Source organism: Anarhichas minor, unplaced genomic scaffold (genome assembly GCF_050575085.1).
Source record: "Anarhichas minor isolate MPS153535 unplaced genomic scaffold, ASM5057508v1 ptg000046l, whole genome shotgun sequence".
Taxonomy (NCBI): Eukaryota; Metazoa; Chordata; class Actinopteri; order Perciformes; family Anarhichadidae; genus Anarhichas; species Anarhichas minor.
In genome coordinates this window covers 1638187-1710275 of record NW_027466492.1, presented here as the reverse complement: position 1 = coordinate 1710275, position 72089 = coordinate 1638187, and the positions used below count along the sequence as shown (strand labels likewise).

At 41.5% G+C, this 72089-nt stretch overlaps 3 protein-coding genes and 4 non-coding genes across 7 annotated transcripts; all 7 read left to right on the top strand.

The window, feature by feature from the left end:
* The first annotated feature begins 17277 nt into the window (after positions 1-17277).
* On the top strand, positions 17278-21699 carry LOC142971456 (mRNA decay activator protein ZFP36L1). The gene is made up of 2 exons (XM_076111979.1): positions 17278-17331; positions 17997-21699. Exons 1-2 carry the CDS (start codon positions 17278-17280, stop codon positions 19236-19238), a joined length of 1296 nt encoding a protein of 431 aa, XP_075968094.1. The 3' UTR covers positions 19239-21699.
* Positions 21700-55868: 34169 nt separating this feature from the next.
* On the top strand, positions 55869-61932 carry rps3 (ribosomal protein S3). Its single transcript, XM_076112012.1, has 7 exons — positions 55869-55993; positions 56985-57115; positions 57988-58081; positions 58919-59013; positions 60237-60424; positions 60552-60755; positions 61856-61932. Exons 1-6 carry the CDS (start codon positions 55964-55966, stop codon positions 60749-60751), a joined length of 738 nt encoding a protein of 245 aa, XP_075968127.1. The 5' UTR covers positions 55869-55963; the 3' UTR covers positions 60752-60755; positions 61856-61932.
* On the top strand, positions 57270-57414 carry LOC142971530 (small nucleolar RNA SNORD15). The gene has a single exon (XR_012959362.1). It is a non-coding gene; the product is annotated as a small nucleolar RNA SNORD15 (small nucleolar RNA).
* LOC142971529 (small nucleolar RNA SNORD15) lies at positions 58541-58686 on the top strand. The gene has a single exon (XR_012959361.1). It is a non-coding gene; the product is annotated as a small nucleolar RNA SNORD15 (small nucleolar RNA).
* LOC142971531 (small nucleolar RNA SNORD15) lies at positions 59882-60028 on the top strand. Its single transcript, XR_012959363.1, has one exon. It is a non-coding gene; the product is annotated as a small nucleolar RNA SNORD15 (small nucleolar RNA).
* Positions 61432-61578, top strand: LOC142971533 (small nucleolar RNA SNORD15). Its single transcript, XR_012959364.1, has one exon. It is a non-coding gene; the product is annotated as a small nucleolar RNA SNORD15 (small nucleolar RNA).
* Positions 61933-62538: 606 nt separating the features above from the next.
* kctd14 (potassium channel tetramerization domain containing 14) lies at positions 62539-67099 on the top strand. The gene is made up of 4 exons (XM_076112013.1): positions 62539-62755; positions 65170-65394; positions 65497-65631; positions 66449-67099. The coding sequence occupies exons 1-4, from the start codon at positions 62702-62704 to the stop codon at positions 66758-66760; spliced, it is 726 nt and encodes a 241-aa protein (XP_075968128.1). The 5' UTR covers positions 62539-62701; the 3' UTR covers positions 66761-67099.
* The last annotated feature ends 4990 nt before the right edge of the window (positions 67100-72089 follow it).

The window sequence follows — 72089 nt, the reverse complement described above, 5'->3', positions numbered from 1 at the left end:
AATATCCCACGAGACCGATTGGTATGTAATCCACGTAACCTTGAACCAGGACGGTCCCACAGAAACTGGTGTTTAAACCCAGGAGACCGCTGTTGGATTCCCGTGTGAAACGAGAAGTCAACTTGGATTTATTTGTCACGTAACTTGCGTACTTCAGTAACGTCACTTTCATATTTATTTCCACCCAGACCACGATTGTTCCCTAAATCTAACTAAGTAGTTGTGTTGCCTAAACCTAAAAGTGTATCTTGAAAAGGCTGTACGCATGTTACGAGCGGAAATTGAGATGTGCTGCCGGACTTTCGTTTGGAAAACGTGCGGAAAATAAGGAGTAACTTTTTCATAAGATGCCCTACGACCCGTTGTATGAGGACACATTGTGTTGTCACACGATATGGAACAAAACTCTCCTGTTAAGTGTGTGTCTGCATCATTTGAAAAGCTTGTCAGGCACACAAAGCTTGGACAGTAGGTCTGAAGTTAGGTAGTGTAATGGGAAAATATGTTTTAGTATCATGGAAAGTTTTAAAAGATGTACAACTGAAAGTGAGAAACACAGACACTGATAAAACACAGCAGTCTCCTGCAGAAGTAGTTATAGTTGTAGATATAATGAACTCAGCGCTTTTTGAAATTTTTTTTAGCCTCCGCCATTTTCAGCCTAGAATAGCCGACGTGGTGTGCAAAGGCCTTTACAGTGGAGTTAGTCAAGGGAGGTTCAGTCTGTTTTGTTCGGTTCAGAACAAACCAGCCTGTTTATGATGTTAATAACTCGACAGCCAGACTCATCAGATATTGATTGTTTGTTTTCACAAGCTTTTAACGAGGAAGTGACGTACTGTGTATCACAGCCGAGGTGACAGCGGCACTCTCAGTGCCCTTCAGTGACAACCGTGATTCAGTGTAGTCCTGCAGCTCAGTGCAGTTACTCTTTAATAAAGACGTGTTTTCACTCTTTGGAGTACCATCACAGCAGCTGAATGGGAGACTGAGCAGGACAATGAGGCTATGTTGCAAAATGTAAAAGGACTTTTATCCCCTCTGACCTCATATTATACTGTTCCACGGCCCAAATTCCTGCAATGCCACTGTGAGTTCTGCATAATGCGGAGAGGGGAAAAACCGGAGCTCATTCTGCTTTATGAATGTACTTTATTTTATCACAGAAAAAAAAACGTAACCCATTTTTCAACGTTTTAAAATAACCTTAAAGGAAACCTTTTCATTGCACTGCATTTCAACCACAGTTCAACCACAGTTCAGGGGTCAAACCAGGACCATACTCTACATGTTCTGGAGTCAAATAATAACGTATAAAATGGCCTTTATTGAGTTTAGCATGTAAACCCCCCTCTATCAAATCAAATTAAATGTATTTCATGGTTCTGGAGGGGAAAGTCCAACACTGGGGACTTCCGAGTCTGTTTCCAAACAGCGTGGCATTCACAAGATGTTCTGTCTGGAACTCAAACCAGAGTGACAGAACAAACTACGTGTCTGTAACACAGGTGCATGTGTTCGACATGCTTTTTTCTTCTTACTGTTCATTGACATTTGACAGCATTTCAATGCTGAAGCCACTGAAACCTTTAAGACTTGTTTTCTTCCAGTAAAGGTAACATGTTGCGTGTCTTAGTAGCATTTACAGGTGTATTGATGTTTTTCACTCTATTAACAAAACCGCTAATAAACCGTATGCCCCTCCCCCTGCTACCTGTCCCGACTACATGATGTCATTCAAAAACAAAAGAGCGTTGGCGACTGACAGCTGAGGGCAAAAGGTGCGCACAAACACACACACTCGCAAGCACACACACACACACACACACACACACACACACACGCACACACACACACACACACATACATACACACATACACTCGACAGCCCCTGTTAAAATAACATAGCAGCAGCAGCTGCTGAGGAGACTGGTCTCATTTAGTACCATACAACAGCTCTTAAGACTCACACCCAGACCCGGTGAGTGTGTCTGTGTGTGTCTGTGTGTGTTACTTCACGCTGTATCAGCAGACTGGGGCTGTCTGAAGTGAACAAGGTCCAGTCTGTGTTAAGCACACACACACCTTAACAACCGTCCACCAGTTGTGGCAGTTAACAGTTTGGCATCGGAGGTGTGTGTGTGTGTGTGTGTGTGTGTGTGTGTGTGTGTGTGTGTGTGTGTGTGTGTGTGTGTGTGTGTGTGTGTGTGTGTGTGTCGGAAAGGCCGGCATTTGTCCACACGGGCATTTGTAGTGTCTTTGCAGCATCCTTAGCATGCCCTGCACAGTGTCACACACTTGTTCGCACATTAGCGGATGCCCTTAAAGCTGCTGGAGCTTTTGTTTGTGTGATTATTTTTAGAGACATCCGTCAGCGCTTCGGGAAGCTTCCATTTGTAAACCCTCTCGTTCTGACTTTCACACTGAAGCTGTGGCGCAGGGTAAACCTGTATTTTCACTTGTGTGTTTTACTTTTGCGTACGCCGGATTTCAATGACAAACTGGAGGCCATCTTGCGATGGATCACGGCATCTCTCGGCACAGCCAACTATTTAAATAATAAACCGCGTGTTGAACATGCTGTGCGTATCAAAAACACTGACAGTCAGCTTCAATGTGTGAACTAATCTTTTTATTATTGTCACAGGGTGAAAAGGAATTCTGCAAATTCTCTGTCCCCCTGTTTTTAAGGCGATTTCCAAGCGACGTGATGAAATAGTGTATGGATTATGTTCCCAGAGATTTGATGAAAGGAAGTCTTTTTTAACCAGATGCCCCGAGGGCTTGCTGGTCACTCTGCTGTTGCATCATAGTGAGCAGCTGGCACCAAGTGGCCCGCGTGTGTGTGTGTGTGTGTGTGTGTGTGTATGTGTGTGTGTGTGTGTGTGTGCGACACGTTGCCAGATTCCAGGAAACAGGAAACTGACTGGCGGGAAAATTACAGCAGCGGGGGGTCCAGGCTTTTGTCGAAACATAATCCAGTGGACGCTCTTAACACTCTGCTCACCCACCACCATCCTCCTCCCCCAAACACTCTCACACACACACACACACACACACTTTTTTTCTTTGGACATTGTTCCAGGAAGCAGGATCGGCCGCTGCTTCCCTCCTCAAGAGTGAACTGAAGAGGGGAAGTCAGGGATTCCTTGTTGGTGGAGAAAGAGGGGCGTGTGTGTGTGTGTGTGTGTGTGTGTGTGTGTGTGTGTGTGTGTGTGTGTCTGTGTGTGTGTGTGTGTGTGTGTGTGTGTGTGTGTGTTACAGAGTGGGGGTTGAGTCCAGTTGGTCAACTGAAAGGATTTAAGGAGCCATACGGCCTGGTGGAGGATCAGAGGGAGGGAAAGGGAGCGTGGGTGTAGACCTCGATGACTGTATGGAGAAATAAACGGTCATAGTCGACGAGAGCCTTCATGTGTTTGCAATAGGAGGGGCTCACCATGCCGTCAAAGGAGCATTCTGAAAATCTATCTCTTGTGTGTCAAACACTTGAGTAACAGTGTTCAGTTACAGTCAATTTAAAAAAGCCATGTAAGATATCAAAAGAAAATAATGTCAATGGCAATTTCTCAAACCACTCCTATGATGTAATCCTCTTCTGCACTACCATCCACCGAGTCAAATTCCTTGTATGTGCAACATACTTTGGCAATAAAACCGTTGTGATTCTGATCCATATGCTCAGTATCTCCCAAACACTAATATCTTCCTCTGACACGTGGCTATGTTCGTTAGCTTCTTGAGTACAGAGGGTGGCGTATGATGTGCAGATTGTAAAGACCCCGAGGCAAATCTGTGAGTTGTGATATTGGGCCATATAAAACAGAATTGACTTGACTTTTGTTAGCTGTTTATAGCTCACAGCAAATGAACATACACAGATATTTCTACGTGCCATATCAACCACGGTTAGTGGCGTAGTCCAGTCTATTGGTTGAGTTAGCCAAGTTTTGTTTTGACCAGCTTCTGTTGGTCGCAATCAAAATTTTGCAGAAATGTCTCCCACAGATCAGGGGAGCTTGGAGCGACACGCCTGTACTCGAGAGTTTCACCGAGCCGATTGAATGCAATACTAAACTGGTGGCCTATATTTATCATCTCGTCAAGTCTCACTTGTGGTTCCTGACCTGGATTCTGTTTTTACAACTTGTTCTAAACAGACAAATCCAGAAAAGAGTGTGGATATGCAGACAGAGACATGATCATTTCACTTTAGCACACAGGAGAGCGTGTTCTTTTTGTGATTGAAATAATAGCAAGGGGTAGAAGTACTATTAGAAGAGAGGAAGCTGGCTCGATGGATGGAATGAGGCCAAAGAACAAAGTGAAATGTCCTCCTTCGGCAGCTTGTTTCGTGACGTGGTTGTTTGTGCGACCTCACCGGATGATTTATCCACCTCTGTATAACAGTCCCTAACTGCCCGTGGTCACCATTCATCTCTCGGCTTCGGCGACACGATCATTTCTCAACTGTAGTCACCATTAATCTCTATAACATTTACACTTTAATCAGCCGTTTAAAAATCTCCTATCAGGGCTGGAAATATTTCCTGGCACTTGAGAAAATGACCCATAAATCAGCTGCTGTGTTCCTGTTGTGCTTTATTGGCATAAACAGAGTTTAGTTCACTGGGTACAAAAAGAGCAAAACACTCACTGTCTCCCAGCACAGCATCATATATCAGCAGCATTGAAGGATGGCTTATGAGTCAGCCCCTTGATACCCTGTTGGTTGATTAGCACCGGACTATTCAAAACTTGAAATGTTGAAGACAAAAAAACTGTGTTATTATTATAATTATTAGTTGTAAAATTGTAAAGCAGGATACCTAAAACTTAACTCTAATCAGCAGTTTAACAGCCACCCTAAACTCAGGCATGCTTCAGGTAACAGCAACAGCACTTGTGCTTTGTGCTACGTTACCAGTTACTGCTGCCAGCGGAGCGGACTGGCAGCTGAGTGAGAAACACTGTGGGGAACGAGTGGAGCGACGGTGGAAAGTTGTACCAACTCGAGGGCCGTATCCTCTCTTGTGTTGGAAACCGAGGCATCTAGTGTATGTGTGGCCTATTAGCAGCTAGAAGAAGTTCATTTTGAAAAGACTGTATGCATGTAAGAAGCTGAAATTGACTCGTAAGATATCATACGAGCCGTTACATTGAACTGCAAAGACCCCTGATGCATTTAATACCTCTCTCTCCATCTAATCAAGGCAGAAATGCCAAGGAAATAATCTCACAAAAAAAGGAAAGAAAAGCAAAATGTCAGCATTTGTCACAAGTTGTGAACTTGGACAATCACTGCATGTAGTGTTGGATTGTCGGTTTAGAAAGGTTACAATCATTTCCCGAGGCAGCATCCCAATTCCAATTTTATTGGAACACAAGAAATGTTTTTTTTTGTATGTGGCCATGGTGTAAGCGCAATACAACAGCAAAATCTCCCACACACACACTAGATGAGGTGGAGGAAACAAGGCCTGTGGACATCCGATGGCTACGGCCCTCATTCATATCAATGGAGGTGGCAAAGTGGGAGCTAAGTACCGGCACGACAAACAAACACAGCAGGTTACAACAATGGGCTGCGGCTCTGCAAACGGGGGCACTTACCATGGAAATTACCTAAAAGAGCCGACGTCCATGACAATGGGCAGGTGGGGAGGAGATGACGATGAATGCGATGTGCACCGATTGGTTTTATTCAGTAAGTGAACAGCTCGTGTGGAACTGCAACGTTACATGTAAGCTGTTGCACTCAGAGCAATTAGAGGGTGCGTTTGAAGAGCAACACACGCCTTTCCTGAAGTCAATCGTCCCGCTTGCTCTTTCATGTCCAACTGACTTTCTTTTTTTTTGAGTATGCAGACTGAATATCCAGGAAAAAAACATGTTACTTTTGAGTTCACACCCAATGCAACTATCTGCACGGTTAGTGTGATGGGGGTAAGTGGCTTTACAACAGCTGCAACATGTTCACATACTGCATGTTGTGTCTGTTACGCTGAAAGCTTTGTTCAGGGAACATTGTTTTGATTTCTTGTCAAGTTATTTCAGACGTCCACGGTTCCAGAGGTAAAAGCCCCTTTCATAGAACATTCTGTTGCGTTCACCACTGACGAGTTCAAGATCGTGCTTTGTTGTCTATCTCGCAATTGCCAGATTTCCCTCATCTACCTGCATGCATGTCTTTTTTATTGATGTAATTTTATGAAGAATACATTATTTTGTGATTTTAATCTTATGTTCTGTTTTTTTAGAGTGTCTTTGTAAGGGACCAGAGGTGAAAAATAGCCTTTTGGCTAACTCTGGCGCATTTACAGTGATGTTTTTATCAACATGCACTGTCTTTACCAAATAAACCAATAAATAAATACATAAATCAAACTCAAGGCCAAGTCATAAACCTACAGTATCATCAAATGATGTCGTTCGATTAGTTTGTTTAAATGTGGAGTGGATGCAGTGGCAGCTCAGCCATGTGAGAGTCTCCGGATGAGCTCATGTCCTTGATTAAGCCACAGAGGACAGTTGGATCCGATCCTGTGTGCTGGTATTGTCCATAATGCTTCACTGTGGTGTGTATGGGGACATATGGAGAAGCTTCTGGACAATGGAGCTCTTGTCCTGCTGGCCTCAACAAAGAGGCCAAGACGGGCTCAGACAGGGGGCCGACAACCACGCTGGGGTGTGTGTGAGAGAGAGAGAGAGAGACATTATGTGTGTCTTTTGGAGATTGTGTGTGTGCATGTGACAAAGCAGAGAGTAACAGTAATGTTATTTTCATAATTACTTTATTAAATTTACAGCCTAAGTAAGTTTAGCTATACACTTACAACGTGTGTTTTGTCGTAGTTCTAGTTTATGTTTTCATTTCCCTTCCTCTCTTTTCTAAATGATTTGGGGGAAGTTCTAATCTTTTGCATGATTGCAAGTAATGCATGATGGTGCAGTGTGCAAGATCTGGCCAGAGTATATGATAACACAAGAGACAGAATTTGAGGGTCATAGTGAAATTTGACAACACAAATATGAACTTTTCTCAAATAAAGAATATCCGCATCACTCCCAAATACTAATTCTTAAAGGGACCGCACACAATGGATGGAGAATGGACCTGACAGTGTCAACTTTATATCGTTAAGTATGATGATAGGCTATTGGATTGTAATTTGAAGGGGGAGAAAACATACAAACCAGAACGCACGCACATACAGTTGTGTGAAAAAGTGTTTGCCCCCTTCCTGATTTCTTATTTTTTTGCATGTTTGTCACAATGTTTCAGGTTAAATGTTTCAGATCATCAAACAAATTTAAATATTAGACAAAGATAACACAAGTAAACACAAAATGCAGTTTTTAAATGAAGGTTTTTATTATTAAGGGGAAAACAAAATCCAAACCTACATGGCCCTGTGTGAAAAAGTGATTGAACCTCCCCTGTTAAAACATAAATTAACTGTGGTTTATCACATCTTTGGAAAGCTGAGTTCAATTTCTCCAGCCACACCCAGGCCTGATTACTGCCACACCTGTTCTCAATCAAGAAATCACTTAAATAGGACCTGCCTGACAAAGTGAGGTAGACCAAAAGATCCTCAAAAGCTAGACATCAATGCTGCGATCCAAAGAAATTCAGGAACAAATGAGAAACAAAGTAATTGAGATCTATCAGTCTGGAAAAGGTTACAAAGCCATTTCTAAAGCTTTGGGACTCCAGCGAACCACAGTGAGAGCCATTATCCACAAATGGCGAAAACATGGAACAGTGGTGAACCTTCCCAGGAGTGGCCGGCCGACCAAAATTACCCCAAGAGCGCAGCGACGACTCATCCAAGAGGTCACAAAAGACCCCAGAACAACATCCAAAGAACTGCAGGCCTCACTTGCCTCAATTAAGGTCAGTGTTCATGACTCCACCATAAGAAAGAGACTGGGCAAAAATGGCCTGCATGGCAGAGTTCCAAGACGAAAACCACTGCTGAGCAAAAAGAACATAAAGGCTCGTCTCAGTTTTGCCAGAAAACATCTTGATGATCCCCAAGACTTTTGGGAAAATACTCTGTGGACTGACGAGACAAAAGTTGAACTTTTTGGAAGGTGTATGTCCCATTACATCTGGCGTAAAAGTAACACGGCATTTCAGAAAAGGAACATCATACCAACAGTAAAATATGGTGGTGGTAGTGTGATGGTCTGGGGCTGTTTTGCTGCTTCAGGACCTGGAAGACTTGCTGTGGTAAATGGAACCATGAATTCTGCTGTCTACCAAAAAATCCTGAAGGAGAATGACCGGCCATCTGTTCGTGACCTCAAGCTGAAGCGCACTTGGGTTCTGCAGCAGGACAATGATCCAAAACACACCAGCAAGTCCACCTCTGAATGGCTTAAGAAAAACAAAATGAAGACTTTGGAGTGGCCTAGTCAAAGTCCCGACCTGAATCCGATTGAGATGCTGTGGCATGACCTTAAAAAGGCGGTTCATGCTCGAAAACCCTCCAATGTGGCTGAATTACAACAATTCTGCAAAGATGAGTGGGCCAAAATTCAGCGCTGTAAAAGACTCATTGCCAGTTATCGCAAACGCTTGATTGCAGTTGTTGCTGCTAAGGGTGGCCCAACCAGTTATTAGGTTTAGGGGGCAATCACTTTTTCACACAGGGCCATGTAGGTTTGGATTTTTTTTTCCCCTTAATAATAAAAACCTTCATTTAAAAACTGCATTTTGTGTTTACTTGTGTTATCTTTGTCTAATATTTAAATTTGTTTGATGATCTGAAACATTTAAGTGTGACAAACATGCAAAAAAATAAGAAATCAGGAAGGGGGCAAACACTTTTTCACACAACTGTATGTAGCATGTTAGAGTTATAAATAACTTGTCCATGTGAGAAACAATAGTTTAATTGAATGACATCACCAAAATTTTTTTTTTTTTAAAGCCAATAATGCCAAATTATTTGGTGGGGCTGAAGAACATTTTAGGGGGGCTTCAGCCCCCCTAAAATAGGCCTAACGACGCCCCTGGTTATGTTGAACAGGCAAACTTTATTAAAATATATTAACATTTGTGTAACTTGGAACTGATTTAAATATAATAACAGTAACAAAACCTTAGTTTAAATACAAAACAGTATTCTGCACCAAATAAATAATAATAATAATAAATAATTAAATAAATGAATAAAAAACGTTCTGCTAAAATGCCAATATACAGTAACAGTATATTCTATATCCAAAATATATATAAAAAACCTTTCCCAGTTGTGCAGCCAAAAAAAGACAAAAAAATAAATCTATTCTGCAGCACTTAATAGGCTACAAATAAAGTGCTTTCCTTCTTTATGCAATTATTAGTAGTGCTGGGCAACGATTACAATTTTTAATCGCATGGATTTTATGCGATTAATCGCGATTAATCTCATTGTTATGGCAAAGTTCAACAATGAATTCAAAAGTAGTGTATTGCACACTTTTATTTAAAAAGTACTGCTATATGAACAAAAGGGCAATAACATTTGGTTTGTAAACACTTTAAACAAATAAGGTTCTTAACAGCAGTATTCCCTTTACACAGTAGCAGTTATATCTCTTCACTATCTGTGCTCAGTGTGTGACTGTATGTGAAACGTTCCACTGCTGTGCAACAGGAATAAAATGTTTCAGCACGTTTCAGCAAAAATGTCTCTTCATGACAGTCAGAGCATGTGAATGCAGCTCTACTGTTCATCAATATAATGCTGTAACTCCGAGGTGATGATGGTTACCCAGCGATCAAAGAATAAACACACTTTACCCACAATTTAGGTGTATTTTCCCTTTAACTCACGAGATGCAGCATGTTTTATACTTAATGTGAATATAATTCATACTTTGTTGGCATCTTATTCTGAAAACCGGATGTCCGTCTGAAGAAACCGGATGTTGTCTCACGTTAATCTTTCCGCTATCTTTCAAAGTCCTTCGCTCGCTCCCGATCTGTGCCGTTTGAATGCGTTTACCGTGAATTTGGTGGGAAATATTGGTGGGGACAATTGTGTCTTTCCCAAACTTTGGTCGTGACCCTATGGACCCTATGCAAACCTACGCCCTTGCATAGACCACAGGTTTGTGGTACAAACAGCAGTTTTGGTGTATGCTTGCCCTGTTGTTAGTTAATAGTTGGCCATTTTATATATAACGGATGACTGTATATTTAGATTGTATGGACCCAGTTTAGTAGTGAAATGCTTTGTTTCAGAGCAGGTTACACATTGCAGCCTTGAGGGAACAGAAATGCCTGCTATCTCCACACTCTGGATGTGTGTCTTGTCCATCCTCCAAAAAACAGATCCAAACCTTTTCAGATCATCTGTGAGCCGTCTGTTTAATGTTTAACTGTAATGTTTTCTGTTTCTGTGTCAGTCATGTTAGCTGACAGATAGTACGTCTCATATCTGTGAGTAAACCATAATACTTGTACCCAACGCTGTGTTAGTGTCGTACCAGCCTCTGTGAACCCGGCTCCTCCCTCGTCTCCACCCAAACCACTGCTAACCGACATACCGTGTGACATTTCCCAGCCAACAACATAAACCACCATCATCATGTGACAATGTAGACATAAAAATGAATGGTGGTGGTGTCAGTCCCTAAACCTGATCAGAGCTCTATTGTGAAGGCCTTCCTTTCACAATCTACGCAGTGGTGCAGAAAGGATTCAAATGAATTTGCCCCAAAAAAATAGCGTGGCTCATCTTTTTATTTTGTGGAACCTGTTCAAAGAACATTCAAATGTACGTTTGTATTTCACAGACAGACATGCGGCACTTCCTGCGTGTCGTATAGAGCTGCGTGTCAAAACTCAATGCTATTTGAGAGCCGACCAAAATTGTGACCGCAACCGAGTTGAAGGCAAAAGTTTTTCTTGGTCATATTCTTCATCTTGTCTACTTATTCTCTGCTCAGACATTACCTCATTTAAATACGTTTTCTTTTTTTTTATTCTAAAAAGCAGTTTATTTAGAAAGGAAGGATGTGTGATCAAAGAAAGGTATCGAAAAGTTTTCGAGTAACCACAACTATTTCAAAACCTAACACCGTAGAAGCAGAGTGGCAGTTTTCTAGCACAACTTCGCTTACTTCCAAAGTGCATTGACTACGTTTACATACACACTAATATTCCACTGTTACTCAGAGTATGACAATATTCTGAATTTGACACGGGGTCATGTAAACAACAAATTCCGTTTGGATATTCTGAATTAGGCCTCATTCAGAATGTAGCATTTTCTAATCAAGACATGTAGGATGTGCCGATATTATTCAGCTTTTATGTTCTTTTGACATGTATACAGCGCATTCAGAATAATGCGTCTCATTTTGGCCTTTTTCACTACATTTAGCATCCACACGGCCTCTTTCCTGTTTACGCCGTCAGGAGACAGCCGTAAAAACAATAGCTCGACGAAACACAGCTTGCAAAACTTGCAGAGCGGTGATAACCAGGGCACACACATGTCGATGTGAATATTATCGTATAGAATGTTCATTTTCTTTTGTCGCATAAAGAGCTCCATTGAAATATTGTCCTTTTCGGTATAAGGTATCATAGCGATGCGCTGTTCATATTGAGCGTTGCCACTGCAAGACCTACACCCACATACACCTACCACCTCACACACACACACACACACATATCACACACAGCCACAGACAGTTATGTTGGTTATGTAAGAGCAGTTGCTGTGTCACTACATCCGACCACAACAACAGAGAGACAGAGAAACAGAGAGAGCGAGAGAGAGAGAGAGAGAGAGAGGGGTAACTGAATAATTTGCATGATCGATCAGAGAAAATACAAGAACACACAGGTAAAGAGGGGGAGGGGGTATTTGAAATGTGTCTACTCTGACAGTCATACATTTCTCGAATAATTTGAATTTTGGAAAGAAAGAAATGTGTTGAAGAGGGTAGACGGTAAAAGAAAGGGAAAGAGGTAGACACAAGTAAAGAAAAAGTAGAGAGACATAACGACAGTGCGTCTGTTACCAAACCAACCGACCACAGGGAGGAAACCACACGGGATCACAGTTATTTAACCCCGAACACACACATACACCGCAGTAACGTATCAGTGAGGCGTTGTGATAAGAAATGTCTGTTGCGTGTTTTACAGTTTGTCTTTGCAGCCTCTTTAAAGAAATGAACCGTCACTCAGTTTGCACAGCCACAAACAAAGATCGCATCTGCTCCTAGTTCAAATCAAGAACAACCTCCTCTTCCTCACTCTGTTTCAATATGCAAACAATAACCGGGCCTTACAAAGGTGATTTGATCGCAGCTCTTAGACACTTTGACACGCTTTTTGTACTTTTTCATACTCTTTTTTTTTTTTTCTCCACCAAAATAAGCGTGAACATGCAGGTTTCCGCATGTTTTTTAAACCAGCTAAAAACAAGTATGTCTCGCTGTTGTTGTTTTTTCAGTTGTGTCACGTTCGATGCCACAAACACACAAAATGGTAAGTAGGCCGTGAAAGTGTTGCAGTGGTTACGTATCCTTTACTTATTCAGTCTTCAAACTCCCAAACCAGAGTTGGTGATTGTTGGAACAGTGGGAAGACTTACTAAGACAGTTTTGGTCAGTTTTAATTTGTTTCTGTCTAGTTTGAATGAAGTGTGTTTTACAATTATCAGAGCGGCTGTTTCTTTTCACATCTCAGTGTATTAAGGGTTTATTTTGACCGAGCCAGTCGGTGATCGTTGGAACTGTGGAAAGACTGACTTCATTAGGTTTTTATCAGGTTTGAATGAAGTGTGATTTGATAATCAGCGAGGTAAAATTACTTTGTTGTCTGACTGGAGTCTGGTGGCTTTGAGGGGAGCATACTAAATGCATGTTTTATAGGTTAATAGATTGTAATTATTGTCCAAATCCCTGTTGATTTTGTCATGTTTCCATCACTGCCGGCCGGAGCTGGAGCCAATGAATACAGAGTCATTCGTCCATGAATGTTGATTGTAACCTTTCCCATTGAAGACAAAAGCCAGATGTTAGTGTGTGTAAGTGGGTTTTTTGTCCAGTAAACAAGGGGCTTAATGCGTCATTTCATTGTATCGTTTCAGTATTACCGCCCGAGTCCTTCAAACTGTAAACACTGCAGTGTTTACACTTCCTCTCTGTTGGCTCCTGGACTCCGTGACGGCTCAACACCCGACCACACCATCAACACCATCTGAAACGTCCCTGCAGCGTCCATACAGAGACACAATGCACAACACAAACAACTGATCAGCAGTAGTTTGAAATGCATCGTAGCTCCCACTGTAAAATGTGTCAAATGGTACAAAACACAACAAGTTCAAACCGAGTTTCAGTGCGAGTCAGAGCCTGAACTTTAACCGGATTAGAACAAACAAGCAAATTACTCTTAACTCTCTGGACGGGACAATTATTATGAGGAAAATACACTTGCTGGTTTATTTAGAATTTCTAAACATGCTTCTGTTACCATACCTCCAACACTGCTGCACAATGCTTTAAATTGATTCTTTTGATTTACTGTCTGTTTAAACAGGTTCAGACAAGGGTTTCTTTGAAATTCTACAAAAAGTTGTTTCTCATTTTTTGAGCGTTTTCCTCCGAAAGTTTAGCAACGCGGTTCAATTGTTCACTTGATACATGCATACAGTCTTTTCCAAAGTAAACTTCTATCTTCACAGGAAACAACTTGGTTCGGTTTAGGCAATAAAACTTCTCTCGTAAGGAAAAAGATGGTTGTTTAGATTACAATATTTACGGAAGTGGCATTACTTCCATAAAGGTGTCATCTGGAACCGAAAATGGTTCTTTAGAGTGATGCCATAGAAAAAACATTTCGATTTCCACAAAGAACCTTTCAGACCAAGGTTCTTTAAAAAAGCATTTTCTTAAACGCTTCAAAGAGCCATCAAAAGATGGTTCTTTGAGGCATCATGTCTAGTTCTTTGAAGAACTTAAAAAAAGGATCTCTAAAGAATTGTAAATTCATACCATCCCCCACCATCCAATAACTCAAACATGAATTTAGAACCCTTTAATATCCCAAAGAACCATATGACAATCATGTAGAAACATCCAACAGATAAAATGGTTCTTTAGTGGGTGATGGTTCTTCATGGAACCACACAGTCTTTTAAAGAACCAGTTAAGAACCATTATTTTTCTCTGTGTAGGTACGGAAGTTAAGTGACAACTAAATCAAAATTGACTTCTGGTCTCACACAGGACACGAGAAGAGGCCTCCTGGGTGAAAGTCCGGTGTTTTGGGTCTCATACAAATGACAGTACATTACTTTTCGTAGGTATAACTATAACAACCCTGTCATGGGTATCTAGAGAGTCCATTTATAAAGATAATGGTTTACCCGCCCAAGTGATTGGGAGAGCAGATCAGATTTACATTCCCTTTGCAAATATTGTCAATGCTTTCGATTCCCCATGTGACCATGTATGCACCAGACACGCATCTCTCTGATCCAACAGTGGAGCTGTATTACTGACAGATCTACAAGTCTCCAACAGGTTGCCCCTTTGAGTTGGTGTGGCTGACTTTTGTGGCTGGGAGCACAATCATGGACCCGAGTTAGAAATCTCACGTTCACACTATTTAAACCAGTTTGGTCTCAGGAGTTACTGTGGAACAGTCAACACTTCTCCACCCTGCCAGCTTTGAACCATCCTCGCTGACCTCCATTTGCATTTGAACACAACAACAAGCTTTGAAATGGCAAACCGTGACGATGAAAACGTCACCGCTGAGGGAGTGGATGGATCACCACTGACCCACATGTCAGGACTTGTTCTTATCTCACATACATGGATGTAAAATATGAAGCAGTGACATGTTAATTCATTTAGTCTTGAAAGGTATTCTATATCTCTTCCTTCTTTGTAATCATGTTAGTATTTTTCTTTATTTTTTCTACTTTACTATAATTTTTACTTTTTCACTGTAAAACATACAAACATTGTCGGAATGATAGAAGCATGAACAACATTAGTAAGTAAATGTTAACAAAAAAGAAAGGTGAAAAGTGTAGTTTACATACAGCAACAAAAGACTTGCTTATATTGTGCTTTGTGGGTCAGCATGCCAGCTTATGTAGACAACCTGTACGTTACAATACCTTTGACATACACAATACATATATCACTTTGTCATTGTATAAGTTGTACCTCTAAGGCATCTCTGACTCTGAGAAATGTTTCAGAACTAAAGCTCTACTCACAAAGCCGGGTGTGGTACGCCTTGATCAGTCTCACACATTCACACTCCGTTTACACCTGTGGGCATTTTAGAGTTTCCAATCGACATGACTGTGGGAGGAAACCGTAGCCGATAGCTGATGTTATATGGAAGACAAACTCCACACACAAGAAACAATTCATTCAGATTGTGTGCTGCTAAAGTAGTACTGGATACCATGGCTTAGAATTCAACTTTTCCATCGAGTAGAGACTGAATAAAGTGTCAACAAAATGGCTTGAACAGAATATTAAAACTGGTGTTTATTGCAGAAACCTTGATGCGTCCAGTTAGACTACATTTTGTTGGTTTCTTGAGATGTGATTTCTTAAGGGAAAGACACTAAAGGTGAATAAGGTCAACTTTTTAAAGAATGGATACCACCATGAAACTTCCATTGCATAAAGTCAGGTTCAAAATTCTTGTTTCATTTTGTTGACATTAGAGTTAAAGGTTTTTGCAGAGGGAATCTCTTTTTATCATTCCATAAATCAAAAAATACTGTGAACAAGCTTTTAAAAAAAATCTATTCTCGCCATGTTTTTGTGAATAAAATGTTGTATAAATCATGCTATGAATGATTTATGAACAAATCCTTCTGTGGAAACCTTCATAATATAGGAATGAAACTGTAAAGTTTGGTGTATATATGTGCTACTGAACGGGAGTCTGAGAAAAAAACGAATTTAAAGAAAACAGCCATTAAATATATGTATTGTAAAACTACATACATTTAGAAGACATTGAATATGGTAAAAAAAAAATTGATGTATCGCCATGAAACTTCTCCTGTACATTACTTACATTAAGACAATTACTTTTTTGTTTTACAAGTTTTCTGAAATGTTTCAATATGCATATGAGGCATAATCCTGCCCTGTTAAGCACTTTATAAATAAATCTTACTACTTACTTACTTACTTACTTATCTTGTGCTAACTTTTGGTGAATTTAGGAGAAATCTACAGATGCAAAAACACAAAGTAGTGAAATAAACAATAGGTACTTTGGATGTTTTCTTTTCATTGGTCTGAAAGGAGACAAGATATGCAAAATAGGACAAAATCACAAAATCCACCGGTGCATGAAACGCAATGTTTTGCTTGTAGTGTCATGCCCTAACGTATTGTTGTCAGGAATCCATGTGATGAAATATCATTTTGTCTATATCAACTGCGTTGATCAAGTTGCACAATTCTTCTACCATATAGCATGTTTATTTCCTCACTTGATCAGTTTAACGCAGTGTAGATGAAAGAATCCGGAGGAATAAACCTTACATGTAAATAAGAGTTGTGACTCATTTGATGTCAAATACACTTTTAACCAATTTGCTGTATATTTTAACTCCACTCATGACGTTAAATGTGTTTTGGTATGTGCAACACTAGGCATTATCTCCTCAGCGGGATCGATCCTAAACAAAGTGAGGGGACGGCCGGTTAAAAAAAAAAGAAGAAGAATGCATCTTTAAGGATTTGGTAATGAATGGGTAGAAAAGTGGCTTCATTCAACTCCCTCCTCTTCTTTCTGTGCCCACCCTGCCCCCCAGCACACCATTACAATGCAGGACCCCATCTCCCCCCCCCCCCCAGCACACACACATTAACACACACTCCCTGCCCTGCCCCCTGAGGAACACAGGCAGGGGGGTGGGTGTGTACTGGTTGGTTTCCCCAACTATTTAAGCGGATTCCAACAGATGGCTGAGGAACTTTCCTCCGAGGGGGTCACGTTGCTCTCTCTCTCTCTCAACTCTCTGTCTCCTTCTCAACAGACCTGACTACTCCTTCATTTCTCACCCCTTCCTTTCCCCCAAAAAACCTCTTTCAACTCCTGGGACAAGCAGTTTCTTGACCGTCAGAGGGCCAAACTTAGATATCTGAGGTTTTCCCTTTTTTTCTGCCATCTCCGCTCCCCAAAGACCAGAAACGTTTTGTCCTCCCCAGCCTTCCTCCACTGTGGGACCAGACACACAACTCCTTCACTTGCTGTGGACGGCGGAGCCAACCATGCCCTCCGACTTTCTAACGCCTTTCCTGGAACTGGATGAGGAGTTCTTCAAGGTGAGAGCAACCAAAGACAATTTCAACCTTTTATACTTAACTGCCAACATCTGATGGCTCTCAATTCTCAAAAACATAATGAAATGCATAAACTAAGACCTATTTAACAGTTCTTTTCTGGATGTAACTCGTGGCCTCATTATAATAATGCAATCATTCATTTCATTGTTTTCTGTTGATTCAGGGCTTTAAACTATTGCATACATCACAAGAAAAAAAGTTGAATTCTTGGATGGCGGGATTTGTTTTAATAGGATTTACTAAATAACAAGTTTGAAACCACAAGAAAAGTTTTGTAGTTTCACATATTTATGTTTTTTGGGTTAAAAACTAGCATGTGGTTTTCTTTCATTATCTGAAAAGAACAAACAACCATCATGTTGGAAACTACAACACAATAAACTGCTTCATGGAAAGTGATGGGTTTTTGTCTTTGTGCATGTGTATACTTTGCAATCCAGTTAAGCCCATGAAACTGAAAATTAACCTGTTCATTCATGAGGCCTGATTTACTGCAGTCTCAACATTAAAACATAGTCTGGTTGCTTTAGGTGCAGCTTTAAAATCTCCTTTCAGCTCGACTTGGCCTAGCCAGTCTCGCTCCAGTGCTCCAGGAATGTAGAAAGCTCACATCTATTCTTCTCCTCTCTCCTTTTGTGTGACAGAATTTCCGTGGCCTGGAGGTGACAGATGGCTCGTCAGCCGGCTCACAGCCGCAACGGCAGCAGCACAGTCAGAGAGTCCTGGGCTTCCAGCGTCGCCATTCTCTGTGCCCCGTGACCCTCCCCAACTCCAAGTTCAACAACAGCAGCAGCAGTGGCAGCAGCTCTGAGGTGACCGACGGAGCAGCTGGCTGGGGGCTCAACGTGGCCTCCAGCCAGGGGTGGAGCGGGGAAAGTCAGCTTCCCCGCTCCACGCTCAGCCACATCCCCTTCAGGGTCGACCGCTCGGTCAGCATGATCGAGGGCAACGTCAGCGGCTCGGGAGGCATAGAGGACCAGATGGCTAACCTGTCCCCAAAACTGCTGCTCCCACCACCGGGCTTCTCTTTCAGCAACGCCTCCCTCTCCTCCATCGCCTCCCCCTTGGCCTCCAGACCCCTGGCCCCCTCGCCTCACATCTCCACCCGGTACAAGACCGAACTCTGCCGCACCTACGAGGAGAGCGGGACCTGCAAGTACGGCGCCAAGTGCCAGTTCGCCCACGGCATGGACGAGATGAGAGGCCTCAGCAGGCACCCCAAGTACAAGACGGAGCCGTGCCGCACTTTCCACACGATAGGCTTCTGCCCGTACGGGGCCCGCTGCCACTTCATCCACAACGCCGACGAGATCCTCGACGGCAACACCGGCGCACCTCCACAGAAGCAGAAGATGAGGCCTCCTCTGCTGCGCCACAGCCTCAGCTTCGCAGGGTTCTCCTCCTCTCTGCAGACTTTCCAACCAGTTGAGGAGTTGCAGCCTTCCTCCCTCCTCTTCACCCGGGCCTCCTCCGTCTCCCCCCCTCCGTCCTCCACAGGGAGCCCGGAGCTCCTCTCACCTCTCTTCCCTGAGCCGGGGGCCCTGAAGCATTGCCCCTACCCTTTCTCCGGGATCCCCGACCTGGCTTCGGACGCCGGCGATTTGGCTCTGCGATTCTACGCAATGAACGATTCTGTCGGCAACAGGTGTCCCGCCTCCGCTTTCGCCTCCAAAAACCTGAACCTCGCATACCACCTCCCCCAGCAGCTGCCGGTCTCCCTGAACGTCCTGGCCGGCCTCCAGCGCTGCTCGTCGGCGGACTCCCTCTCTGAGGAAGGCTACACCTCCTCCTGCTCCCTCAGCTCTTCCTCCAGCGGCACAGAGTCGCCGAGCTTCGAGGGCCGACGCCTCCCCATCTTCAGCCGGCTGTCTGTCACAGACGAGTAGGGAAGGGTTTTACTGTGGGGCTGGATTTCATCGGGGGGTAGACAGTCTAATTGTTTTATTCAATGTGACAAGGATCTGACGTCGGGTTTTGTGTCCGGTCCAAAAACAAGATACAAGATACAAGTCCTAAAGGGTTAAAACATTAGGTATTCAGCTCCTCCCTAAATCTAGCCTGGTAAACGTACCTAACTTTGTGCATATTGCATTCCTCATCCAAGCAGTTGTAGCGCTGCTCAGTGTTTGTCCAGTTTTAGCTGACTTCTTTTTTGTTTCTTTTTTGTTTTATTGTTATTTTTTATGAAGGTGTCTTTTGTGCCATTGTTACTGCTGTATACTGTTGTATACCCGTTTTTTAGAGAATACTTTGAGGGTACTTCGCATAGCTCGATATTTTAGCCCATATGCTATTCCTGCTGGGTGGGTAAGTTATGTGAGAACTTTCCTTTACCCTGATTTAAAAAGGATTTTTAAGATGAATGCTGTTTGGTCCTGGTGTGCTATCCACGTTTTTTTCTTTTCACTATAGCAATGTTGTTTTTTTAACAGATCTTATTTGTACTCTGTACAGTTTATAGTGACACCAGCCTGCAGCACTTCTCCAGTCATATTAGGGCTCTCCAAGTGTGTAAACCAACCTCTTATCACTGTATGCTGTCACTGATTGATTCATTGATTGGTTGTATCGCCGTGGCTATGTGATTGTATTGGTCAGCCATTTTTACTGCCTGGCAAGGATTCAGCTTCACTGCCTTTTCAAAGTGTAGACGACCCTCTGACTCTCTAGTTACCAAAGCTGATGTTAGACTTCCCCCTAACCTGCTAGTACTGTTAACGCCTCTAGCCTAGTCTTTAACCATGACCGGTAAAACACAGTGTTCGGATTATAGCTTAACACTTTCATAGACTTATTTATTGCTTTTTTTGTATAATTCGTTGAGTTTGCTTTGTGGTTGTGTCTTATGCATTGTTTTTTATTATACCAGAGAAATGATGCATCACTTATGCATTCATGATGTCCATCTGCTTGGTTTGTGCTATCCAGTAGCTTTAAGAAGGCTCGCGGAGAGGAGGGGGAAAAGGAGGAAGAAAAACATTTTTGGCATTCTATATGTACGTATGTTGCCTTATTGGCTAATAGGCCTGGCAGAAATCAGGACTTGCTGGGTTCTCACAGCGAAAGCAGCTCCACGAGTCGGTCATCTGCAGGGCCCTCCGTCGGTGGCACGAGCAACACTGCTGTCGTTGTGAGCATCGAGCGAGTCTACTCTCCTCTCCATGAAGCCTCACACCTCTGACTGTAATAACCTTTTTGTTCAGCGTTGTTATCTAAATACAAAGCAAAGCGGTGGGGGAAGAGGGGTTCGCCACAGCGGTCAATAAAAACCTGTAATGGTCGACAGCTACGCAGCTATCAAATGAAATGTTGATGCTAGAAAATTCGGTTGTGGTCGTTGTGTGTGTAAATCCCTGCTGTCTTCTTGTTAACAGGTGACCTTTGTTTGTAGTTGATTTTTATCTATCGGAGTTGCCTCGATGACAATGTGTTTGTAGGTCCACCTCTGTTGCACGCTAGCTAGCTAGCTAACTCTCCGAGTGGCAGGTTAAATCAAGCGAGTTCAAATGAAACCAGGCAAGATCGGCATTGCTTGTTTTCCATCGTGAAGTCAACTCAGACTGCCTCGAGGAGTCCGGAGACGCTTCTCGTTGCTGTAGCTTATTGTTAGCTTGACCCGGCAGCAAGCCATTTTTTTGTAACTTTTGTTAACTTAAAGCCTTATTTATTTTTTTGTTTTTCGAAGCGAAACCTATATTGTGATGTTTGATATGTTTTTTTTTTTACATAATTTAAGTGCATTTATTGTTTACATTCCATGGGTTATGTTGATATCCTAGCTCTTCATCTTAATATATTGTCCCCTTTTATTTCAAAATAAAAGTCTTTGAAAAGTGAGTGCTCGGCTGTCTTGTATCTCATTGCACCGTCATCTCATTGTGTTGTATGGTGCACAGGAAGTGTGTAGTTATTTGATTAAATCAAGGATGTTTTCCTGTAAATTAGGTTATTCTTATCTTGAGTAACTTATGAGTAAAATAACTGAATCAAACTTCAGCAAAATAGCATGCAACACAATATACAAAAGAATAAAATCCAACACTGACAGTCAGACAGCTCTAATTCTGATCCACATCAACCACACAGAGTGTTTCCCCCTGTCCATGCTTAAGCAGAACATTAGTCCCCCTCTGCTCACTCTCCTCTCTGCAATACAATGTTCCTTAGCTCTTACATTTCCATTCAGTTTTCTTTAACATCGTGCCGCATGACTGAGGGAAATGATCAGAACCCTGACTCAGCAGTGCAGTTAGAGGCAGTTATACTCTCTGTAGAGAAGACTACTGTGGACAGAATCTCTCTGTATAACATAGAGGAATATCCAGAATATGAGAGGATGCAGGAACATCAGAAGTGTAGCTTTCAGAATTAAACTCTTCTCAGAATTCATTGATTTTAGTGGAAACTTAATTTGTCTTCCGACTTGCTCAGTTCGCTCTTCTTCTACTCTTTAAGTTCTAACTGCAATAAATGACTTAAATCGACAGTATTTGTTTTGTTTTACTGTAAAAAAATAAATGCAAGTGACAGGAGTCAGATTCCTTGTAAGTGCCATAAAACGTTAGGACATCTTTGTGGTTAACAAGAAAGAAACAACACAAATGTTGCTTTTCAGCGGTGTGTTCCCACGAGCATCACTCTAAATTGCTGCCACTGCTTCTCGGGCCTTTACGATCATCTGTGTCTCATTGACGCACAAAAGGGACAAAGATTAATTCTTTCTCTTACTTGCGTTCAGGGAATCTCCCAGCCCTCCCCTCTGTGTGTGTGGGGGGGGGGGGGAAGAGGAGTGAGTTTTGTTGCAACTCGTCTGAACAGACCAATTTAGAGTGAGTGACACTGAGGAGAATGTTTGGGCAACAGATGCTCGAACAAAGACTTCCAAGCACACAATGGGGCACAGAGATACTTGTGACTGATTTCCATCTATTCACACAAAGTGGAGCAGAAGTTGACGTCCTCCCCTGTGTGCTCGTGTGTGTGTGTGTGTGTGTGTGTGTGTGTGTGTGTGTGTGTGTGTGTGTGTGTGTGTGTGTGTGTGTGTGTAAAAAACTCAATTTTAATGTAGCTGTTTGAGGTGGAGCTGATTTGATCTACTGTTGCAATGTATCCTCATACAACGGTTCATATGAGATCTTACGAAAAGTTTCCCTACAAATGTCTAGCAACACAAGCGTGCACCACACAATCCCCCACAGTGTTTCAGCAATAAAGTACTTAGTTAGGTTTCGGAAAAGACTGTGGTTTGGGTTAAAATAACGAGGGAAGTTATGTGACAAATGAATCTACATTGACTTGTGGTCCTGGCTCACCATGACGTGGATTAAATACAAACTATAACGCATTACTTTTTGATAAACGCCTGACTATTGCAACAAACTGTATTTTATAAACGAATAATGCAGTTTTTTGTCAACTCTTCATCTGCAAAGTAACTGTGGCTTTCAAGTGCATATAATGGAGTAAAAAATACAAAAACAATTGTCAGACGAGGTGTAATAAAAGGTAGGTACAAATACCTCAAAATTCTACTTAAATCAGACTGGAACAGTATTTAAGATGCACGACTAACATCAAACAACAACTAAGTTATTATAATTAGTATTTATCTCATACTGGAACTTCTACAGTTGTTTGTGTTTCCATTAAATATGACAAAAAGTTTGTATTTGTGCATTATGTCTCAGTGCATAGGCAAAGGAGGTTGCCCTGCGTGTGCGTGCATGCACGTGTGTGTGTGTGTGTGTGTGTGTGTGTGTGTGTGTGTGTGTGTGTGTGTGTGTGTGTGTTGGCATTGAGCTGTGGGCAGGCTGAGGATTCCCCTCTAGTGAATGAATAACAGTAGAGTGAGGCAGGAGCAGACTCCCACAACCCCCATGGCTACTTACCATTCAATACCCGTGTTTGTGTGTATGTGTGTGTGTGTGTGGGTGTAAGACCTTAAAAAGGCCAAGGGCCATCGCTGTGCAGCCCCTCGACCCCTCCCTCCCCTCCTGGTCATGCGGGCCCCTTTGTGTTTCCCTGCTTTCCCTTTTCAGTCGAACATCTGTATGCTAATGCAGCTCAATGGGAATGGACTGGAATCATCCTGGGAGAGAGGGTGAGGGGCGGCTTCCCTGTGTGTGTGTGTGTGTGTGTGTGTGTGTGTGTGTGTGTGTGTGTGTGTGTGTGTGTGTGTGTGTGTGTGTGTGTGTGTGCGCGCGTGTGGCTAGGGATGGGTGAATGAAATGATTTGGAGGAGTTCCGCAGCAGGAAAAGGTTTGTGTTGGGGCTTCAAGAGAGAGGGGAGTGAAAAAAAAAAAGAATTACTGATTAACGGGTAGTTCAGGAGGGAACGGATGGGTTTGAGGAGAAGTTTAATGGAGGCGTGTGTAGAAGTGGCTGTGTGTGTGTGTGTGGGGGGGGGGGGGGGGGGGGGGGGGGGTCTCTGAAATGAATTAGAAATGTCCTCAAAACCCCCACAAATCAAACAGCAGAGTTGTTTTGAAGTTAAATTTGAAGTAGATGCCTGGAATCAATATGAGACCGACCCCATGCAAGCCTCCGGCTCAAGTTCAGCTGTGACATTCACAGTAAAGTCAGTTATTCGCTGCAACCGGAAAGACATAATATGACTTTAGAAGAAGCATTGAGTCTTTAGAGTTTGAGCATTGTGAGCAAACAAAGGGTTGGACGAGTTAAAACACTTATAGTGTATACCAGAAGAAAACATTGTTTCTTTGCTACATTTATGCTACATTTCAGTGGTGTGGTGGGCCGTCAGGGCCAGCACAGCCTTCTCTGCAGGCTTAGACAGAATCACAAAGTTATAGCTATTTTATAATTTAATAATTTTTCATAAATACACTACATGTATTCTAAATAGTTTTCCCATTATCTTATTTTCTCATTGCACAGCTACTGTCTTCCTCAGTTGCTCTGCTTCCTGTGCAGCTTGTTTTAAGTAGAGCTTTTATCCAATCAGATTTCACCTCTGTGTCTCTAGGTAAGAACAGAGGCCCGAGGCCTGCAGACTCACACCTGCATCCCTTTGCAGTTTAAGTGAATGAGGACGATATTGTTGATTGTCATAGTGTTCATCCAATCAGATCTTTAGTTTGACATGTTGGACGTATTGTTTGACATGCCAGAGCCTGCTAGCTGGCCTACAAATTCTAAAGGTTGTCAAGAGATTTCACTCTGGATGAAAGCTTTGGAACAACTGCTGTGAAGTACCAGGCCTTTAATTAAAGGTGCCTGAATACATTTATTTTTGTCATTCCTCAGTCTCAGTGATGTGAGGCTGTGAGTCGATCCTCTGTGTTCCTGTTTACTGTTGCTTTGTGTTTCTCATGTAATTTGGACTTCTCTTTTCTTTTAGCTCAGTGCTGATTGCAGTCCTTTGTTGCATTGAGTCCGATCGTTGGCCACAGTCTGTCTGGTTGTGCTTCCGTCTGCATCGGGGCCACTTTCAGTCTCACTGGGAACCTCCTGCAGCAGAGGAGCAGTAAAGTAATACCGCTGCTTCTGAGAATCACTTTGTGTCACATCCAGCACATTTCACGGGAACACAGTGCCCACTCACAACGTGGCGCACGCACACACTTGACATCTGGAGGAGAGGCAGTTTTCACAGTGACCATAAACACTGTGGCAGCACCAGTTAGAGAGTCACTGTAAAATCATAGTCAAGTACTCAAAGGAGCATCGAAACACTCCTCCACAGTCTCCTTTCTGCTTATAAATATGTTTGCAAAAAAATAAAATTGGGCGTAATTGGTGGGATTTAATCAAGTTGGTATCTTCCAAAATATATGTTGTTCAACCATAACTCCCTGTTTGTGTTTCCACGGGCAGTGTTTCCTTGTTAGGCTGCGGAGGGACAGCAACGCAAAGAGGTCAATTCAGGACTACGTTTGGATGATGCCCACTTGATTTGTCTAACAGAGACTGCTGAAGTCTCACGTGAGCTTCAGATAAACTTTGTAACACGGAACGAGGACGGTGGATTTTGCCGCCTGTCGCTTAAATTGGAAGCACCTTTAAAAACTGAATACACACTATATTATAACTGTCAGGTGCCATAAACTCACCCCGCCAGAAGAAAAAAAACACAGCCAGTACCGTCAGCACTTACTGCTACACTAGTCATTTGAAGCAGGGAGTTAAGTCATTTCAGCAAGCAGTTCACTAACGTGAGATAATGAGCTGTCAGCAAATCTCTCCTGTTACCCGCTGGGATCCAATCAGAACAAATACTTTGCTGAGAGCAAATTAAAATGAATCATTTTAGTGTAGTACCTTGTGTAACAACGTAAAAGTTAAGTTTCCATGCAACAAAATACATTCAAAAGTTTCTAAACTTGACGACTCTAGTTGTAGCATGTTACACAAGGTCTTAAATAACCTTTGACAAATAGCATAAATGTTACAGATGGTCACTTGAATGCTAGTCATACTTTAGTTTTCTTCATAATGACAGGGCTTCTCTAATTGCAGAGTACATTTATTTATTATTTGAGCATGAATGACAATTGAGGAGAGTTAAAGATCCTGGGGCAAGAAGAGAGGTAGAGACGTGCTGCCATCTAGTGGAAGCTGTAGTGACGTACACTCTCTCTTTATGTGTGTATGTTTGTGCATTATGGGGAACGGGTGTGGTTTTTCTTAGATGCTGCTATGTTGCGTGGTGCATGTGACACAAATTTGAGTGTGATTGGACGATGATTGTCTCAGTTTCACAGAGAGAAATGTTCCCTTTTTCAGAAGGTAACGCACGTTTAGACCTTAAAGCGTCCTAGCAGAGCCTCATGACAGTCGCATACAAGTAAAGTGGGACAATGAAAATTAAGTTTAATGGTCAAATGTGTTCCCACAGTGGGGAAATTCGACTCTGTAGAACAGGCTCAGACAATATTTGGTTTCAGATTTCAGATTTTCCAGTTCAGCAACAGTATCCCTCAGTATCCCTTCATGTATAAAAACTGGAACAATACAAAGGGAGTGTATCATTTATGGTCAAGCAACAACTTCACAAAAACATTGTATCAGTGTAAAATTTATGTAAAAATGATAATAAAACAATGTGTATCAACAATAATGACTCTGAAAATGTGTCATACATTACATGTATGATTTAAGGTGATCTTGTGTGAATCTTTATTTCAAACTTGGAAAAGGGATGTGTGAATCTTTATCCCTCCTTTAGCATTTGCATATTTTCAAACCTTCATTGAGTCTTCTTTCAAGTGTTTTTCTGCAGTTTATTGACACATTACAACCAATAACTGTGGATTACTGGAGTAGTTTGAAACAGAGGGACATCATAGTGTTTCATGCACTTACAAGAGCACAACAGGGATCCATCAGTGAAGTCTGACACTGATACATTTACATGTACACTCATATTCCACTATTATTCTGAATATGACAATATTCAGAATTTGATATGGCTCATGTAAACATCATATTCCGTTTGGATATTCCGAATTAGGTCTTATTCTGAATGGAGCATTTTCCGATTAAAACATGTGGGAAATGTCGATATTGTTCAGGTTTAGGAGAATTCTTTGGACCCATATACAGCGCATTCGGAATCTGCGTCTCAAACGGGTTTTTTTACGACAGGGCCAGCAAGGCCTTCTCTGCTGGCCTAGGCAGAATCACAAAGTTATAGCTATTTTATAATTTAATAATTTTTCATAAATACACTACATGTATTGTAATTTTGTTCTCCATTATCTTATTTTCTCATTGCACAGCTTCTGTCTTCCTCAGTTGCTCTGCTTCCAGTGCAGCTTGTTTTAAGTTGAGCTTTTATCCAATCAGATTTCACCTCTGTGTCTCTAGGTAAGAAGACAGGCCCGATGCCTGCAGACTCACAAGTGCATCCATGTGCAGTTTAAGTGAATGAGGACGATAGTGTTGATTGTCATATTCTTCAACCAATCAGATCTTTAGTTTGACATGTTGGGCGTATTCTTTGACATGTCAGAGCCTTCTAGCTGGCCTAGCCATACGTGATTGGTCAGTGGGCTAGCGTGATATGTTGGGCGGTGACAATCCCAATATCTGCTGCCTCTGTCGAGCGGACATTTTCAGCCCTCAAACGCATTAAGACGTATTCAAGAAATACAACTGGGGAGGCTCGACTATCTCCACTGTCTTCACCATGAATCGAGAAGGACTTCTTAGTGGAACTAAAATGCAGGATGTACTGAACAACTGTGGGATTGAACTCTTTATTAACAAAGAAAGGAGGATGGACTTTGTTTTTAAATAGTGAACAGCAGCTTTGGTCAGTGAAATGCTTTTGTTTTTACATCTGCAGTAGCTTTAATATGCTTGTTTATATATTATTATTTGTACAACTTGTTTTTATGAATATGGATTTTTGTTTGGTTTAATATGTGATAGGAACTATTGTTACGTCCAATGTTGCTCTGGGGACAAATTTAGTCGGTGCACAGCAACAAGAAGACACGAAGCGGCAGAAGTCTATATACTCCGCGCAAAGTGTTAAAGTTAAATTTGAGTTAAAGTGATCATCTTTGAAGATTCATGTGTTTTCAAGTGGACTCATTTTCCCTCTCGGTGTTGACAGACGAATAAATCCGTCAGTAACAAGAACTACGGTTTTGTGTATTTACTGGAGGGAGTGATCGTAGCATTACTACTGTGTTCATTTGTCTATGGTGTATATTGTTCTCTCTGATGTGAATAATATTTGAATGGCCCATGCTCTTCAGTGGAATGCGTGTTTTAGCTCCGCAGGTTTTTTAATGCATTGTCTGTTAATGACGCAGCATCCCGTGCGCGTATTCATATATCTGCACTCTGCAGTTAGTGTATTTGTAGGTGTTGAGCTTCATTTTTACACGAAACAAATAATAACCGTAGCTGTGGCGTCATAATGAGGTTAGGTGGTTCAACTGTAGTAGGACAGCAGTGAAGGCCCAGGTATAAAATGCACGGCCCGCCACTGACGTCCAGCAACCAGTGCATCAACCTCTTGAAGTTCCCGGATGACACCACACTCAATGGACTCAATTCTGGTGGGGATGAGCCCCCTACAGGTGGGAGATTGACCATTTGGTGACCTGGTGTTGGCAGAACAAGTTGGAGCTCAAAGCTCTGAAGACACATATTCCACACATGGTGAGAGCCTACAGTGGCTATGGGCATCACATGGTCCACAGCTATAAAAATTCCCTGAATTAGATTATTAATAGGCTGATGCTATGGTCCAAAATGTGGGCGTTAGGCCGGGAAGACAATGCCCAATTCGCTTGCAAGAGGGAAGAGAATACCACAGCTACGTATTCAGTAGACTGTGGCAAAGCTTCGACTAAGTACAAGATCCAACATCATTTTAGACATACAGAGGTCCACTCCCTATAAATCATAGGGGAGTACAGGTTTTTTGACACAGGCTGTCTGATCTGCCTTTTATCTAGTTTCTGCCAGATGCGTTCAACTGGGAATCAGTTACGGTTTCAAGGTAAGATGAGACGTTTCAACCACAACTTCCTCATTACTGCATAGTTTCTACCACATGCAAGTTACGGGTTCACAACAAGGACACATCCCCACCAGAGATGAGTCCAATGAGGGTGGTGTCATCCGCAAACTTCAGGAGCTTGACGGACTGTTGACTGGAGGTGCAGCTGTTGGTGTACAGGGAGAAGAGCAGAGGGGAAAGAACGCAGCCTTGGGGGGAACTAGTGCTGATGGTCCAGGATGGGTGGTACAGAGAGATGGGCCACTGCTGAACTGGGGGAGGGGGCCCTGGTGGTCTGGAGGTGGTGGATGGGGCCATGGGGGATGGGGTCAGGACTATCCCATTGTCCATCAAAGCGACAGTAGAACTCGTTCAGCTCATCTGCCAGGCGTAGGTCGTTCATGGAGTGGGGGGCTTTAGTCTTGTAGTTTGTTATCTGTCTGAGACCTCTCCAGACAGAAGCAGAGTCATTTGCTGAGAGCTGGTGTTGCAGTTTCTTAGAGTACTGTCGCTTTGCGTCCCTCACCACCTTGCTCAACCTATATTTTGCCTCTTTAAACATGTCCATGTCCCCATTCCTGAATGAGGCTGGGTAATGGAGTAGCCTCAGGTCCTAGATGGGTTAGCTTAGCTTCCATCTCGGCTCTCCTCCCTGGGGCAGTTTGGTGGCGTTTGGTCCAGCAGGTCTGGCTGGTTGGTCGGCCGAGGGTGGTGATCGTCTCAAAGTCCACTGCACACAGATGTTGATGAATGTATTCTGTCATATGCCATTAGTGATAAACATAAAATAAACAACAAATAAAGACAAAAATGTAGCGAAAGTAATGAGAGCTACTGGCCGCAATGTGCCGCTGGCAAGTTTAAGGGGCCATTTTGGTTACTAGCTAGTTACTAGCTTAATTAGACCTTTGACACGGCCCGGCCACAGTCATATACTACGGCACCCAGACCTTCACTCACAAAAAACATAGCACTACAGAGCTAACATAAGCTGTGCATCAAGCTAATGTTAGCTGAGACTAGAAATAGAGCACTTTCAGCAAGAGTATGCTCAGGAAAGTAGTTAACTTAACGTGGCCGACCATGGACGTATTAAGAAGAAGGGGCAGACCATGGTGGTTACCAGTGGCAGGCCGTGTATTTTATACCTGGGCCTTCAGTGCTGTCCTACTGCAGTTGAACCTCCTCCTAATAACCTCATTATGAGGCCACAGCTACGGGTTATCATTTTTTCATGTAAAAGCCGCATATTCACATAACACTGCAACATTTGACGAGTGAAATAAAATGTTACATGACGCTCAACACGTACAAATGCACTAACTGCAGATTGCAGATACAGCCAAGGTCTTACCTCCAATAATAAAATATATGTGGGACAAAGACAATCAGACTGCCAAACAATTGGAAGAAGGAATAAAATTGTGGTTCCCTGGAAAAGGCAGTTTTAGCATACGAAATTGGATAAACTCAAAACTTGTTTGGAGCAGGGAGAGAGAAAGGCAAAGCAGAAAAACATGAAAAAATATCCAAGTGGGAAAGAAAGAAACAGATGTATTCGAATAAGACAGATCAAATTGATAAAAAAGGAAAATATACTGCTAAACCTTCTTTTTTTGCTTTGTTTTGTATCAACCGTAATCAACCTGCAGTGTGTTTTATACGTCTATGGTGATGCTTAAAACTGGCCGTATAACCATGCAGTGACAGCCCTGACCGACCTCTGTCAAAGGTTTTAGAAAGTTACCACAAGTCACGTATTAAAGGTAGAAATTTTACATTTTTGGTTGGCTCAGGAGGCATAACAATTAGTGAACTGTACACAAAGCCCTTGTCCTGTACATTAGATGATATCACAGCTAAACACTCATTTCTGCTGTCTGATCACTGATCTATACATTTATTAGGTAGAGAAGGTATGTATAATGGTATAATGAACATTTATTGGACAGAAAATACTGCTGCTGCCTCTGTTTCTCTGTCTCCCACACAATCTGAGTTGTTTAAGGGGGAGTTCACACGTGTACTTGGCACGACCATTAATGGAGTGGAATGACTTGTCTGACTGGCTGTAGTCAGACCCAGACTCACTGACTTCAGTCCCACAGAGGAGCCTGGTCAGTGTCCCATGCAGGTTACGATCCCTTTCTTCAACTGTCTCATCACAGCAAATACGAACACCACTTAAATACCCTTAGTATAAATGTTTTAGAACATTTTACCTCTTTCATACTATGTCAAATTCTCATGAAAACATGATGAAGTGATGAGCTGGCCCTCTACATTAAATAATATGAATATCACTGTATTCAAATTAGTTGTTAACTGACATTAGGGAACGTCAAATAACTGCAAGTTATTATTTTAAGATTACAATATCCCAATATGATATATCACAGCAGGGATTTGTTGATCCTGCAACATCTGACTTGTTTCCAATGCCCGACTGTTTTCCTCCCTGATATGAGTAGGGCTTTGAAAGTGACATTTCTGTGTAATCCTTGTGTTGATTATTACAGCTTGCTACCTTAGAAATATGATCTCACAAAACAGCTAGTGCTTTCTTTTATTTTTACACGATAAAGGAATCAATTAAATTGACAGTTGATTCTGAATGTTTATTACAGAAATAGAAATACTTGGATAATAGAATTTCTTACAAATTGTTTAAGTTGTTTGATTATTATTTGTCATGAAACTCACTGACTCAAACTCAATTGATAAATTGTAAATACTTGAATGGCCATAGGAATGGCCAAAGGGGGAATTTATCATATTGTTCTTTTAGATATAACTTGTATCGCTCAAACCTAAATCTTAGTGTTCGTAACCTTATGCATGAGTAGTTCTCTACTGCAGTGTTTTTCAACCTTTTCTGAGCACATCTTTTACATTAAAAAGATCCAACAACCAAAAACCAACAACCAAAAAAGTTACAAAATGACACCTTTAAATATGATACAACATATATGCCAGGGGTGTCAAACTCAATCACAGAGAGGGCCAAAATTTAAAATTGGGACTACGTTGAGGGCCAAACAGGGTCAACATTTAATAAAAAGGATCGAAGGGATATTGGACAAAGTGTAAGAAGAAATAGGCTACATTATTTCATGCATAAGTACCAGAGCCAGATGTTTGGCTTTTTTTTTTTGCTGCCAGTATCTGGGGTTAGGTTCTGTGCTGTGGAAACCCTTAAGATGGAGTGAAGGTGTGCATCACTGAGACGACTCCTATGTGGGTTTTTGTTCATCTTCATCACAGAGAAAAGCTGCTCACACAGGTATGTGCTTCCAAACATGCAGAGCATTTGAGCAGCATGTAGCATCGTTTCGGGGATGAAGCTTGGAAATTGTGCAGCGCCCATGGAGTCATACTTTGCCTTGAGTGTCATTACACTGGACATGTCTGATATGTTAATGACGAGTCTCTCAATGTGTTGATCCTTTCTCGGCTTTTCTTCTGAGTTAGAATGTTGTCCAGGGCCCAGTTCAGAGTCTGCATTTTTCCTTTTCAAATATTTCTCCATCGCTGTTCGTCTTGTCATCGCAACCTCTCCCATCATTTAAATCTACTGTTTTAACACTGATGATCTCTCACGGCACACTGGTGTGCCGCGGCACAGTGGTTGAAAAGCACTGCTCTACTGTGTGTAAAGTACAGGGACCTGAAGACCAGGAGGTTCTAACATTTTTCTATTATGAGTAACTCGAGTCACTCAAGGAGGAAATGTGGGAGAAAAATGTATTTGTGTCTTGAAATATATTTGTGTAAAATCAATCATATCTATAATTTGAAATGTATCCATGTATATTCACATTCATACTGTGATATTGGCCTGTATCATTGTCATATGTTGTTCACGTCACTGAGACAGGGAGTCTAGTATAGCGGCTTTGGAGCCCGCGTGAAGATCGAGGGGGGATGACGCAGATAAATAAGTAGGGCAACATTTCTAACGCAGGGCAGCCGGTCGCTGTGATGGGCTGCCAGAGGCGAAATCAAGATAAGACGAGTGGTATTTATTTTTTTGTATTTTTTTTTGTGTACAGGTGTCATACATACACGTAAAAGCTTATTTTACTAATGCAAATTACTACTTTTTTGATTACCAGAATTTATTTACACTTTAATTTAAAGTTGACACTTGGAACTTTTCACTTTTCAAATTGCTTAACTTTTAAGAAATTACAGAGGTTTTCTACCTGTCTGCTGCCCATTGGCATCATGGTAACGTGGATTTCAGGCCAGCCAATCAGCTCCTTCCCATCGAAAAACTCTATTTCAAACTCATTTGTCATCGATTATTTAGTACTAATCATTATTATTGACGCTGCCTTGTTAAATGGCATGCTATTGATTCAGTATAGGCTACACAGATACTCATGCACACATGAAAAGCACAATTATTTGTGCAATAACTTTATGAGAGAAATATTAGATCTGCTGGTTCTATGACCTCAGTATCTGTCCCCAAATGCATGTGTCAAAGCTTGTCAAAGCACAACAGGTTTCATGCTATATAGTCATTTAAAATGGTCAATACACTGTAGTTAATAAACAGATCAGAGTTAGGATCTGGGTTTCATTAGGTTAGTTTTCCCTTGACCTTTATATTTGATATTTCACTTTATTGTATGGATGTGTTAGAAGTACTGTATTTCCTCAATGCATCAAGATATTCACACTCGGTTTATTCACTCAGGTATAGGGACCCCCCCCCCCCCCCCCCCCCCCTGCCCACCATCACACCAAATTTGCTATGAATCATATATTATTATATATTATGAAATTTGTGACGGTTCCCTACCTAGTTTACTTGTATTATGTGTTTATCTAAGGCAGCAGGTACCCCGAGGTGGTGGCCGCCCTAACTGTAGGCACCTGGGAACGATGCTCTCCAAGTATAAAGCTCCGCCTTTCTGGCAACGAGGCGGCTCGCTCTTCACCCACGTGCATTGTTGTTGCGTGACGTGTAATAAACTACAACTTTTGCCATCCGTCTGCGTCTCCCCCACCTGTGTCATTGCTTCAGAGCAAGGTCGTGACAAGTTGGGGACTCGCCCGTCCCGGTGTGAAAATTGTAAATCAATGTAAGGTAAGTGCTGTCTGGCTGGTTGTTACCCTGTCGGGTTCAGTGGCGTTACCCCTTTGGGTTTCGTCTTGTTAGTTGTTTTTTATTAGTGTTGCGGTGACCGTGGTTAGAGCAATCTTGCTCGGGAGCACATCCATGGTTCAGGGTGAGTCGCCAGTTTCTGGTTGCTTTCCCTCGCCACTGGGATTCAGTGCGTAATTACGCAGCGCCATTAACTGCATGAAGACCAGGATTGAGTTTGTATGTCGGTAGATTATGGTTAAGGAGTCAGCTAGAGGGGCGCACTCGTATGCTGATTAGGCCAGTGTTTTTCAACCTTTTCTGAGCCGCGGCACATTTTTTACAATAAAAACATCCCGCGGCACACCAACAACCAAAAAAGTTACAAAATGTCACATTGTAGCATAATGTCTGCGTGTATTTGTTATGGGACAGTGGTGACAGAGTTCAAGGGGGACCTCGACACTGTCACGAGAACTGTGTTCCAACAACATAACATAACATTATAAAGGTACCTGAGCTACCATGTCAGTGACTGACATCATGGCAGCAAGATTTAGTGAGCAACAGGCCCTCGATCTGTTCTTCCAAGATGAGGAGGGTGATAGTGATTTGGAGGATGTGTCAGAGCAGGAAGACAACGTGGAAGAAAGCTCTGATTACTGACTGATTATTGACTGGTTTATAATAAGCATTTTATTATGTAATGTTTTGTGTTCTAAGTGGTAAATATTGAAATAATATTGATAATTATGATTTCTTATGATATAGCAGTGGGGACAGCGTTTAATGGTTGCAATGATTAAATATGGTTATATTATTCATTCCAACAGTTTTCAGAATGTTCACGCCATTTTCAAATTCAATACAATATATTTAAGTCATTATGGCTTTTATGTTTTTATGTCTTATGTAAAACAAGACATGATAATGTGTAGTAGTAGAGGTTTTTGTCCAAAAACGAATGTTGTAAAACTTAAAAAATACACTCTCCCTGCTCTCTGAAACATATATTAAGGATTAATCATACATGTATTAATGAGACATGGGCTATTTAGACATTCTAAATAGATCTGTAGTTTAAAATTTGGTGAGCAGACGAGCAGCAGAGTTCTGGATGCACTGGAGTTTATTTCGGACTTTGGATGATGTGCTGTTGAAGAAAAGAATGCCATTGCAGAATACTCAGAGGTGGCTGTCAATATGCACATCTCTACAGAGGTGCACAGATTGCAATTCATTCCTATGAGTCATTCTTGGAACAATCGTGCATTTTAATTTGGTGGGCACTGACGAACCATTTTGTTATTTGGTATTCCTGGTTTGTTCTGTGCATCGCTTTCCTATTGTGTGTGAATATGAACACTGCAGTACCAACAATGAGCGGGACTTCTAGTGGCTCTTTTAACGCGGCTCTGTTTGTTCGTTGCCTAATTCTTTTTCTATCCAGTGAGTCTCGAACACCTGACAGCTTCGTGCGACGGCTCCACCGCTGAGGCCGTCTGAGCAGCCGGAGCTGAAGCATCTGAGGGGAAAGATAAGAATCCCTCACTGCGGCTTGTCCGGGTTTCTCCGCTTGGATCAGGGAGACGCAGCTGAGCCGAAAACCATCAGAACTGAGGCAACATGTTTGTGATGGGCCGCAATCGGCTCCAGAAGTTCAGACGGTGGATGTTCATCAGTTCGGTCATCACCCTCTTCCCACTCCCTCTGCTGCTGTGGACCTACGGGTGGGTGAAATCATTAGCCTTCATCTGCTTTACTATGGCAATGACTCAAATATCATTCTCCTCCTCCTACTGTTGCATTATATGTGGCTCTGATATGGAGGATGGAGTCCATATTGGAGCTTACTGGTGTCCCTATAAAAACAGGTGGAGGAGGAAACATCAAGGTGACTTAAACATGCAGCCTTGGAGCTAAATGTGTTCCCATTATTATACTTTGCAGGAATATATCACTCTTATATCACAGGATTTCTTACTACTGATGACTTTTTGATTATTAACAGAGAACTGATGTTTATTCTTATTTTCTAATATTATTCATTCATATTTATTATAATTCAGTTTTTTTTAATTCATAATATCTTTTGACCAGTTTTAAAACATTCAAATGATTATATGGAAGCAGTGCTGACCTGAGGTTATTACTGATGCAATGGCGGAAAATCTGTCATATGCACACATTCCAGTGTTTTGTTAGCGGGATCTATGCTCCACCTATTGAATGCTGCTCTGCACTCTGATTCAAGGATGTGGACCTGAATTTCTTGTTACGTCACTTGATGAATCACCTTTATGGATTTTAACTTTCAGATTTTGTATTTATTCTGAAAAAGTGTTCCACTTTAGCATAATAGGTAAATGTCTTTGTTTCTACTTCCTTCTGGTATTTGTTTCACCACTGGGATTATTTCCTCAATCACACGATTGCTACGCACATGTTACACTCTATGGGCGAGTGTGGCTCAGTGGTAGAGCAGGGTCGTCCTTCAATCAGAGGATCGGAGGTTCGATCCCCACTAGTCCATGTCGATGTGTCCTTGGGCAAGACACTTACCCCCAAATTGCTCCCGTAGCTGTGCCTACGGTGTGTGAATGTTAGATCGTCCTGATGGGCAGGTGGAACCTTGCATGGTAACCCCTGCCATCAGTGTGTGAATGGGTGAATGATGACGTGTTAAAGCACTTTGAGTGGTCAGAAGACTAGAAAAGACATTTGACATGACATGACATTTCCACAATGTAGTAGGCCTATTGCCTTGCATAAGTGGTGCCGGCAGACGTAATCCTGTACACACCATCCACCAATTTTTGTGATTTTGTCCTTTTTTAATGTTTCCGCACAGTGGTGCTGTAATGCACAGGCTGGCAGTGAAAATGTAGTTTTTGAAAGGCTAAACGCCAAGAAATATGGATTGAATATATCGTTAGATAAAAACATGTTGTACGTTTTGGAATTACAGCAATCGTTTTTCTCTACATTTTGACTTGTAGACTTGAGAATGCTATTGGAAATATTTGGATCACAATCTGTAGCAATCCTGCGTAGCCACCACTGGAATCTAATTCTATACAAATAGTATAATACTAATAATATTAGTGTAGGCTGATCTTTATCTGCAACTGTGCAGAAACACCAGTTTAAAAACAATGAATAGACTTGCAAAAAAAAAAAGCTGCGCAGCGTTCAAATGTTGATTTAGAATTTGAATGTGAACACTCTCTCTGCCTCTTAATGATGTGAAACCGCATGAAACTGACAGCTATCAATAAAACAGCTATCTGTGGAGGTGAAGATGTGCCGGTTGACGTGACTGAAGATGCCAGAGTGTGTGTCAGTTTAAGGAAGCAGCAGTGCTACCATATCAGCAGAGTAATAACGTAATGCACAGCAGACTATAGGGCGATTTTTACTTATTATATTATGACTTTATTCTCAATAAAGTTACTACAGCCTCCTTTGACGCTCCACACCCGGCAGTACTGTCTCCTCCTCCGGCCTAGAGCAGAGCTTTGCCCTGCTGCTCTGCTGGAAACCAACACCGACACCACACTGCTTCTGGCTCAGGCTGTACTGCTGAGCCCGCTGGAAGGAAGGGAAGCAAGGGAGAACCGAAACCAGGACTGCACAGGGTAGACTGTCAGTCCCTGCTGCAATAAAATAAGAGGTTTTCTAAAGGAACCCTGGTGCTCAGAGACTCTACTGCTTTTGTACAGAGTGCCTTTTGTGGACCTTTTTGTAGCAGTTTTGAGTCTCTTTATGGTTGGTTTGCGTGACTTTGTCGTCTTTATACGTCTCTTTGTAGCTGTTTTGCATCTCTCTTTAGTTTTTTTAATTGACTTTCCAACAAGGAAAGTTTATTCTGTCAAAAATTCTGCCTGAGTACACTGGGTTCACTGGCTTTTTCAAACTTACATTTGTGACTGTAAGGTTCCCTAGAAATGTAAAATGCAGCAAGCTCAAAGCTCAGACTGTTGGCTCTACATTGAGCAACAATTTCATTAAAACAACATTTATTCTTTGTAATTTCTCTAGATTACATTTGGCTGGAAACCAATTAAATGGCACACTACTCCTTTGCCCTCAGTGGACAAGAGTCATAATTACTACGACGATATGTTGTTTTTAGTCATTTGCCTTGTCTTTTTTCTTTGGAGGATGGTCTCTTTTGTTTTTAAAGATTGAGAAAAACTTCAATAGCCTCCTTCTATATTACCTCTGGATTTCTTCTTTGAACTTCAGTTCAAGAGAAATGTGAGTAGGTTATATGGTAAATGGACTGTACTTGTACAGCACTTTTCTAGTCTTTCCAACCACTCAAAACGCTTTCACACTATGTCATCATTCACCCATTCACACCCATTCCGTAGGGATAGCTATGGGTGAAATTTTGGGGTTGTCTTGCCCAAGGACACATCGACGTGCGACCAGCGGAGCCGGGGATCGAACCGCCGATCCTTTGTTTGAAGGATGACCCTGCTCTCCACTAAGCCATATGACTAATTAAATAATTTGCCTTGGATCCGCAGTCCCTCCAAGACCTTCCAGTTCTGTAACCAATACTACCAAGCAACCACTGAGATCTCAGTGCCTCCACCAGGAAAAATAGGTAAAACTAACCATATATAGGAATGGCGGAGTCCGCCGCTAACGTTATTCATCATTAAACATTTATTGCATTTACATCACTTTTTTTTTACATTTTAAAATGGGGATAAAATCATGTTAATGCAGGGTGTGTATGATGTGTGTTCGTAAAAGCCTAAAGAAAGCAAGAAAAGTCTTCTGTTTCACAGTTACACCTAGGAACACCAACCATCTATTTTTATTTTATTATATAGTATAATAAAATAAAAACCATTCCTCTTTCACTACACCATGTTTGTAGATGTGTGGAAGAGTGTCCTGTGCTCCTGTTGGTCAAAGTCACAGATGTGAGGGAACATGTTGCAAAAGGCAAAAGAAGTTCAAACATGCTGGTCTTTTTGTCAGGATGTCGTGAATTTTCCCAGATGCGGCGGCGGTTGTTGTCCAATATGACACATCATGCTGGATCTATTGTCGCGCCTTACATCTATTGTCGTTCCCGATCCGAGCCGACACACTACATCTGCCGGGTCAGACTATAATCTGTCTGATATCGTGTAGTCTGAACCTGTTATTATTCTGCTCATAAAAAACATCGGTAAGGAGGGATTTCTCTTGACACAAAGTGGGTAATTCAAACCCTGTGTACTCAATAAATCAGTTTACGTACCTATAATTTGCTACAGAAAATACGTTTTGAGAAGCACAAAATTTAAGATTGAAGAAACGTTTGCAAGATCTCAGAAAACCTTTGTGAAATGAAAGGTTTTTCATTTAGGGTTCCTATGACAGCTACGGTAGCTTGGAAAACGCTGGACACCCCCCACTAGGAGACTAGTTTTTGCCAGGAGGGAAAGCGTTTAGTAGGTCCGGAGACGGATCTTCAGTCAGCGGCTCTAGCAACTTGAAATGGCAGCTAGAGGAAGTTTGTTGACCGTGGACTGCCCCGACTCCCCAGTGGATTAGTTTTCTGTTGCTGCGGTTACATAATTTGGACCAAATGAGAAAAGATCATTCTTGTCTCATTTGTCTTGTCTTTTTCACTCATGCAGTTCCGCAGGGAGAAAATGTGCCTTTCGTGGCAGTCCCCGGGACAAAGACGCTGCTGGTGGCAGCTTATCAGGAGCACCGCAACGGGAAAAAGGAGGTCAGTGAAGAGAGCAGAGCACCTACTCCGGTTTTACTCCCTGTGGTGCTCAGCGGATGCTACGTGGAAATTAAGACGAATAAAATGGCAGCAATACAGTAAAACATTGTAAGACTAATAGACAAAAATAATTAAAAAATGCCAGGATAAAATTTGTACATCCTTGTCCTTGTTTTCTGGTTCCAGGTTCGTCTTATTTCAGTAGTGCTGAGGAGCGAGACGATTGCCTATCGCTGCCTCCTCCTTTGTCAGGGGCAACTGCGCATCACTAAAGGTGTCGGCAACATCCACAGCGATCACTTTGGCTTTGCGTATGGGACAGCAGACATCATGTGTCCTCTCCCTCCAGGCTGTGAGACACCTTCACTTATCGCTGTGACCTCTGCTGCATCCGACTCTGAAGGTACTGAAAGGGTTCTGCAGGTTTTTAGCCATGCTAGCGACAGGGCTCTAGGACTGGCAATGTTGGTCTAGCACTTTGGTAGAGATCTAAATATCTCTGGCCAGACATCCGCGGTGCCCAAACAACCAATCCTGTAGACTTTGACGAACCTCTAACTTTTCTTCTAGCGCCACTAGAAGCTCAAAGTTTTCACTCATATTTTGAAACTTCTCCAACATCTACCAGATGGATTGGCATCAAATCTTCACGGTACACAGACAACCTTTCTTAAAGACTTTGGTGATCTCTTTTCTTTTACCGCCATCCACGAGGTTCACATTTGTGGTTTTGAAGGAAATATTTTATTGCCATAAAATTCAGCAGCGACATCTACGAACGCACCATCAGTTCAAAACTTGAATTCATCAAATACTTTGGTTTACGAGTACTGCAATGTTTTGAATACATTACGAGTATATTTCTACATACATCAACAGACATTTGGTATCTTCCCCGGTGATTACTTTATTTAGGCATTTCTCACATTTTGGCTCTTCTCTGTGGACTTAGATCCAATTGAGTTTTTGAAGGTGAAGAACCAGAAGGCGCAGAGTGACTCCTTTCCTTACAACTTCACCATCTGCCTCTCCACCATGTATGATTTCACCAACATGCTGCAGGTAACATTCCATAACACAGATTTTTCAGGTATTTTCAAACTTGACAAAGATTTGTCAATTCTTAAGGATCCTGAAGTTTTTTTTGGCTATCTTGCATTTTAGCGCCTGGTGTGTGTCAACCAAATACCTTTGTTATATTGTAGCTGGTCCAGAGTTTGGAAATGATGCAGTTACTGGGGGTGAATAGAGTTGTCATCTATCAGACCAACAGCAGCCCTGAAACACAGCCCATACTGGATTACTACAAACACAAAGGTGGAGTATTTTTTTCACAAGTGTGCGATTGTTTTCCCTGAGTGAAGGATAAAAAGCTGTTCCAATGCTCAATGCCCTGCTTTCCAGGTCCATGACAGCAGTGTGTTTCCTCAATAGCTGGAATACTTCCATAGTCATACTTTTTTTGCAATGAAGATAACTTGCTTTCCAGTCAAAAGACATCACAATATCAACATGACTACAGTACAGTAGTTTTATCAGAGTTTGTGAAAACAGCTGTACCTGTGCCTTCTTTATGTGTAGGTGCATTTTTGGTGAACGATCACTTTCAGCGCTTACCTCAGTCAGAAATACATTGTGTTTCCTGCGGCTGCTTTACAATAACAGCAGCAGTATGTTGGGTTTGTGTTTGGGGTAACTTTATTCAGTGAGACAGATTGTAGGAGCCGCATTTAAGTTTATGTCTATGTATTTTAATTACTGATCTTTTTCTTTAATTGTGTTGAAAGCAAGTGTGCCCCGCTCACAGGTGCAGAGGGCAACCTGTCAGATGGTGGTTATGATGCAGAGTGAGGTGGAGAAGCGGGTGACGGCAGATACCGTTTTTGACCTCGGCCTCAGCCTGTGAAAGCGTCTGAAAGGCATCGGCAACGCTGCAGTAAAAAGGACATTGAAACAACTGCATCTTATGTTCCTATTTTTGTTTATTTTGCAATAAATGGAAAGCAACAGCGAACCATTCTTTTTGGAAAGGCTGCGAGTCTGACATACTGCAACCGAACTCTACGTGGTAAAAACTATATATGACATCGAATATAGGGGTTAAAGGAACTACATTGCGTCAAAAACGTGCTGTGGATCGATGTTGGAGGATTTTTTTAGCAGCAGTACCCGGAGAAAAGACAAAGGAAATGCCAGCTGTCTGTCTGCGCTCATCAAGAGCAGGAAAAATGTCGCATTTAACACGGAGAATGAACATTGTGAACAATCTAATGACTGATAACGACTATCTTGATGAAGTTAAAGGAAACATGATTAAGTTTAATTAACTTCTAGAAGATTTTAAAGGTTTGAATGCGTCCTACATCGAACTGTTGGATGAGGACACAAGAAAGGAAGACAGTGGAAAATGGATGTGAACAAATCATAGCTTTCCTTGCTAATGTAACGAAATGGATTTCAGCCACGGAGAACCCCATTTCATTCAGCTTTGCTAACGTCTCCTCTTCTGTCACTCAAGCCAGAGAATTGCCACTTGAGGGTGAGATCCCATACGAAAACGGTGGTTTGAATGATGTTGATACGCAATCAGTTAAGTTCGCCTACTCTTCCTCATCCTGACGCATAAGTGGGGAGGCAGAGCGAGCAGCTTTAATGACCAAAGCTGTAAAGTTTCAAGAAAAGCATACCATTGAAGAGCAGGAACAAATGCTAAGAAAAAGAAGAGAAACATTGGAATTGCATACAGAAATAGCAGCTACTACTGCCAAAATAAACTATATAAAAGAGGCTGAAATGTCGACGCTTAGCCATGTACAGCCTGATGCAGCCCCAGTTTATAAACCTGTGTTAGGTGCAGAGGCAGCTGAAGTCATGACTGGTGGATCAGCGGCTACAGGTGCACAAATGGATGAAGAGCTGGACAGTTTGCTTTATCCTTATATGGATTCTCCAGTAGTTAGGAGCAATGCAGGTGCTCACTGTTAATTTTCTACTTTTGATTTAAAAGCAGATAATCATCAAAGTCAATCAGTAAATCAGGCCAGCAGTAATGCCCAGTCACAAATGCAGCAAATTCCTTTTACACCCAGCTCTGCACAGGAAAACCACATGATCAAAATTCTGGAGAATCAAAACAATTTGTCAAAGATTCTTGTGAAACAGCAACTTCTGTCTACATTACCACAAGGAAGCATTCCACTCTTTGATGGACACATTCTGGAGTATAAGTCTTTTATTCATTCATTTGAAAGCCTGATTGAAAATAAAACAGACAACAGAGATAGGCTGCAGTTCCTTATAAAGTTTACAAAAGGCCAAGCTCAAAGGCTAGTCAAAAGCTATGAGTACATGTCCCCAAATAGAGGCTACCAGAAAGCTAAAGAGCTACTAAAGACAAACTTTGGAAATGAATACGTCCACGGCTACTTTCTGCTCCGAAACGCTCATCTCTCAGCTCAATCTGAAAGGTAGAAAAACACACATTCTACTTAGCACAATGAATCAGAGAGAACTTGTTCCGACTCATGTTGTATCTGGAATAGAAGTTTCAGCACTGGACAGCGACAACTTCTTACCTCTTCCTGAAGTCTTCCCTCAGAGAGAAATGCCAGTTACAACAAACAACATTCTAAGAACTATCTAAGAACCGTCAACCTTCCCAGTATCAGTGCTAAGGTAAAATTGTTGATTGGAACAAATGCTCCAAAATTATTGGAACCATGGGAGGTTATAAATAGCCGAGATGAAGGCCCCTATGCAGTAAGAACCTTGTTGGGGTGGGTTGTAAACGGGCCAATGAGAAGTGGTGGTGATGGCAGTGCAGTGAGTGTAAATGTGAATAGGATATCAGTCGCAAGTCTGGAAGAGCTACTGATCTCACAGTACAATCAAGATTTTAATGAAGTAGCATCTGAGGAAAAGATTGAAATGTCTATCGAAGACAAAACATTTTTGGAAATAGCTGGTGAGGCTGTCCAACATGATGGACATTACAGTCTAAAGCTACCTTTCAGGAAAGCCAATGTCAGCCTCCCTAATAACCGGCAAATTGCAGAGCAGCGCCTGCAGAGCCTAAAAAGGAAAATGAACAAAGACCAGCAGTACAAGCAGGAATATGTTGCGTTCCTGCATGATATCTTTGAGAACATATCTTTCTGTTGTAAGCTCGATCTTCGATCCCCTTGGCTTCGTGGCTCCTCTCATTCTCCCAGCCAAGCAGTTGCAACAGGAGCTCTGACAGAGAAGCTTTGGATGGGACGAACCTTTGCCTCAGGCTATATTGGATCGGTGGATTGACTGGTTGAACAGTCTAGAAAGGATTAAGAGCTTCAGCGTTGCTCGTTGTATGAAGCCTAAACCCTATGGAACACTAAAACATGCACAACTGCATCACTTTGCTGTTGCCAGTGAAAGTAGCTATGGCTCAGTGAGCTATATTCGGCAGGTTGATGTTCAGGATGTGGTGCATGTTACTTTTGTCCTAGGAAAGTCCAGAGTCCTTCCTTTAAAGCACACCACAATACCGAGATTGGAGCTGGCAGCTGCAGCAAAATGCTTCACATAAAACCATTAAAAACATCAAAACATAAGGCAAAAGAAAAGGAGATTTAAAAACAATTAAGAACATTGATTGAATAATTAAAAACAGTCATTAAAACACTAAAAAGCTATAAAATAGAATAATAGTTGCAGTGCAGTGTAAGAAATTAAATACAGTAGTAAAATGCAGAAATGCAGGAAATGCAATGGTTCAATTCAAGGCAGCAGCAAACAGAAAAGTCTTCAATCTTGATTTAAAGGAGCTGAGGGTCTCAGCAGACCTGCAGCTTTCTGGGACTTTGTTCCAGATATGTGGAGCAGAACAACTGAACGCTGCTTCTCCATGTTTAGTTCTGACTCTGGGAACAGAAAGTAGAGCAGTCCCAGACGACCTAAGGGGTCGGGATGGTTCATAAGGTAGCAGCAGATCAGAGATGTATTTTGGCCCTAAACCATTCAGTGCTTTATAAACCAACAGCAGGATTTTAAAGTAAATTAGTTGTTGAAAAGGAAGCCAGTGGAAAGACCTCAGAACTGGAGTGATGTGATCCACTTTCTTGGTCTTAGTGAGGACTCGAGCTGCAGCGTTCTGAATCAGCTTTAGCTTTCTGACTGACTTTTTACAGAGACCTGTAAACACACCGTTACAGTAGTCCAGTCTGCTGAAGATAAATGCATGGACAAGTTTTTCCAAATCCTGTTGAGACATAAGTCCTCTAATCCTTGATATATTCTTCAGGTGATATGGCTGTTCAGGTTGAGGTCTGAATCCATAACTACACCTAGATTTCTGGCTTGGTTTGTGGTTATTAACATCAGTGATTGAAGCTGAGCGCTGACTTTCAATCGTTCGTCCTTGGTACCAAAAACAATTACTTCTGTTTAATCTTTGTTTAATTGAAGAAAATTCTGGCACATCCAGTTGTTGATTTGTTCAATGCAGTTACCCAGCCCTTTTATGGGATTATAGTCCTCTCGTGATATAGTTATGTAGATTTGTGTGTCATCTGCATAATTATGATAACATAATTAATAAATGTTCTTTTCCATAATCTGAGCTAGTGGAAGCATGTAGATGTTGAACAGAAGAGGCCCCAGTATTGAACCTTGGGGAACACCACATGTCATTTTAGTCAGCTCTGATGTGTAATTAGCTACAGACACAAAGTATTTTCGGTCCTTCAAGTAGGATTCAAACCAGTTAAGTGCTGTGCCAGAGAGTCCCACCCAGATGTTTAGTCTTTCTAGTAGTATGTCATGGTCGACCGTGTCAAATGCAGCACTGAGATCCAGTAAATAGACTGAACTTCTGCCATTGTCTGTGTTTAAGTGGATGTCATTGAAAACCTTAACAAGAGCAGTTTCAGTACTGCGGTGCTGTCGAAAGCCTGACTGGAAGACATCAAAACAGTTATTTACGGCCAAGAAGTTGTTCAGCTGTTGAAAAACCGCTTTTTCAATTATTTTACTTAAAAATGGAAGGTTTGATATTGGCCTATAATTTTTCATTGTTGCGGAGTCTAAACTAGCCTTCTTTAGGAGCGGTTTAATAACTGCAGTTTTTAGGGCTTGTGAGAAGACACCTGAGAGAAGGGATGTGTTTACAATTTGTAAAAGATCAGTTGTCATGCAGTTTGAAATATTTTTGAAAAAGTGTGTTGGTAGAATATCCAAGCAGCAGGAGGATGACTTCAGATGTTGTATAATGTCTTCTAGGCTGCTAAGGTCGATTGAATGAAATTGTGTCATGATATTTGAATGGATGTTATTTAGAGAAGGGGACAACACATATCCTGTGGTTGGTGTGGAGGCACTGACTGCTTGTCTAATTTACTGAATTTTGTCAGTAAAAAAGGAGGCAAATTGCATGCCCAGGTGGATTGGAGCTCAGCAGCTACCGACACTGGAGGGTTTGTTAGCCTGTCAACGGTAGCAAATAAGGCGCGTGTATTGTTATTGTTTTTGGTTATGATGTCAGAGAAGAAGGACTGCCTTGCATTTCTAAGTTCCAAATTATAATTGCGAAGTCTCTCTTTATAGATGTCACAGTGAACCTGGAGATTTGTTTTTCGCCACCTGCGCTCAGCTTTCCGACACTCTCTTTTCTCTATTCTGACCAGCGTAGCATTTCTCCAAGGAGATCTTTGCTTACCCGAGACAACCTTCACTTTAGTGGGTGCAATGGCATCAATAACATTTTTAACTTTAGAATTGAAGCTATCTACAAGCTCATTGACTGAGATGCAAGAGAGGGCTGGTGTGGAGGAGAACTTCTGAATAAATAGTTCACTGGTGTTTTCAGAGATGTAACGCTTCGTCACAACCTCGGTTTGGACATTTGTGTGCAAGGAGATTGCACTCTCAAATCCTCAGCAGAGGATGTACTTCCTGAGGCAGCTGAAGAAATTCGACCTGCCAAAGACAATGATGGTGCATTTCTACACAGCCATCATTGAGTCCATCCTCTGCTCCTCCATCACGGTCTGGTACGCTGCAGCCACTGCCAAGGACAAGGGCAGACTGCAGCACATCATTCGCTCTGCCGAGAGGGTGATTGGCTGCAATCTGCCGTACCTCCAGGACCTGTTCGCTTCAAGGACCCTGAAGCGAGCATGAAAGATTGTAGCCGACCCCTCTCACCCTGGACACAAACTGTTCGTGCCCCTTCCATCTGGCAGGAGGCTGAGGTCCATCAGGACCAAGACCTCACGCCACATGAACAGCTTCTTCCCGTCCGCAGTCTGGTTCATTAACAGAGCCCGGGACCCCCACTGACTCTGTCATCCCCAGGACAAATTCCCACCGGTCACTCCCCTGCATCCCTTCTATTACACTCGACACTTTACACTACACTTACATCGCACTTGTTTATAGTCCTGTTGTCTGTTCGTTTGTGCACTTTATTTTAGATTTCACTTTATTTTAGATTTCATCTTTATTTTATATTTCATTTATTTTATATCTTACTTTATTTTATATCTCTTGTAAATTTTAATATGTTTCTACTTGCACTGATTGTTGTTGATTATTAAATGTTTGCACCTCCCGTCACGCCAAATTCCTTGTATGTTCAACATACATGGCAATAAACGGTTCTGATTCTGATTCTGATTCTGAAAGAAAACACAGAAATGATCAGAGAGTGCAACATCAGTCACAGCAACCTTGGAAATGTTTACACCTTTGTTGATGATTTGGTCCAGAGTGTGCCCCCTGTTGTGGGTGGGTCCTGTCACATGTTGAGTCAGATCATAGTTATCAAGGACACCACATAGTTCTATAGACCCTCTGTCCTGGGGATTATCAACATGGATATTAAAATCGCCAACAATAACAACACAGTCAAAATCAATACAGATTATAGACAGCACTTCAGTAAACTCATCAAAGAAGGTTGCACAGTATTTAGGCGGTCTGTAAATGTTTAGGAATAAAGCTTGAGTGGAATTCAGAGCCACATATTCAAAAGAACTAAAATGACCAAAGGACATCTGCTTGCATTGAAGAGAATCATTATATAAAATAGCAACTCCACCTCCTTTCTTATGCGCTCTTGTTTCACTCATGAAACTGAAGTTGTGAGGTGTTGATTCAATAAGACCAGTTGCACTTGGTCTGTAGGCTCGATCCTATGCTCGATGAGGGAATCATGAGTAGGTGGCCGACTGAGTAGATCTGCAATGCCTGATGAGACCAAGCACCCTATCTTGCCCAAAGATGCTCATATTTTAGTTCTCATTCTAAGACACATCCACAAACGCTCTGGACACAGTGGTAGAAACCATACCACGAGCAGAAGATGGCGGATTTGCCACAGGAAAGAATCCTACCTGACCTCCCTCCTTTCACCAATGTCGGATTGGACTATTTTGGCCCAATTGAAGTGAGACGAGGAAGAAGACTGATTAAAAGATATGGAGTCCTGTTTACGTGCATGTCTAGCCGAGCCATACACTTGGAGGTAGCCTATTCATTGGATCCTGACTCTTGTATTCATGCTTTGAGAGGGTTTATTTGCAGGAGCAAATCTGACAATGGAACAAACTTCGTGGGTGCTCAGGCAGAGCTCAAGAAGGCCCTGCGTTCCCTAAATGAGAAGAAAATCCAAGGTGCTCTGCTTCCTGGTGGTATTCAGTGGAGTTTCAAGCCACCAGCAGCATCACACCACGGCGGAGTCTGAGAAAGACTCATGAGATCTGTCCGTCAGGTGCTGAACTCCACTCTCCGTCAGCAAACCATCGACGATGAAGGCCTACAAACCATCTTCTGCGAGGTGGAAGCAATCCTCAATAACCGTCCCCTCTCTACTGTGTCCTCTGATCCACATGACCTGGAGCCGCTGACTCCAAATTCAATTTAAGGCCACAGAAAATACAAATAGCAACACAAATACACAATCACGGATAAAACAGTGGGACTGACACAATACTCAGGGAACAGCCACGAATGGTGCTGTATCATCAGCAAACAAAAGCAATCACTTACTTAAATGTACAGCTATTTAGCTGGCAAAACCCCAAACCCTAAGAAAATATAGTCGAAGGGGTTGAGGCTGCAACTTCATGATAAAATGAGAACGGAAGAAAACAATGCACCCCTGGCTAACAGGGCAGAGGCCGTAACAATAATACAAAAATCAAGTGATTTCCCAGAATGCTGAAGTAAAACCTCTCAGCTGCTAACAGATGTTTTCTAATGTCTCTTTTTAGGTTTAGTAGAGGTGGTTCCTTGGTCTATGTCCAGATTTTTGAAGGTATCTCGATTCTGGCAGCCCAAAAATGATTTAGGTGACCTTCACTACCATGGCCAGATTCCTGCTCTTAATGATTGCATCTACAGATACATGTACCGATCCAGATACATGGTCCTGCACGATATGGATGAGCTCATACTGCCCCAGTCAGTCAACAGGTAGCACTTTGTTCATGAAAATAAACAAATGAAATTAGGTAAATGTCTTATGATAAATCAATCTTTAGCCCTTGGAAATGATGCCAGGTATCAAATGAAGGACCTTATCAATTTTTTAAGGAACAATGATTGCATGAAATACTATCTCAGATCACACACTCCTGAAATTAGTTTTTAACATTTTATAAGAATTTGTAAACATTATTAACACATTACTTTTGGCCACCTTTTCAGAGGAATATATTATTAATATTTAAATACAAAAATTAATTTACGTGAAGAAGAAAATCCATAAATAAGTGATTTTATGTTTTACAAAGTATTTTTACCCTTTTATACACATTTCATTTATAGATGTGTTTTAAATGGTTTGAATAGTTAACTACTACTTGAAAAAATAGACTGTATATAAGAAGTGGACGTAGTCATCGTGATGTCAACCATTGGTTTGTGGACTCTCCGTTTCCAAACCTCGAGTTCGGCCATCTTCGATTATGGCCGTCGCCATGTTGATTTTTTCGCAACCAATGAATAGAAGTTACCATATTGGGAATGTGGAGGAGTGACGTAGAGACACCGTTTGAGGCTCTGGTAGCAGCGCAGCGACCTGTCAATTACAGCAAGTCCGCCCTAAAGCATACTCCAATTTATGGTCTATTTGACTCTAAATGGACCAGAATTTACTAAATGAACATCATGCTGTATTGAAAAAGACTTGAAACTAGAGATTGAGACCATAAACTTATGTTTACAATGTTTACTGAGGTAATAAATCAAGAGAGAAGTAGAGTCATTTTCTCATAGACTTCTATACAATTTGACTAACCTATCCATATATATGCTGTTGTAACATGTATTACTGGTTTATGTGCTGCTTTTAAATGAAAATCAGGGTTTTGTTATTTAATGTGTATTTTCTGTTACCAGTCTGACGGAGCTGTTGCCACTGCTGGAAAAAAAACATGGCACTGACGAGTGTTACAAGTTTGAGAATGACCGCTTCCCAAACAACGTCATGCTGCCTCCCCCCAGCTCCCAGACTCTGCCCCCGCAGGGCTGCTGTCCCGGCTGGCAGAATGTGTCCGGGGTGAACATCCTGGCCCACCTGTACCGCGAACCCATCTCAATGCTGACTCATCAAAACTTCAAGATCATTGTTAACCCCCGAGCTGTGTTCTCCGTGAGTGTGCACGGAGTGCTGAGTTCAAAGAACGGCTGCTCCTGGGTGGACAGGAATATAGCGCGGATGTACCACACAAGGTAGACCGGCGGTTGTGTTCTTTCTGATCAAATCATATGTGTGATTGCGCTGTTTTGTTTTAGTGTGGCGAATTCCTCCACGTCATTGGTTCATGTAGCTGCAAGAAGAAACAATCTGTAGACCAACAACTAAATCTGATACCACGGCGCTGGCGCTTTAGTTCACTTTGTATATAACTGTGATGGCTCTGCTCTCTATCTGTGCAGATCTGCGACCGAAACTAAGCTGATACCAGACCAGCTGATTTATGACGGCCGACTGCTGAGCTACAGCTCCCGCCTCATACCAAATGTCAATACTGTGTTCAGAGAGAGTGGACTTCTACCAGAGGACAGCACGCAGTAGTGTGTGTGTGTGTGTGTGTGTGTTAAAACTATGAAAAAAATTTCGCTAACGACCTGTTTTTGAATTGACGATGACGAGACAACACCGAGGTCATCAATCACTAATAGAGACGATATTAAATGTTGAGAGTGAAAGGTAGTTTAAAGTAATACAAAATTGACCAAAATCGCAATATTTTTGTCACTTTCCGCCTTCTCTTTTCTTCTCTCTCTTTCAGACACACAATAAGTGTATAGTCAATGTCACTGTGACCTTGCGTGTGACATTCTCCTGAACACAATATCTCAGGAATTTCTTCAAATTGGTCACAAAACATCCACTTAGATGAACTGATTACAATTTGTTAGTCGAAAGTCACTGTGACCTCACAAAACATGTATTTTGGCCATAACTCAAGAATGAATATGCTCACTATGACAATTTCACACATATGTCTAACAGTATAAAATGATGACATTTTGGTGAGACGTGAATTCAAACCGCATCTTGAATAACCAAGGCCGTAATTCTAGTTTTAAGTATTTTTGGGTGTTTCATGCCTTTATTATAGAATACATGACAGGAAATGAGACGGGGAATCACATGCAACAAAGGTCTCCACCAGACTCCAACTTTACACTGGCTTCCTGTTCAACAAAGAATTGACTTTAAAATCCTGCTGTTGGTTTATAAAGCACTGAATGGTTTAGGGCCAAAATACATCTGTGATCTGCTGCTAGCTTATGAACCATCCCGACCCCTTAGGTCGTCTGGGACCGGTCTACTTTCTGTTCCCAGAGTCAGAACTAAACATGGAGAAGCAGCGTTCAGTTTTCTGCTCCACATATCTGGAACAAAGTCCAGAAAGCTGCAGGTCTGCTGAGACCCTCAGCTCCTTTAAATCAAGAGTGAAGACTTTTCTGTTTGCTGCTGCCTTGAATTGAACCAGATTCAAGGTTATTAATCAATTTCCTGCATTTCTGCATTTTACTACTGTATTTTATTTCTTACACTGCTGGGTTATATTTTGTATCCATGGGAGCAATGCTCAAAAATGTTTAAGTGAAACTAACTTTACGATTGCACCAATTTATCATATGCATTAAATAGAAATGGCAATCATTACACTCTCCAGTTTAGTACATGCTAGTTTATGGGAAACATGAAGAAATTGTATAAAAGGAAGCAAAAGGAATTAAAATGAAAAAAAACTGAAACTGTTGCTGAACTTTTGTTGTGTTACATCACAGATCCCACTGTAAATGATCAATAAAAGTTTAAAAATGGAAGCAATACAATTTCACATTGTCTTTCTTTTATATATTTTTACAGATATAACACTTAATTACGCGCTCTATTTTGTGCCTCCCTGCTGCACAAGTATCCTCAATTGGTGTTCATACAGATGGTATGTGTGGAAACTGAGGAAAAAATAAAGATCCTGTAAGTCATTATAGTGAAATACTATCTCATAATTAAGACTTATCCATTCATCCATCCATTTTCCTCCTATATATTTGTTCTTTACATGTCAGCATTGCAAGAATTTCAAAATCATGTTTGGAAAAGAAGTTGAAACATTTTTTTTCTCCTCTGTGTGTCATTCATGCATTGCGTCTCGCTCATCTTCCGACCAACTAATCCGTTTTCCTTCACCACACCAGGTGACGCAAGGATTGCCCTATAGGCTATACATCTTCACATAGTCTGTTTTACAAAACGTTGGCTAGCTGGCTGAACTGCTGCGGCTCGCACACGTGTGTGCTGTTCACACAGACAGCGCTGCTGCTGCCAGCCCTATCTTTGTACATCGTGTTTGTCTTTGATAATGGCCATCAATAAAAGCATTGTTAACAAATGAAGGGATGCTATCCACAGACATTTTTTATTTCACTTCTGTGATATATTCTACAGATAGACATTGAAACTGTAGCAAAAATAGAGAGTGAAAATGATCTTTTGATAGGTATATTGACACTATAGCAACATTACACATTCCATTACAGTTGTAACTCTTTAGACCTTGAGGTAGTTAAGTTTGTGAATTTCTGCGCTGATGATCAAGCTGCACTGTCACAAAAAAGAGATCTGTAGCTCTAATTTTCCTGCTTAATCCTATTAGAAAAAAAACAATCCCATTTTTCCAAGGTGCCAGCTGTGTTATGTATTTGTACTAGTACAGGGAGTTTGAGATGCTCAGCTATTTGAAAAAAAATTTGTGTGTAATATGTGTAAGAAGCGGCTATAAGGCTGTATAGATGTGGGGCAACAAAAACATCAGCCCATAACTTAAATCTAATTTACACAGGCCTGTCTTTCAGATGGCATTTACAATAAACAATTCAGGACATAGATATATACAATAGTAGGCCTAGCTGACACTGTTTTTAACAGCACAAACTTCATTCCCCCAGCCCATCAGTAATCATTTGACGAAGTCTTAGATAAAGGTCTGTAATTTCATACACATCATCAGACATTGCCAGGTTGTGCTCTGCCATAAGTTCCATACACAAGTGAAACACGTCCTCATCACAAGGATAGTCCTTAAAACAACAGTCCTCTCGGCATATTTCTATTTTCATTTCATCAACTGGCTGCAAGAAATTCTGAGCCCCATAAAGGTTGGGAACTGCATACATTATGGCGGGGCGGCCATTAGGAGCCCGAGGATTGTTTGTTGTTCTAATGTGATGGTCATTCCAGGCAGTTATAACTTCATCAAGCTCCTCCTTTATAATGGACAGAAAAATAGTGAAAATGTTTGTTAGAAAATAATTGGCGTTTTATGCGTATTATCTCTTATAGTTAGGGGAGACCAGGGATGTTTGTATCAAAGGGATGGTTTTAACAGCACCACTTTCACCGAGAAGGGATGACTCATGTGATCAATTTAATGTATGACTTCTTCTTTCACTTAATTTAAGATGTGACACTTTTCATCGATGCTTATTTCAAACCACCATGCTGCTACAGCTAGCTATATGGCTGACAGGGGTGGGGATGGATGTAACACTCTTTTAATCTCATTAACCCTGAATTGACAACTACATACACACACACACATATTTTTGTTCACTACATAGCTGATGTTCTCTTCTAAATTTAAAAGTATCAGCACCACTGTAAAAGGCAAATACAAATACAATGACAATTCGCTTTATTTAGCGTATACGTTCCAAAAGAAAGAGTACAGTCATTCTTTAAGTGACTTAAAAGTCAGTAGTGATTCGTTTTTGTTCTTGGCGATCTACAGGAAGATGTTGAAGTGTTGACACATGCGCTTAAACTATATGTTGTGGTGTGATCTCAATTTTTTATTTTACCCTTGTATTATAAAACTTACCTCGTAGTGGGGCAGGTTGTAAATGTTGTGATTAATGAATTTTGTGACATATTTGGAGAAGTCAGAAATATTGCTATTTGTATTAGACAAATAAGGGTACTTTGTGTCAAAATTTGAGAGCTCTAATAGAAAAAAATTCGGTGAGTTATAGGTGCTTGGACAAAAAGTGTTACACGGTCTCCCCTACATCTGTCTTGATACTGTAATCAATAGGTTTTTAGGATACTGTACCTGTATGGTATTTTGAAAGCAAAACTGGATTTGAAGCTGTCAACAAAATAGCCATCTGCTTTCAGCTGGTCGAAATGGTCCATCCAAAACTGGGCGCATTCACTCCTCAAGGTGCACCACCAACGTTCAATCCTTTGATTTCCAGTACTTGGACCTAAAGTGACACACTCAGTACCATTCTAATCGGGTGTGCAGAAACGTTTGCATTATGCAAGGTTATTCTCCGTCGTGTGATCTAACCTGATTTTTTGCAGACATCCATTGTTTTCGCTCACAGCATCTATGAAGTAACCTGCGATAACACAAGGGTCATTGTTGGTTTTGTATGCTTCTAGCCATATCATTTTTCTCAAGAAGCCATCTATGCAACCACTGATACATATTCCATACGGCTTTAATTTGTCATACCCATCTATATGCCATACGTAGTTTGGCCCATGGCTGACATACATACGCCGTCTTAAATGGTTGCGGGCACGCAGATCTACCCCATTCCCATCCATCAGTTGCATCAATTGACGCATAGTTTCTCTGTCGGTAATTATCCCAGACATTCCAACATTTCTGGTGTGTCCATCTGTAGCCGTGCTGTTTGCCAGACGTGTGTAGCTGTTGGTGAATGAAGGATGCTACCTCAGCTTCATCTGTCTTATTTTGTCTGCACCAAAGTTGGTTCTTTTGTAGCTCTCTCTAGGGTCCGGAGGATTAGTTTGATATCATGTGATTCTTCCAAAATGACTACAATTTCACGATTTGTGAATCCACGTCTAAAGTAGTCTTCAATGAGGGTATCCATTTGGATCTGCTAAGCTTTGTCTCATCCACTTGCTTCTGTTGCTTTGGCGCGGAAACGACACATAGGCCTATGAAACGTTTCTCATTATTACGAGATAGTAAGTCATAATTATGAGATACTATTATGATAGTATCTCATTATAATGACTTACAGGATCTTTATTTTTTTTCCTCACAGTGGCGGAATGGGCTTCCATAAGATGGGCTACTTATAACATTAATACTAACATGACTACATCCAGATATTATGCTAAAAGGATGTGAAGTTGGAGTTTCTTACTGTGACATACATAATCATTTCATCAATATTTCTTCTAATTTGGCTCTAACTGCTTCAGTTTGTTTGCTACTTTGCTAGTTTTAAATACTTATTCCACTAATAACTATATGTCTCTATGTAGCCTAATAATAATCATCTTCATCAGCTGCTGTGATGAGTTGTGGCTAAGATGGTTATATTTCAAATGTATTCATTTTTCACTACCCATGTGAGCACTTATTAGTTTGATGTACATTTTCTTCCATTAATGACAGTTGTCCTTGTAATTTACGCCATCTGTTCAAAATCTCACCACTCCACCTGCAATTATGAAGATAGCAGACAGTCCCCATGCATTCAAAGCAGCAACAAAATCACTACAAATAATAAAATAAAAAATAATAATAACAATGTAATACTTCAAAATGTGTTTATCTTTATTTTAATTACTGCTGCTGTAAAAATATAGTTTTCCTGGGGTATCGATAAAGAAATCAACCGTCTTGCATCGTTAAAAAACTACAAGTCCCAGCGGCAGCCTGAGCATGGCGTCACCGGAAGTTAGTCATTTTGGTATAAAACCATTTCCGTGTCCACTAAGGGTCCTTTCCTGTCTACGGCCTTTCGGAAGATGGCGGTGCAAATCTCCAAGAAGAGGAAGGTTAGCGCTGAATAATCTCCGTTTTACTCACACAGACAGTCGGTATACATAAAAATGGGGTCAAATTCATTTGGATACAACCGTTCAGTGTTCATCCCGGTGTCAGTCGAACTTGTAAACCTTTGGTCCTGATAGGATTAATCCAGATGGTGCCAGCGCCGCGTCCTCATTTGGCTAGCTAGCATGGCTCTCTCCTCCGCGGCCGGTTACGAGTTACAACCCGTTACCCACACACTCGAGCCCCGTACTTATTTAAAACTCAGTCGGGTTGTGTTGAAAACATTTTTACTAGACTTTTAACCCTGTGAAATATCGCTGCACGTCTCCTCTTAAACGGAATTTGTTCAAAATGTGGAGTAACGTTAGCTAGCTAGTGAGATAGCGCCATAGTCATATGAACGGGGCTCGAGATAAAGTTGGCGAACGTTATCCTAGATCAAGCAGCATTAAGTTTGAATAACTATACGAAATATACGCAGTTAGGCACATTTAATTGAAACGTTTAATGGCTGCCAAGGACAGTGAACATTAGTTCATTTTGAATGACTAAACGACTGAGGATAGTATTTAGTTAGGTGAAACGTATTGTAGTTGCACCTCAAAACATGCTTCATGTGGTTCTAGTAGTTACTTTAAATAAACTTGTACAATTGCCGAACTAGGCAGCTGATATAACGCAAACCAGTTACTGGGCTGGTATCTGTGATACTCATTGTGCTCATATATTTAGAGTTATTCAATTTATTAAATATGGAATTCACTATCTGTGGAGTTTGTCTTAACTGCATTCATTGGATCTGACTTAAAACTAACTCACTAGAAATGACAATAGTAGTGGCTGAGGTCACTTTCCCTTTAAGAGTGATGAATTAAGCACCTTTGCATATGTTTCCTAGTCTGTCCCCAGATATTCACTGCGTTAAAGTCCCATGTTGTTCCCTCTGGGTGATGGTCCGTTTTTAAAGTAGCTGACCCTGTCCTCTCTCCTTAGTTCGTCTCAGACGGTATCTTCAAGGCCGAGCTGAACGAGTTCCTGACTCGCGAGCTTGCTGAGGATGGCTACTCCGGTGTGGAGGTGCGTGTGACCCCAACCAGGACTGAGATCATCATCCTGGCCACAAGGTGAGTGTCAAGCATTTTATTTTGATATTCATACATGTTTTTTTTTTTTTATAGACGTGTACATCAGAAATTGCGGGTATGACATTGAATACTATCAAGCAGAGTTCACATTAGAAACTGGAATCTGTTGCACGGAGCCTTGCGTTAAGTGTCCCTTCAGTGATGATACGATGACGAGTCGGAACAGGACTCTGGTTCTGGGGGTTTCTGGTGCAGATTCACGTTCTGTGGTTCTGCTCCAGTCCCTCAGAGCAGAGTCCCTTTTGGTTGAAGACATTCGAGGCATTTGTCTGAGAAGGATTGACACACACAAAGTTACCTGCTGAATGTAACGTAGTGGTAAAGCGAATGGAGAGAACTTGACTACAATTTAAACTGTAGATAAAGTAAAATTATAACCAATGCTTTAACATGTAATACTTGCTTTCACAGAATTTACTTGAAATGTGTAAATGTCCGAAATATACACAGTTGGTATCTACACCATGTTTGTTCCTTGTGTATGAATCCATCTTTAACTGTCATCTTCAGTACAGTAGATATTAAATTGTTGGGTTCTTTACACACTTTGCTGTCCATATTAACCAAACAGGAAAACTAACTGTACTTGGGTTAGTATTGTTTTACCACAGAGGCTAATTAATAAGGTTGTACAACTGATTCCAGGAACCATATTCTGTAAAATAGATTTGGATATTTGCCCTAATGCATTTGTTGAGCTTCCACTGTAGCATGTGATAAAACCAAAGATCATGGCTCGGTCGTGATATTCAGCACTATCAAAAACAGAACTGTGAACATGACAACACTTTAGTTTTAGTTTTGTTGCCCATGAATTGTATGTAATGCTTAGTGTGTTTACCTGTGTTTAGGACCCAGAATGTTCTGGGAGAGAAGGGCCGTCGGATCAGAGAGCTGACCGCCGTGGTCCAGAAGAGGTTTGGCTTCCCCGAGGGCAGCGTCGAGGTAAGAATCCTCAACAAATAATATGAAGTAATGTGCTCACTAAAATACATGCAGTGCAGGAAGAAGAAATGTGGTATTGAGGTAATGCCACTATTTGTGAATATTTGGTTTTAAGACAGGAAAATAGATCTCCTCAACGCAATGATTTGTAATCGATTGTTTCCTACTCAAACCAAAATGTTCCCAACAGCAAAGGCAACAAACCTTTATACTGTAGTAAAAAATCATTTTAAATGTCTAACTTTTCTAACACAGCAACAGTTGCTCAGATGTTATCTTGTCTTTTGCAACAGTCATCCAACCCAGAACTGTTATGACTCTATTTATTTTTTCTTTGTTGCTCAGTAACACTTGGGACCAAAGCCTTTAACTACAACACACCTCTGAGTTAGTTTGTTACTGTTGTCAAATATTAAGACGTATGCCGGTGCAAAGGCTTAAACATATTAAACGGCCTCCCTTCAGTGATGATACGATGACGAGACGGAATAGGACTCAGGTTCTGCGGGTTACTGGTTCAGGTCCACGTTCTGTGGTTCTGCTCCAGTTCCTCAGATCAGGGAGTCCTCTTCACATGAAGACACAGAGGCATTTGTCTGAGAAGGGGCAAAGCGTCAGGCGTGAAATGTATTTCCACCAAACGAGCCAAGAGAGTAACAGTAATCTTATGTGCATGTTAAGTCTAGAGAACATGCACATTCATGTATCTGCCTTAAGTTCATGTTATAGAAACACACTGGTACTCACCAATGGGCCATTTAAGCTTACCTGCAGTGTTGCATTGCCAGCATTGAGGATGTTTGACTGTTGCCCCTTTCTCTGTCCCCTCTCTGTTAGCTGTATGCTGAGAAGGTTGCCACCCGTGGTCTGTGTGCCATCGCTCAGGCAGAGTCTCTGCGCTACAAGCTGCTGGGAGGCCTGGCTGTGCGTAGGTAAGCAGTGCTGTACACAACATTTACAACTTATTCCACATGTTCTTTATCTTTAAGATGACATGCAGCTATTTTTACGAAAATATATCGCCACTTAAAGTTTGTAGCTTACATGACAAACTTCAGCAAGATTGCCGGCATCTCTTTGCTGCAGGCGTCCAGCTTTAATACTCTTGGACTCGTTCACAACATGTCAGAAATGTCACTTTGCCGGTCCATCAAGGACTGATCGGTAACTGTGGGCCTCCTCCGACAACTTTCTCATGGAGGTTCTTGATATTGAAAGCACAATGAAGCAGGCGGACCAAAGAGTCCATAATTACTGGATGTTTAAGCTGTGAAAGGGATCCATTAAGAACATATCCCTGAATAGTGATGTAAACAACACAGATTCCAAAAATCTACCAGCCACTCAATGATCATTGTTTTATCTGGTGCTAATTTGCAACCCTGAATCAAATCACTGTAATGTCGGCAAGCAGAACAACTGAATGTTTTTATTCATAATAGAAATAGATCTGTTTAGAGCAAAATAAAATAAAGAAAACGGACAACACACAACTGTAAGCAAAAACATAAATCAATCACTGTAGAAGCGGTTAAATTCAAAATGCATATACAGCGGGGTATTTGTATGATTTTAAACGGCTGTCTATGCAGATCATGCTTCGCTTAATGCAACTAAAATAGACGTGACGTGTTAAGAAAACCCAGGTGGGCCTCTGTTAGACGGAGTCGGTGTGTATTGATAGATTAGTTATGGTATCAGTTCTGTTACATGAGCGAGTGACGGGTGTCAAACGCTTCTAAGAACTCTTTCAGTGGTGGTGCTGTAAGAGTAAAGTTTGTGTAGTGTCAGGTTTTGTCCCTTCAGTGATGATACGATGACGAGTCGGAACAGGACTCTGGTTCTGGGGGTTTCTGGTGCAGATTCACGTTCTGTGGTTCTGCTCCAGTCCCTCAGAGCAGAGAGTCCCTTTTGGTTGAAGACATTCGAGGCATTTGTCTGAGAAGGGTTGACACACACAATGTTACCTGCTGAATGTAATGGTTATAAAGTGAATTGAGGGAATTTACTACAATTGCGTATCAATGGTGCTAAATTATACCCAAACTAGTGCTTCAAATGAATACTTGCTTTCACATGATGAACTTAAAATCTTCAAACAAAGAAATAAGCAGTCTGTATCTACAGTGACTTCACTGTTAACTCCTCTTTTCAGGGCATGCTATGGTGTTCTGAGGTTCATCATGGAGAGCGGCGCTAAGGGCTGCGAGGTTGTAGTGTCTGGCAAGCTGAGGGGTCAGAGGGCCAAGTCCATGAAGTTTGTGGACGGCCTGATGATCCACAGCGGAGACCCCGTCAACTACTACGTTGACACAGCCGTCCGCCACGTCCTGCTGAGACAGGGTGAGTCCAGCTCCACCAGGGACACGGCAGCAGACGATGCATTTCTGTTTTGCCTCTGTGCTTCTAGCTTTGGGTTTTCCCTTGTGCCCAAACTTGTTTATTGATTGTGCTTCGTGGTCATTCTCAGGTGTGCTGGGCATCAAGGTCAAAATCATGCTGCCCTGGGACCCCAGTGGTAAGATTGGCCCCAAGAAGCCCCTGCCCGACCACGTCAGCATTGTGGAGCCCAAGGAGGAGCAGCTGCCAACCACACCCACATCTGAGCAGAAGGGGGCCAAGCCAGAGGCGCCCCCCATGCCCCAGGGAACACCTGTACCCACCGCATAAGAGGGTAAGATCAGCAGCAGGCTGGATCATGATGCCAAGAGGCTGTTGCATTAAATCTTAAGTCACTGAAGCAGTTAGTATCATAATAGCAGTGTTTTAATTGTTTTATTAATATAATGGGCACCACAGAATCATTATCTTTATGACTTAATATTCACATTGTGGATCTTTCCGTAGCTCACGATTTGACTTTGATTCTTGGTCACAAATCTCAATTTAAAATCAATTCTTGATTCAGTACACAGGGCTGCTCTACTCCAGTCAGCTGTGCACAATAACAGCAGTGTGGGAAATCATGGCATGAAAGAGTAAGATAAGGGAGTTTTTATATTTGAAAAGGTAATAACTAATTACAATAATGTAAATGTACAAAGGCAAAAGGTAACATTTATTCTGTAAGTATGCTAAACTAAACAAACACATTTAGCAATACTCAGACTTGCAGAATAAGTTCAAGTTAAACATGAAATACGAATTCCTCAGTTAGGTAAATATAATTGGTAGGCCAGCTGTTAAGAAACTTGCCAATTATTTAAAAAATTGTACACGCATTTACAATGTAAAACTGGTATTTCTTAGTTTTTTCAGCAAATCGCACATTATGTCAAAGACAGTTTCCTATCCAGCCGTGACGGATGTATATCAGAACGTAACACAGACCACTTAGTCAGGTTTTGTCCCTTCAGTGATGATACGATGACGAGTCGGAACAGGACTCTGGCTCTGAGGGTTCCTGGTGCAGATTCACGTTTTGTGGTTCTGCTCCAGTCCCTCAGAGCAGAGAGTCCCTTTTGGTTGAAGACATTCGAGGCATTTGTCTGAGAAGGGTTGAAGCAGCACAAGATCAGATTAGTCAATAACATGGCTATGAAGACCAAAGCAAGGTGGATCTACTCCAACAGCAACTAAATTACCAATAACACTAAGTTGTTGTTTTTTCAACATTTCTTAATATACTGAATATGTAGCAGTTTTTCCTTAGGTTAGAGACATTTAATTGGTTTTGTCATAAATACACCAAAGGAATAACTTGTGTTGGTCAGAGCGATCAAATCAACTTTGGAAGCTGGTTTTGAATTGTGATTTTCTTTTTGTCTTTGACAGGTTTCCAAGTGTGCCACCAGATGGAAGCAAGACCCTCTGATTTTTGTGTACAAAAACAATAAATTCTGGAAAATACACTTCCCATGTTGTGGTCACTTTCTTAGTGTTCAGATTGTCCTTTGCAAAGGAAAGAGTCAGTTTGCTTGAAACTCAAATGTTACATTTAATGCAAAAAAAGATGATTTTGCACAGTAGAAATAAAATCTCATACTCGCAGCACTCGCTACGGGTTTTACCATAAAAATGTCTTCAAATTATTTTTGTAAAAATTGGCCAATAAGATTTATTTGACTGTACCATGTAGCCTTTAAGCTGAACATGTCGATTTTGCTACAGTCAATCACACTCTACTGAAGTGCCTTCATTTATATTCTGTTAACTGGTCAAACTTTGTCTTGAGGCATCATGTACAGTGATAGAGTACGTTATCCAGCATGCTGTTGATGCATTCTTGCATTCATAAACTTTTTCATTACACCAGGATTATGACTTTTCTTGTTTATGTTGCAAGTGCATCATATATCTGTAAGGTCCTACACCGTTGAACACAACATTAGTCACGGAACGTTCAAAACAAAGATTAAAATGAATGCAAACAAAACGGGCGTTATGAGTAAATGCACTTTAGTCAGTCCAGGTGTGTTTCTGCATTCTCATTGTCAATTAGCATAATGAAACTACCGTGATTCAGAAGTAAGCCGTGGAAACGGTCGAAGACATTTCTACCGAGTGACTCATCTTCTCAGCGTTAAAGCATCAGGTCCGGTTTAGGCCCCGCCCCCTGCCTCCTACTTGTCGAGCATTACAAAAAACCACAGCTCCCAGCTACCTCGTGGACTGGTCAAGATGAGTCTGCCGGACTACAAATCATCTGGAAAGCAGGCTTTACCTGCAGATACAGTAAGAAAAACAAACTATTAATATGGCGGCTTGTATATTTAGTGGAGCAGTGAGAGCTAAACTGAACTTCCGACCTGTTTTCAGACCGAACAGGTGGATGGAAGCGCGCACCGGTTAGACAGCACTGAGTTTAGGAAACATGAGCCCATTATCTTCAGCTGGCTCTTAATCTGCGTTCTTTCCTTTTGGGCGACATTCAGGTGTGAAGCACTTCCTTGAAGGCGGTTCATCAGCCGTCCATGTCACAGGAATCTAAGAGGAAACTCCATTTATTCAGCCGAGACAGAAGTTAAAGATTATGTCTCGCGCTGGAAGATCATTAACCACATTGATTATTTTTTATTTTATTTTCAAGTATTTGACAGTAAAATGAATCTAATGTCGTGGAGTTAAAAGTACTTCTTCTGAATGTAGTAGAAGTATACATAATAAAATGGAAATACATCTCAAAGTTCCACTCAAATACTGTACTGAGGAAAAGTACTTTGTTTCTTTTCACCTCTGTATAAAACCAACTGACTTCAAAAGGTCAGCTGAGTTCATATTAAGCTGTTTGAGTTCAAATAACTTTATGAAGCTTTGTTTTTAAGTTTAATGAAGTTATTTGATTTGTCATTACATTGTATATTTTATTTAATTAAACAGATTTAAGACTCATAGCTTTAACAGAATCGTCACGGGCCACAATAGTACAGGCTCTATAATGTGATTGTATTCTGTCCAGAAACTACAGCTTCAGTGATACTCGTGATCGATGTCTTTCCAGATTAGTTCATCGTTTACATTTCAGTTTTTCGATCATTCAGCTTTTACTACTCATTTATGGATTTCCCACTTTTTTATATAACGTTTTCAACATCATATGAGCAGATGGAATAGTGTTCTCGGTGTGTGTGTTTTGGAGTTGGAACATGGTGAATGTCCTGCTGAGGGTGTTTCAGCAGGACATGTGTTCAGGACATGTGTTCTTATCGGCCTGAGCAACCACCGTGGAGTCACCTCACGCTGACGCCCTTCCTGGAGTGTGTGTGCGAGAGTGTGTGTGTTAAAGTTACTGAGGTGTTATTTTGCCAGTGAGTGCAGGTACAGGCGTTTTCCCGGCATTTAATCGACAGTATAAAATGTGTAAGTTCTCTTACTTTAGCTTCTATGTTAAACCCAAAACTATTCATTTCAGAGTGCCGTAAAATAACTGTAAGCGAGTTTAAACTCAGTTTCTAAACGACCTTTAACATATCTTTGGCATTTCTGTATTAATGTTTATTATCAAAGTAATTTTAAAGCAAAAATTATGAAAAAAAAGTTTTAAAAAAACTAATCTGGTTCAGGCTCCTAAAAATGTAAATATTTGGCTTCTATCATATTCAAACAAATACCTTTTGAGTTTTCGACTGTCGGTCCAAAAAACAAATTGGATTTGGAAAATGATAATTCTTTACTATTTTTTCACATTGATTAAATAAGAAAGAAATCACCAAATGAATCAATAATGGAAATAATGATCAGTTTGTTAGGGTCCAGACTCTCGCAGACAATGGAAGGCCGCCCCACCGCTCTGCTCCGTCTTCCAACAAAGCAGTGCCAAAAATCAGCTGGTTCAAGTTCTAATCAAAAAGTATTTAATAATTAACAGAAGCCAAAACAGTTACAAACTGAATCACACTATCGATATAAATATGTTCCATGGAGCAGAGACCAAACGTGTTCCATCCAACAGTCCGACGACATCCGGTTAGCTGTAAAATGGAAGTCATGAGGTCTGAGAAACACTGTCAGTCTGTCTTTTTGGTTGAAAATGTCTCGTATCAGCTCAGTGATTGGCTGACCTCCAATAAGCTCCTCCCGACCTTTGACCCATTGGCCTGGTCAATCACTCCTCTTCAGCCAGCGCTCGTCCATCCCCCGCTGGCACAGACTCTACTCATTTCCTTGTGTGGTTGTGACCTGAAATTCCCTCACTCACCTAACACTTAATACATTTCAGCAAATCTTCTTCACGGTGTTTAATACATTCAATGACTACTTTCTGGTTTAAGACCTCTATAAGTAAATATTGACAGATAATATCCACCACTAGGGGTGCTATTAAACATACTAATGCTTTTAAACTTAAACTCCTCACAAGTTGCAGACGTTTCTTTACCACAGCATCTCTAAAATTATAGACGCTCATTTAAAAAAAAGAAAAACATAAAGTTGTTGACTCCTTCCTGAGAGATTGCAGAGTTATTTCCATCTCCATTTGCCTTTTTAACTGTGTGTGCATCTAGTTGTGAGGTACGGTAAGATCCAGAACCAAGACCACTTAAAACCGGTCTCCCAAAGCAGCAGTGCACGAGCTCCCTCATAAAGTCCAAATGGACTAACCTCTCTCTTTCTCTCTCTCTCTCACTCTCTCTCTCTCTCACTCTCAGCACTCTCCCGTCGTGCATTTGAATGTCGGGGGCCAGCTGTTCAGCACCTCTGGGAGCACCCTCAGGAAACACCCGGACTCCAAGCTGGCCGAGCTGCTCAGCAGACAGCCCAAAGCACGCGCCGACGCGCAGGGCCGCTACTTCATCGACCGCGACGGTTCCCACTTCGGGGCCATCCTCGAGTTCCTGAGATCGGACCAGCTGCCCGCGGAGAACATCCAGGAGGTCTGACTGCCGTGGTTTTCATTGAAGAGTAACCAGTATCACATATATATATATATATATATATATATATATATATATATATATTTGGATGTGTGTGTGCAGGTTCACAGGGAGGCGGTGTTCTACAACATCCAGCCGCTGATCAAACGCTTGGAGGAAACTCCCCAGCTGTTCGGAGAGTTGGTGGGGAGGCAGCAGTTCCTCTCCAGAGTCCCGCACTACAAAGAAAACATCGAGGTCAGCTGATGGACTTTGTGCTCTTTTTTGTGTTGATAGTTTGAGTTTTCTACAGGTGGCACTCTTTCATTTTCCAGGATTAGCAGATGAGAGAAAAAAAGTGTCACCTGTAAAAGACAAAGAAATCTGAGCTCATGCTAAATAACCAACCTCTCTTGTGTTCACTGCTGACACATCACTAACTCAGATGGGTTGTTTTAGTTTTTTTCTGGGAACGTTTTAAATGTAATATTTGCATACACATATCTGAGATTGTAACTTTTACTACAGAAGTAATTCAAAACTATTCCCATGTGTCTTCAGTATGTCTGTCATCATCACAATATATTACAGCCTCTGGTTGGAGTCTTTGACAACAGCTGACGAGGTTTATGTTTTCTAGTCTGACAAACGCACTGTGTGTTCGTGTTTCCTGTTTGCTTTGCCCGAAAACCATCGCTGTTCGTTCATGGCTGGTTGTTTCTGTAGGTCGACTTACAGATAAAATACAATTATTTTTAGGAACAAGAGATCTGGTATAAGTATTATTAATCACTCGTGAAATATGTCAGGATCAAAGACAAACTGTAACCGTAATATGACAATAACAAGAATGATTAAATGATCCATGCAACTCCTGTTATCTATGTAAAGTAACGCTAACGCAACTATTAAAAGAAAACACTCATTTAAAGTAGTAACATAGTTCCAGTGGCTTCTCCCGATTCATGTGACTCCAGCTGTTGGATGCAACTCTCCACCGGGACATTTTTGCTGAAACCCACCAGTAATCTAATTGGCTACTAGATGAACGCAGTAATCTCGCTCTTCTTCCCAGGTGCTGATTCGCATCGCCAGAGCCGAGGCCATCGCCACCCGCCGCTCCACCATCATGATCTGCGTTCTGCAAACGGAGGAGGAGCTGGGTTTCTATGACAACGCCATCAGCAGCCTGGAGGCGGATAAGGAGTCCGTGGTGACGTTCGGGCCCTGGAAGGCCGCCCTGTCCGTCGGGGACCTGCTGGACTGCGTGAAGATGGACATCGAGAGTCGGGGCTACAGGGTGAGCATCCAGCCTCACGTGGTGGAGAAGAACTTCCTGTCCAGGAGCTACGACTTCTTCCACAAACTCACGTTCACCTGGTGGTGATGATCCAGAGCAGAGGCGGTGACTGTAAATATCTGGCAAAAGAACAGACGCCATTTAGAAAGTTGCTGCGAGTCGTTCCTAAACACTTTAAAAACTGTATGCACCTTTATGAAAAGAAGTGGGTCTTGATTTTGCACACTAGCCATTTTAGACACAAGGGGTCAGTAAAGCATGTGTATATAATGAATATCAAAGGTGGTGTGGTTCACCACAAAGACCTTTGTCTTATGTCTTATTTTAGGTGCTGATAAATATGGATATTGTTTCATATCCTGTGTAATGTCAGTGAAATCTGCAGCTAAATTTGAATAAAGGACAACTACTAAACTTTACAAAAAAGCTTTTTTTCACTTCCAAGGTTTAGAAGTATAGCCTCATACCTTGACCAGCTACAAGGGAATGGACATATTAACACGAACACCAGGACAATATGATGTAATAATGAGCAGCCCTACAATGAATAACTGCTTTTGTGCAGTGGTGAACGAAGTATTTAAATAACACCAGTAAGTAAAATTACAGAAGTATGTTCATCGAGAGTGGCTACTGTCAGTGTCATTCTATTATAATTCAGGTGTTGATCTGTAAACTCTACTATGATGTTGTAGTTGGAGCTTATTCTAACTACTTCATATATTTTTGGCAGTTGGGATCTGTATGAATGGATCAGATTTTGGAGACATACGTTTTGTGTGCGTGAAATCTTAATCATGAAAAGTTACCAGTGACTGTGGCTCTTAAATAAGTGAAGTGAACATCTGTTTCTCCGAAATGATTCTCGGCAAATCAGTTTGGTGTGAGAAATACCTCAGTCCATGCGTCGTACCATGCAGGGGAAATTCTGCCACAGCGTCGGGCAAGCCACCACTCGGATTATAAGAAACAAAGAAAGGTTGAAAAACAGAAAAGCTGAACGCGCACGTCAACAGAAAGTGGAGCAGAGGCTTCAGGATTAACCGCAGAGTCTCTACCAGGCAGGGTCTCTACCAGCCGGCGTAGCTTCATGTCAGACCACTTCCTGTGTGATCAGAGTGTGAAAAACAGCAGTTAACAGAACAGTGAGTGCAAATACTGTCCGGCAGCAGAGAGGTCTGAGATTAGGGCCGTGTTGCGTCCTCCTGTCTGCTCTGTGACTGTTTGGATGAGATCCACCTCGGTGTCTGATAACACGTGACAACATGCCTCATTGGCCGTTTTTTGTTTGTTTGTACTGAAATATTTTATGTTTAAAAAGATTGAATTAGAAGTATCCTGTGTTTGCTCCTAAATTTCTCCAGAGCTGCATTTAGAGCACCATCCACTAATGAAAATAATATAATTTCGCAGGATATCCGTATAACCAACACTTGATGCTTCGCCCTCTTATGGTGTAATTAAAGCATCAGCTGGTTTCTTTTAGGAAAGAAAACGGTTGGAGTTGTGTATATTTTTAATATATCTTGTGTGAAAGTGTTAAAGCAAGAAAACTCTTTTTTTGGATCACAGCTTTGATCAGTCGGTTCATCACTTGGGTCCAGACTGAAATAGCTCGGAGGGTTTTGATCCCTAGAGCAGAGGTCTTCAACAGGGGGTCCGCGGCCCCTAGGGGGTCCGCGGAGGTACTGCAGGGGGTCCACGAAATTTTTGGTTGATTAGACAATTAAAAAAAAATAATAATAATAATTCTCTAAACATGAATCTGTCCATTATTTTAATAGTTCAGTATTGTATGAAAGATAACAGGTATGTTTATGCATGGCAGTGGCACTAATAGGCCATCACTCATTTTCGTTTCCACATTTATGTTTAAAATGAAAACATCAATGTGAATAGCTTGTTTGCATGATTATCATGCAATTGACAGACAATGTTTATATTGGCATTGGTATCAGCTGACAAGGATGTTTATAAATGGCAGTGGCACGGCCTCCCTACTCACTGTACCTTGCACATGTTTAAAATAAAAACATGAATATATGAACCTGTGTATTGTTTGAATAGCTTAGTATTGAATGCACAATAAAGAGGTATGTTTATTCATGGCACTAGGCCCATTTAATATAAAACACAATTTTATACAATATATATAGGTCAGTTTGGGGGTCCTTGGCCTGAAAAACGTTGAAGACCCCTGCCCTAGAGGATGAATCCTACACCCCCGACCCACCACGAGGACACTTGTGGTTTTGGGTTAAGTGTAGGACGGATTGCCGCCGTTCATGTTCCGTTCAGGTCGAATTGTAATAACTTCTATCCTGACTTTCCATGTAGCGTCATCATCATGTCAACATTTCAATTTCTGCAATACTTTGGTTTGTGACCAACGACCTGCAAAATGAATGCTATTCCCATGAGCCCCGGCTGTGTTTAGAGCTGATGAGCAAAGTGAGTTCACAGAAATGAGCATGGACGTGCGACCAGTCGTATAGTTTTAACCACAGCGTGACACAATCGCACTTCCTCTTAAATAAGAACCCCGGTGGTTGCACACTGTTGCATTTCACACCTTGGATCATATGAAAAGAAAAGTGGATGCTTTTATTTCTCTCTGCTTTAGAAATGTGCCATTTCTCTCAGCAGGCTCAGAGTTTCCATGTCTCTGATTGATGCCAACAAAGATGTTTCAGCTGAATGACACCACGAGAATCTGTGTTCAGTTCCAACCATCTTTTTATGTCAGTATCTTGACAACCAGTTGTTACAGCAGCATAGAAGAAAAACATCACACGTCACAGGGAATCACGGGATCAACAAAGTGCCAGACATTCATTTCAAAGGAAAAACAGTTTCAACAATTTACATTTCATTTGTAAGTTTCTTTTTATTTGATGGTATTTGTTCTAATTCAAGGTAGCAGGTTTTGTTCTACAAAGTAAAACTGTAGAAGCAGTATGTTACTATCACATGGATTGAATGAAGGGAGAGTGAGAGTGGTTTGACAAAATAATCTAAACTCAAAGTCCACTCACTAGATTTTCAACTGTGCTTAATGATGAAGTCCAGCTGCCTGTATCAGCAAGAGACGCTGTTGAAAGCTCTGGAGAAAGCTGGTAAGTGGCGCTCTGGTTATTTTGTCAAACTCCTCTTTCCAAGGACAAGAGCGAATTTATACGCAATGTGACAATTTAGGAAGAAGTTGAACATTTATATTTTTGACTTAAAAGAACCTTTGAAACTAGAAAGGAAAAACAAGATCTTGGAAATGCACCAAATTAACTAAATGCTTAGCTATCAACAATAGAACAAACATTTTAATACTTTTTATACAAAAAAGATATATATGTATATATACATATATTGTTTTTTATAAAAAAGTTTAATGCTGAAAGAAACATTGCAATTAGTATTAAAAAATGTGACAAGGGTGTGTTGGTGATTTAATATTAAGCCAATGAATGGAATACTTTTTTATTAATAAAATAAATAGTGTAAAATTAAATACAAAAGTGTCCCTCACAACAGTAAAGATGAAGGCAGATGCGTGTGTCCTATCAGTTCTGTGTAACGCAGGAAATGTAAACAGAGCTGCTGTAGAGGTGGACGAGCAGCAGAGAGACAAACAGAGCTGCTGTAGAGGTGGACGAGCAGCAGAGAGACAAACAGAGCTGCTGTAGAGGTGGACGAGCAGCAGAGAGACAAACAGAGCTGCTGTAGAGGTGGACGAGCAGCAGAGAGACAAACAGAGCTGCTGTAGAGGTGGACGAGCAGCAGAGAGACAAACAGAGCTGCTGTAGAGGTGGAGCAGCAGAGAGACAAACAGAGCTGCTGTAGAGGTGGAAGAGCAGAGAGACAAACAGAGCTGCTGTAGAGGTGGAGCAGCAGAGAGACAAACAGAGCTGCTGTAGAGGTGGAAGAGCAGAGAGACAAACAGAGCTGCTGTAGAGGTGGAGCAGCAGAGAGACAAACAGAGCTGCTGTAGAGGTGGACGAGCAGCAGAGAGACAAACAGAGCTGCTGTAGAGGTGGAAGAGCAGCAGAGAGACAAACAGAGCTGCTGTAGAGGTGGAGCAGCAGAGAGACAAACAGAGCTGCTGTAGAGGTGGAGCAGCAGAGAGACAAACAGAGCTGCTGTAGAGGTGGAGCAGCAGAGAGACAAACAGAGCTGCTGTAGAGGTGGAGCAGCAGAGAGACAAACAGAGCTGCTGTAGAGGTGGAACCTCTGACATGACGTCCAGAGAAAACCAGATGAGAGTCCTGCTGCTCGCCAGTCTGCTTCTAACAGGTACGCTTTTATTTAGTCAGGGGTAGAAGAAGTACTTTACGTTTGTAAAAGTATATAACTATGTAAAAATACTCTATTATGAGTAGGCTATATGTCCAGAAGTGTAATCTGATAAATGCACAAAGTGAAAGTCATGATTCTGACCCTCGAAAGGGTGAGACGATCTGATTAATGGGAGATGAAAGAAAAAGAAGAAAAAAAAAAGCTTGAATTAAGCTAAATTCACTTTTTGGATATTTCTCTCACCTTTTTTTAAATTTATACATTGGATAATTTGACCAGGTAGAAGAACTCATCTAAAACATGTCGGAGGCTGCAAGTGGATTTTTGTGAGGGGAGGGAGCAAACCAAACACTTTAACAATGCATCGTATTTCATAATCCTATTTTCTGTCTTAATCTGAAAAGTACATCTATAGCTGTCAAATAAATGTGGATTAGATATTTTCAGCTGAATTATAGAGTAGAAGTATAGAGCAGCATAAAATGTAGCCTATAAACTTGTACTTAAGTACAGTAGCCTATCCAAGGGATTTGGTTAGGTTCACATCTGTTCCTGAGATTTGGTCACAGTGTTTGGTTTTGCAGTCAAAGACCACTCGGTTTAATGATTTCTACATTTTAATTATTTTATATTATATAAATCATCCAATCTACCATAGTGAATATATCCAGCCCCCTTATATATTTTTCCGAAGCTGGCCAAGAGCTTCAGGGATATTTTCATTATATCTTATTTTAAATATGTCTCCGCTTTTGAAAGTTGTAGTCAAATGTTGTGGAATTTTTAATTAGAAACTGATTTCATAAAATGAAAATGAGTTTGTACTGTTGTCATTTTGGTGACTTCTGTGTTTCCAGTTGTGCAGTGCAGTGAAGATGCAGTGTTGTTGTACAGCAGAATTGGAGGCGACGCCCTCCTGCCGTGTTTCAGCCCGGTCTCCCTCAACTGCTCCTTAATCTCCTGGACCTTCTACCGAGGCGGGGAGCGCTACACTGAGGAGGTCAGCGGGGGGCGGGTACGGGAGGACTCAGACAAGTCCAGCCGCTTGTCCGTCGCGCCCAACTGCTCTCTCGCCCTCCGCGACCTCGTCGCCGACGACGCCGGCTCCTACGTCTGCCTGCAGCAC

Bases quoted from the DNA above. Each gene is read 5' to 3' on its own strand.
- LOC142971456 (XM_076111979.1), top strand. From the start codon at position 17,278: ATGCCCTCCGACTTTCTAACGCCTTTCCTGGAACTGGATGAGGAGTTC. The intron at 17,332-17,996 runs GTGAGAGCAACC...TTTGTGTGACAG, and splicing joins TGGATGAGGAGTTCTTCAAG to AATTTCCGTGGCCTGGAGGT.
- kctd14 (XM_076112013.1), top strand. From the start codon at position 62,702: ATGAGTCTGCCGGACTACAAATCATCTGGAAAGCAGGCTTTACCTGCA. The intron at 62,756-65,169 runs GTAAGAAAAACA...TCTCACTCTCAG, and splicing joins AGGCTTTACCTGCAGATACA to CACTCTCCCGTCGTGCATTT. The intron at 65,395-65,496 runs GTCTGACTGCCG...GTGTGTGTGCAG, and splicing joins CCGCGGAGAACATCCAGGAG to GTTCACAGGGAGGCGGTGTT.
- rps3 (XM_076112012.1), top strand. From the start codon at position 55,964: ATGGCGGTGCAAATCTCCAAGAAGAGGAAG. The intron at 55,994-56,984 runs GTTAGCGCTGAA...CTCTCTCCTTAG, and splicing joins AAATCTCCAAGAAGAGGAAG to TTCGTCTCAGACGGTATCTT. The intron at 59,014-60,236 runs GTAAGCAGTGCT...TCCTCTTTTCAG, and splicing joins GGAGGCCTGGCTGTGCGTAG to GGCATGCTATGGTGTTCTGA.